Source organism: Quercus lobata, chromosome 5 (genome assembly GCF_001633185.2).
Source record: "Quercus lobata isolate SW786 chromosome 5, ValleyOak3.0 Primary Assembly, whole genome shotgun sequence".
NCBI classification, from domain to species: Eukaryota; Viridiplantae; Streptophyta; class Magnoliopsida; order Fagales; family Fagaceae; genus Quercus; species Quercus lobata.
The window spans coordinates 86,220,303-86,292,391 of NC_044908.1; the positions used below are offsets into that span (position 1 = coordinate 86,220,303).

Sequence of the window (72,089 nt, forward strand, 5' to 3'; positions counted from 1 at the left end):
TGAGGAAGTGGAACATTGTGTTGGTGAGATGGTGCTGTGTGAGCAAGAGGGGTGGGGAGACAATGGATCACTTGATGCTGCATTGTTCTGTTGCAAGGGAGATGTGGGATATGGTTTTTGCTCTTTTTGGGTCCAATGGGTGATGCTTGGCAAGGTTGTTGACTTACCACCTTGTTGGCAGTGCATCTACAGGGGAAGAAATGCAAGAAACTTTGAAGGATGTGGGGAAAAATTCTATATCTGAAATTGCACTTCCTAAGAACTTTGTTCAAATGGCTTAGCTGTCGTGTTCATCTAGTATACTTCCAGTGTACTAGGTGAATTCTAATTGTTTTTCTAATAAAACTTATTACTTATCAAGAAATTGTGCAATCATTAAAAAATGAAACCACTATAGGTGATGAATTTGGTACCTTTTCATAACAATACAACGGCCAAATCCACGATCTAAAGATGACTTGTTCATGACAATTGCATCCTCTATGTCATAGCCACTATAGCTCATCACAGCAACAGTGGCATTTTGCCCTGCACCAAGCTTATCGTTTCCAACCTAAAATAGCAGTAATTAGTTCACAGCAAAAAGTTGCCTGCAATAGTTCAAATAATGCATACTAACCAGCTCAATTGTTTTTGTTGTCAACAGAGGTCGTTGAGGATACACCAGCAGGTATATAGTAGGGTGTCCATCTGACGTAACTAAAAATCAAGAGAGTTGGGCAGTATTAGTCATACAGATCAAAATTATGAAGGTGGCCATAATAAACAACTATGGATGATCTATTCACACGGGAAAAGAAAAATGCATACATAAAGGTAGTTTTCTTATTTTGTGGAACTTGAACCCACAGAAGACCATTGGAAAGGGAATTTATCACTGAAAAGGAAAAGACCAAATAGACAAGATCCACCATAAAATGTCAAATACAACTACAAAAATAACTAATAGAACAGACTGTAACGTCCCATCAGTTAAAAAAAAAGATCAGATTGTTGGTTCCCACGTGCTCCCCACCTAACCCCACTACCCATCACACAATCCACTCTCTCTTTTCTCTCTTTGGCCGGTCGCTCTCCCTCTTGTTCTCCTTTTCTTTTTATTTTTCAGTCAACACAACACACAATACACACACTCCTCTCCCTCACCCTCCCACCGGTACATTCCTCATCATCACTTCTACCATTTTTTCCGGCAAAATCACTAGAAAATACTCAAGAACATCACACCTTCACATAAGTTAATTGAGGTAAAAGTTTTAATCTCTTTTGATAAGTATTATGTTCTTGTTTGAGGTTATTTTACCCAAATTTTAATAATGATTTTCATGTGATTTAAGAGTTTTGGAAATGATATTCATGTGTTATACGTATGAGTTTTGGTCTTGGTGGATGTATTTGTTGAGTGAGTTCATAATTTTTACAATGTTGGGTATCTAAGGCTTGTTATGGTGAAAATTTAAGGGTTTTGAGGTATATCTTGTGAAATAAATTGTGAATATAATTTTATGGTTTATTTGGAGCTAGTTAAAGATCTAAATTGTTTGTTTGAAAGGATATTGTGATTTTGGTGTCATGGGTCTCTTGATAATGCTGTGAAAACCTTGTGGAAACTATTTATTAATTATTGAGGTTTTGATGTTAGAAATAATACCTTGTATGATTCATAAGTATAATGAGAGTCTATGTCTTGTAAAGTAATTGGTTGAGAAACTTTGGAGATGGAAAATATTATTTGTGAGGCTAAATCTAGGCTTGCCTAATTTAGTGCTTATTTGGCAATTCCTAATATGTAGCTAGATACAATTTCAAGCTTTATGCTTATTTTGATAGGTTTGCTTGGTATTGTTTAGGTTCTAGCTAATTTCTTTTGGAGCTTGGAAAATTAGGTTTTTTACGGGTTGCGAGGTAAGTAGCTTTTTAATGGGATTTTTGGAAAAATAATCACGTTGCATAACCATTATTTTTGGGTCAAACACATTTTGGAAAATTAATGGTGGAACTATGTTTTTCTAAAAGGTGTTGTGTTATGACCCTACTATATATGATTATATATGAAAATGCATATTCTTATTGCATATGGGGGATTTGCATGATTTGTTAGCAAAGAAAAGACTAGCATCTTTGATTAAATTCTAGAAAATGCGTAGTATGGATTTATTGCATTATTTGCAAAAATATAAAGATGCTTTATCTTGGCCTATGTTATTTGGAAAGTTAATACAAAATCTCTTTGGCAAGAAATGAGTTGAAGGCTTTGAGAACCTTGTGAATATCTTGGGCATTCAAGTATTTTATGAAACTACTTAGAAATGAATTATGTATTTTGAATTAAAGTTATGTGAGCTTTTTATGTTCTACCCATGTGCTGTGACATGATATTACTCGGTGATTACCTAACTAGATACTATAGTCTGTGTGACATTAGTATCTTAGCACCCGTCTTTGTGCTGGTTATTAGTTCTAGCTTTGTGTCGGCGATGAGTTCCGGCTTTGTGTCGGCGATTATCATGTGGCCTTGGGTTAGATTTTCTGGTTTGGAACGGTGTTGGTATTGCTCACAGTATAGTAAGTAGTTTCATGTTGAGATATTTTGAGGAATATATAGTATGTAATCTCATGAGAACATTTTGAGAAGCTTTGTGCTGTGTCAATTTATTCATTCTTGTCATATTATTTTTGGGAAATGGTTTTGTAGAAACTATTTGGAAACTCCCGAATTAAAAGCATGATTTGTAAATTGTTACTATCATGAAACTTGCAAAGTAGACAACGGTCTACCATCATTGTTACTGGGCTCTGTCTCAACCCATTATTTTATAACATTTCAGAGTAGACAACGGTCTTTTGAGACAGCTTTTTGGAGGCTAATAGTAGTTAGACTAACTACTAATGGAGGCTGAACTTTGGTAATGGGTATATTAGATGATGTACATCTTAGAATAGGCTTGACTCATTCTTTTGTATATTATAGTGGCTGTGATATTATTTCCCACTGATGAGACAAGCTGATGATATGTAATTAATTATTCAAACCTCTATTCTTTTGTGGCCAATGGTCTTTGTAATTATTGCTTAGAACTCTGACTTACTCTGAGAGTATATTCAATGGAATTATTATGATAATCCTTGATATTAGAACTTGATATAATTTTGTGGATTGGATTGTCAAAAAGGAAAGAAAGAAAAAAATCTACAGGTACCTTGAGATGTCTTTCTCATGCTTCAAACCCTTTGGGGTTTGGGGTGTGACAACAGACAGTATCTGATTAATGATTTATAATTGTGACGTCTCAGCGCATTGGCCTTTTTCTTTTGGCTCCTAATGAAGTGGTTTTGGAAGTTTCAGATTAAAGTTGTAATTCAGCCAAGTTATACACACAAATTATACAGCTTATACAAACAATTGAATTATACTTGATGATTTAAATTTATCCAACACGCATTAAAAGAAGCCACAGAACAACAAAACTATCAGTAATTTCTGTATGAAGCAGAGGAAAGCATATTTTGTAACTTCATGACAAACATGCTGGAAGGTAAAGAAAGAACAATCGGGCTCCTGCCACAAAACAAAAAATAAAAAAAAAAAAAAAAAATATTGACAACATAGAATAAATCCACTTGCCTGGTTATATGCAATATTTCCCATAGCTTGCTTCCCCATTGCACACTATGAAGATAAAAATAAGTAATTTCAGGACACAAGGGTGAAACATTTTTGATCACTGAAATTTAGAATCCAAAATAGCAATCGGAGAAGTTATGCACATTAAAAAAAAAAAATAAAAACCTGATAAGTATTTCTAGGTGACTGATTGTGATGAGGAAATGGAATAAGCCCAGCACAAACACCTAGGAATCTAGGATGGTGAAAGGCTCAATTTCAATATGTGTTGTTTCTGTTGTAGCCTCTCCTTCGTATAAAGCAATCTATGAAATAGATAATTATGCAACAAGAGAAATTGAATCAAGTAATGGCAACATAGCATCAAAGGAATTTAAAAGTTATTAGAATGTAACAAACCGAAGCATTGTTCTCCTCATTAAAATCAAGATACTCAATCAACCCGTCTTGTAAAAAACTATCAAACGTACGGACTCCAGCCTTGAAAGAACAAAAAATAAAATCAGTTCTGAAATTAAAACTCTTAATTAAGGAAACAAGGCATAAATTAGACTTACCAACAACTCCTTCATATGATGTTCTTTGATCCTCGATATGCCCTTGTCAGCAATGACAAGTGGACGACAAACTCGACCTCTATCAGAAGCAACGTAAACACAGCACTGAAAACATATTTCCCCTCAAAGTCAGCTGTGCAGTTATGATTTTATATACTGGAAAAACATTGCAGAAACAAGATGATGCAGAGGGAAGCAACAAAAGACATAATTGCCTCAAAGTCAGCTGTGCAGTTATGATTTTACATACTGGAAAAACATTGCAGAAACAAAATGATGTAGAGGGAAGCAGCAAAAGACATAATTGCCACACGCTTAGTTAGAAAAGTAACCTAATCAATTATTAAAATGCCAATCAAGACAGAGATCAAAGTGATATAAAATTTGATTATGACAAGAGAGTCAATCATAAACTGTAGTCACATTGCATTAGCAACTACTTTCTCAGTGTCCAAGTAATTATGCAGAGCAGCATCTCTTTTGTTTCATGAGTTGTGATGAAACATTTTCCATGTTGTCCACTTTTATTAATATATCTAGTTTTCACTCCACTAACACCTCCAGTTTTCAGTGGTCAACCACCACCATTGGTGGCAGGTCGCCACCAGTGCCCGATCTCAATTTTTTTTTTAATCTAAAATTTTTTCCCATTTTTTATCATATATGTGCTTGGAAGATGAGAAAATATGAAAAAATAGGAAAAAGTATGTTTTCTTCGGCATTTACAAAAAACGTTACCAAACACTAAAAAATATATTTCGAAGTATTTTTTAGGAATACAACTAAACACTTAAATATTTTCCGTCAAATTAAACACAACCTAAATAAATTGTTTTTATTTTTCACAATGTATTCTTCTTTCACGTATTTTTCTAGAAATTTACCAGAACTTTTAGGACTGCTGGAATTTATGGGCCAGTTATAGACTTTATACCAAATGTGGAATTTAAGCTATAGCCCATTTAGTTTGGTTTTTGGACATAAAAGAAGGGGAATATACTGAATTGTCACTCAAGGTTTTGGACATAAAATGCTAATTGTACATTATGGTTTAAAAGGTGATTTAAAGACAAATTTGAACCGCATGTATCTTAAACTCAAAAAAATCATTTGATGCCTTGACTTAACTGTAAAAATAATAACCACTCCTATCAAAAAAAAAAAAATAATAATAATCACTATAGAGAATATGCTATTAATTTGTTACAAATCATATTGAAATTAAAATTAAAATAAAAGAAAAGCCTTGGTTAGTTTTTTTTTTTTTTTTTTTTTTTTTTTTTTTTTTGAGAGAGAGAGAAGAAAAAGCCTTGGTTAGCTGGTGGTGTAAGTGTAAGTGTGTAACCAATCAAATTTCAGTTCTTGCACTAATCTTTGTCAAATCACATTTACAAGATATTTTTGGTTGCGGCTCATTGATCCATCTTGCCGTAAAAATAGGTATAGAGCCCATTCAGTCTTTTTTATTTTTGGAATTTGGGCCCTTAAAACCCATGATCGAGTAACTGACTTGGGCCCTATTTGAGCCATATTTTTTGTGGGCTTTTGAAAGATAAATAGCTGCCACGTAGTAAAAAGATAAATAGTAAAAAGTAAGAACACGAAAGTCACTGGAAATTTGTTCCAACAGATTAGAAACAATTGTTAAGAAAAGGAAAATGCTAAAGAAAAAGCAATGGTATGGTTCAAGTATCTGGCGGTGTTTCCATCAAAAAAAAAAAAGAGTATCTGGCGGTGAACTTTTGAAGTGATAACTTTAATCTCCTCAAAGATGAAATTTCTTAGCTTAGACAAAAGACAAGTAGCAAATTTTGATTTCGGTAAAGACCAGGGTCAAAGAATTAAAAGATCTAGACATCTAGACCTAGCTAGTTCCACTGTTCGAGTCTTTAACATGGGAGAAGTATTTCATTGATGGTGATATTATTATTTCCAGCCATCTTTGTATCAATCTCTCTCTCTCAAAGGCGTGATAGTTATTACAGTGAACCTACCCAACACATACCGGAACTGGAAGTAGTAAAAAGTCATGGTTAACACAGAGGTTAAGGTGTAAGAAATTTCAAGCAGCGGAAAAAAATAAAACATACCTGCAGCTAATGTTGTTCAAATGATTTAAAATAAAATAAAATAAATATATAAAAAATAAAAAAAATAAAAATAAAAAACTCAATTTAAAGCAAAGAATTAGAAGAGCTTCTAGTCTATAGGTCTATGACCTTCTCCTTAGAAATTGTTTTGATGGCGAACACAGGTTTTTTTAAGGCTAGACTAGAGACTCCTAATAGGATAGATCTTTTATCTATCACTCTTATTATCAAATAAATAATAAATTCAGATAAATAATATCAAAATAAAATATATGTGGGCCACATTAAGTCCCCTAATGAAGATAAATTTATGTAAGGGTCATCCACATTTTGTTACAGCTGAATTAAATTAATGTCACAAATTTGTACAACTCCCATCTCCTGCTTTCAAGTATGAGGGAGTATGATTCCCTTCAAAGCATCGATTTTTTTATATTATTTTCTTAGATTTTAGTTAATTTCATAATTAAGTAAAGAATATATATAATCTTGTAAAAAATGAGTAGCACTGTAGCATTGGGAAAAAACTGGGGAAAAAAAAGGCGAAGATATATATATATATAACTGGTTTCACTACGACTCGTGTAACTATGACTTTATCAATTTTGATGAAGCAAATTAGCTAGATAGTCATGACAAATTCCTAGCTTAAGAAATCAGTGACCATGGATTCAAAAAAATTATCCTTGTGCCTTGCTTTAGTAGCAAAAGGGAAGAAGTGAAAAATTAGATATACGTCTTTACTGTCTTAGGTTCAATTATTCAAAAATAATAATTGAATCACTTCAGTAAATTTTTTATTTGCAGAATTACTCAAATGGTTTCAAATCCTTTTTACCACCACACCAACAGACTCTCGCTCCAAATCCAAACCCCTTTTACACCGCCAAAAAGTTAACTCATAATCCATTGAATATTGTTATAAACCATAAAATTTTAGTTGGATTCAAAGGTCACTAATCCTACTGAACATGAGAGAAATAGACTGTTTTTTGTTATAATTCTGCTTGATTCCCTCTTCCATTCAATGTAGATAAATTAGACTGAAATAATCTTCTGCAATAATATTGACCCATGGGTCAATTTTCTCAACAAAACAAAAAAGCCAACATTTTATTTAATGACTGTAAAAACTGAAAAGAGCAGTAATTTTTTCCTCAAACTCTGGAACACCTAAACAACTTCACGTAAATGATAGACCTACCATCACAGCATTCCAAACATCTTTAATTTGGCTAACAAACTCATCATAACAATAGGCTGCATATGATAACACCTAAGGAAACCAAATCATAACATTATAAAATAATGATTAAGTTTTTCATACTTAATCATAGTTTTAACATTCTTAAAATTATGATTTGATAAAAAAATGTTTATTAGAATATAATTTTTACAATAATATTACTTTAGAGTACCCATTTTATTTGTATAGTGGCATTAATTTAGCCAAGATTAATTGGCTAAAAGGATAACTACAAGATTAACCGTAATTATATTTAATGCATGTATGATTGTAATTACATTTCTAAATTAAATAATAGATATTCATTGGAACAATATTAAAATTATTATATAATCAATAAATTTAGTTGTAAAAAGCATAATAAAGTCACATATTGATAGAATTAATTTTTATATTTGCTAATATTTGTATTTATAAAAAGAAAAATATGTTTGAGTACATTTTTTTTTTTTTTTTTTGTTGTTGTTTATGTTTGTTTATAATCTAGGGATTCAGTCCATGATATTGAGCATTTACTTGGTCTGGTCTGTATGAACATGTGCCATTCTTTCCGTGAAATAGTATATAATTCAAAGAATTGGGAGTCAATGTCACACTACTTCATAGGGCCAAATTTGAATTTACAAAAACATTGAAATGAAAAATAGTTGATTTAAAGTTTAAAAATTAGGTAATGGAAATCCCAACTTTGACAATTGAGGATTGAGCAGAGTGTAACTTTCAAAATCTAATTACATATGAGCAATATTGCCATGATGTTGAACTGGTGTGTCTCAAAGGAATTGTGGAAAATTGGATTTGGTGATTATTAAGCAATCTCCTTGATATTCAAGCTTGGTTACTTCGTCAACCCATCTAATGAATTACTCTAAAATCTTCAACAATGTGAATATGCACTATAGATGACGTTAGAAGTATGGATTGCAAAACTAAATCACAATTATTTCATTAGTCCATGGGCAATGATTTCATTTCTTGTTGCTACAATGTTACTTCTCCTTACTCTACCACAAACCTTAAATTTAATTCATTTGTATACTTCCGCATAGGGGATGTAGTGGATTCTATTAGATGATCTATTGGGATTTGTGTTCTAAAATCCAATTTGTATGACAATTTCAATTAATAAATTGTTTTATTCTCCCAGATTATATAAGCCTTGGACATTATAATCAACTCAATGAAGAGTCAATTTATTGGATTCATTTTTTTTGCATGTTAAATACTTGTTAGTTTGGCACATGCTCTTTTATTTAATTACTAAAAATTTAACATATTCATTTGCAAAACATTTTCACTTGGTACTTGAGAGTTGATTTAAGAGTGGTCAAAAGAACTAAAGACTTCCTAAGGAATGTGCCGAACATATTATGCACCAAAAAAAAATGAAACCAATATTCACAAATATCAATATTGATACGAAAATTCAAAATACACATGATACATATGACATTACAAAATATATGTATTAAATAAATTTGTAAAAAGCCTAATAAATTCAAAATTGATATAATTTTTTATATATAAACATTTTCTAATGCTTTTATTTGTTAAAAAAAAAAAAAAAAAACTATATATTATGAGTACAATAAAATTCTCCTCTTATGTTTATGTTTATATTTATGTTATTTTTTCTTTTATTTAAATGTTATCTTCAAAAAGCAATTCTAAATGTTACATACCTATAACCATTTTACAATTAAAAAAAAAAAAATTCGTACAACTAATCAATTAGAATGTTTAGAATATGGTCACTATAAACAAGTTCATTTGCTTCAAGTTTTTGCCTAGATTACAATAGTTTCCTCAAGAGTCAGTAATAATCTCTATTGACACTTAAATGTATCCTCATTTTCTGTTGCGTTTAGATTCAACTCCTTATCTCCTTCCTGGTGGCTCAGCAGTTGTGATATCTCTTGTGATGTCTGTATTTCGTACCAAACAGAAAACTTGTTACCAAAAGTGTTGAAAATTTGTCAATAATATCACACCGGATTTAAATACAAAATATTAATTTTTGCTTCAACTTTATTTATTTCCTAAAAAATTCCCTAACATCCCCCTATGGCAATAATAACCTAAACAAGTTGATACTTGATCAAAATTTGGGATGCATGCAAAATATCTAAGGTTTTCTTGAACAATTACCTAAGTTAGACACTTAAAGATGTAATGCATCTTGATAGATTGGTATGGAGAATTTTTGTACTTATTCAATTCAATATAGTGTAATTTATTGGGATCAACCATAGTTGTGTAAAAGGACAGTTACGTAACTAATGGAAAGTAGAGGGTTTAAGACACGTGTTTTCATAAAGCAGAGTTCACTAAGACATGTTGAATCAATGAAGAACAAAAACAGAGACATGTTCATAAAGTTGGGACTAATAATGATGATAATAATACTAATTTAGTCATTTTGGAAAAAAAACGATGAATGAAAAAGAGGAAAATAAATAACAACAACAATAATAATTATTGGAATGACGTGGATGGTAATAACAATGATTAGGATGGTAGAGAAACAATTATTACCAATTATATTTGAAGCTACCTTTGTAATTTAACCATATTCACTGCACCAGTCACACACGCCTTTCTTTGACATAGTTCAGGTACTTGAAATAGGAGATTTGCCATGGCCTGTTTAGTAGTAATGTGCCAACCACCCCCCCCCCCCCCCCCCCACACACACACACACACACACACACACACACAAAAACCAATGACAAGTCTGAGGGCTACACAAACATAAAACCCTAGGGTTATAAACCCATCTTCCTCATCTTGCATGCTTGCATGTCCACTGTTCATAGTTGAGTTTTGAGTTATTTCTTCTCCAAAATTGATAGGCCAAGAATGTATTGATCCCTTGTGATAGATTAACCAATTAATTAGCCAAGTTGATTAATTAATTAGATTAACAAACAATATGTGTGGCAACACAAACAAATCACCAATTAAACTAACTGCAACAAAAATTAAATTGACACGGTGATTTGTTTTCGAATGGAGAAAACCTACATGGCAAAAACCCCACCGAGTGATTTTAAGGTCACCACTCTCGAGAATCCACTATTATCAAAACAAGCGGTTACAAGTAAAGGAATCCCAGTACCTTATATCAACCTATAGTTGAACCCTACTCCAGTACCCAATTGGACTTGTTCTGTAGTGACAGTCTCTCCTTTCAATGCACAGCTCCTAGTACGTAATTAACCAATAGATGCACAGATCCTAGTATGTGACTTAATCACCAACTTGAGAAAGATGTTGGCTGCAAAGTTCTTCAATTCATCACACGATGAAGGTCACTAAGCTCCTTGGTCACAAAACCCTACGGTGTATAAACATGGCAGCTTCTTCAAGAGAAAGATGAACTAGGGCAAATTTTGTCTCTAATCACAACTTACATGAACAAGACTTTGCTTCACATTTGTGCAACTGTGTAACCTTTGACGACCCTTAAAATAATTCTTATATATGTTTAGGGTTGTGAGAAAAGAAAACCTAAATACATGTTCACGGATTGGATGAAAAATTGAATTTCATTAACCTTGATAGATAGCCATCTATCGAGCTAGCTGTCAAGTCATGGGTTTCAAAAGCTTTTAAATCTCGATAGATGCTTGCTGTCGAGTTTTAAAATCCAGCACTTTCTCACTTGATTCTTGGACAGACTTGCATGGCTTTAACACTTGAACTTGAAACCTTGTTCCTTGAAGTATTAAACACATCCTAGATCTACCCAATTACAAGTAAAGTATGTTTTGTCAAAGGATTAGCCAATTACATAAAAATAGTAACATATATTCCTAACATTGAATCACATATGTCCTAACAAAAACATTTCTTTGGAAGTAGGAATCCACAAATATTTGGATTCCCCTCATATGCAGTGGCCTTAAAGGTACTGAGTTGAGGGCTTATTGGAATTCTGCCTAACAAGTTATTGTTCAACATGTCCAAAACATTTAGAAAATTAATAAGAGAAATGCTTGAAGGAATTTCATCGCACAACTGGTTCTTAAATAGATCTAGGGAGTCTAATGACTGCAAAAAACCAATCTCCAATGGAATTCATCCTGTTAAAAGGTTTCTTGAGAGATTTAAAGAAATCAATCCATCAAGTTTCAAAATTTCTCTAGGAATAGTCCCAACTAATTTGTTGCTCGAAAGATCAATGCTTTTTACTAGTGCAAGAATACTTTGGTACTCACGCTCTCTTCCTTTCCACATCCAAATTGCACGATCATCATAGCTACCAGCCACAAAACCATTTGGCGTGACATAATCTTGATATGAATGGTGATGGTTGAATTTGGAGTCCATTTGTGAGTCAAAGCAATAATATTATTGAGGCATGTTGGTATACTTCTTGAGATTTGGTTTACAGCAAGGTTCAAAATTTGAAGTTGGGTTAGAAGGCATAGATGTGAAGGAATGCGTCCAAAGAAGCGATTAGATTGAAGAAAAAGTACAATTAAATTTGGATGGTTGCTCCCACGCCACATTGGTATCTCTCCCGACAAGTTATTATCTTGAAGATTAATAAATTTCAACTTTGTGCAATTCTTCAATTATGGAGGAAGCTCTCCACTGAAACTATTGTTGCTTAAATCCAATGTTTCAATCCCAAGTAAAGAGCCCACCAAGCTTGGGATTTTCCCTTGAAAATGATTGTTTGCCAAATTAAGAATTTTCAATCTCTCAAAATGGGTCATTTTTAAACGGGTTAATCGGGTTACGGGTCAAACGGGTTACGGGTCAAACAGGTTGGGTCAAATGGGTCTGACCCATTTTGCCATTTCTAATTGCCATCAACTGGTTCAAGCTTGCTCCATTGTAGACTTTGTGCTCTTGCCTCCAGTTCCTCCAGATTTCGGCTCTCAGCCTTATCTCTTGCTTGTCAATGGTCACCGGCAACGTGTCCTTACGCTATCTTCCAGTGTCGTTTGCTTATTGGCAACGTGTCCAGATACAAAGAAATTCCTCTGCTTTTTTCAATTGGGGAATTGGGTTTTTCAATGGTAGCAATTTGAGTTCGTTTCAGTTAAATTGTATTTCTTTTTTTAGTATTTCAATCCTAGAGTGCGTAAAAATGGGTGCTTTGCTTATTGACTTTTTTATAAATTAAAAAAAAAAAATTAATTGAGGAATTGGGTTTTTCAATGGTAGGAAATTTGAGTCAGTTTCAGAAAATTATTTGTTGTTACTAAACGAGGGGATTTTGCCGCAAACACAAGCATCTGCTTGGATGGAGATAAACGTCATTCACATTCAATATAAAAATTTGGAAAGAATAATTTACAGATACACATAAAGGCAATTGCTCAGTTTCTTGTTCATGCATAAGTGCTTGACATCCATGACATGCTACATTCATCATGTTGAATGGAGCATCATCTATCAGTTTTTGTTGCATCCATGAACTGAGCATAGAGTTCTATATACAAGGTCAATAATTCAGTTTATGTTTAGATTGGATGAGGCCGAATGAGGATGGAACATTTGTGCATGATGTTCTTGAATGAATTCAAAATATTCCTGGGCCCATGAAGGCTGGAGATAGAAGTTACTGACCTTGGATTATAAAGCAAATGTAACAGCATCACAAGAAGAAAAAGAACATAAAAGTACCTGTAGGTGAATTAGAATTGAAGAGCCCAGATTGAACCAATGTAATACGAATTCAATGCCTTAATCTCTTTTTCTTCACCTATTGATTTCAACTTCAGGTATGTTCAAATTCAAAATTTCATTCCAAAATTGTGTAACAATCAAACCAATGGTAAGAAACAGGGGTCATCCCACTCTTCCCCCTCTACCAAGGCACAAAACTATTCAATCACCAGGACAAGAAATCTATATGCTTCCATATTCAACCTCCTAAATCCACAACATAAAACATTGATAATTAGCAAAGTAGATAGTATACTAAACACCAAAAACTAAAGCTAGAAATTCATACATTGATAATTGCTGACCTTGTGATTAGTGATTACTTGGAAGAACTTTTCATCTTTATGATTAGAATTTCTTCCCGGGGGGGGGGGGGGGGGGGAATCATTTACCCCCTCATAATTTTCCTACAATGAAATCAATGGTTCTTACATTTGCATGTTGTATAATGACTGACAATTTTGAAATGTTGCCAAATGGAAGCTAGTGACAACCAATTCACCACGTTGTAGGCTACTAGATTTAATATTCTAGTCCAACTAAAATGGGGTGCCTTAAGCAGTTTTTCAATTACTTTATAGGTCGTACCATAGCTGAAAGCAAAACAAAGGAAATTATAGCCAAGGCATAAAGTTAGAATTAGTTGCTACACAAATACTCAGTTCTTTGTATACTAACTTTCAATGGTGATCTGTGCACACTTGTCAGGCATGGAAACAACAAATTCAACACCTAAGCAAGGCAATACATCCTCGTATCTATATCTTAAATTTTTTAGATAGCAGCAGAATCTTGTCCTGGATTAGCTTATTTCCAAATTCTCCAACAACTCCTTCAGGTAAAAGGGTGACTCAGGAATCAAGCAACAATCCACATCACAATTAGAATACATTGCCTTGAATCCTGCACGAAATTATTTCAGCTACAAGATTTCGGTGAGGCTGATTTAAGTTCTCTTTATAAATTGGCTGTTTTGATTAAGAAGAATTAATGGAAGAGAAATGTGTTGGAAAGATATAAGACCATTAATTGGAAAGAAATAAGACCATTAATGAGAATAGTAATTGACCTATGTTCTTAGCTACCAGATGGCTGTGCTCCACTCAGCACACTGGATTGACCAATGATGATCCTTTAAGGATTCCTGACAATTGTTCACATATAAGTAAACAAGACCAAAGAAAACAGTGGAAGAGGTTACAACTGAAATATTTAAATATTAAAGAACAAAATTACAGTACCATTGATAGCCAACAAGGTTTCTGACTTTCTGCTTCATTTTTGGACAACACATCTTTTCCCAACCCTTTGGACTAGGTTCAAACAATCTGCTTGCTGCTCAATAGTAGGATGGCTTGTAGTGGGAAAATCACCATTTCTTTTGGGGTTGAGGCTCTCAATTATGTCAAAGTTACTTTGTCACTTCTATCTTATGCCAAATTCATTAAGAATCAATATGAAGATTTCCAAAAAGGATGTACAAGAGCTGCAGTTGCTAGGTGATGTATGAATATGAATATTTTTTGTGGATTAAGGATGCGACTCTAGGTAAGTCATTAAAGAACAATGAAATGCAAATAATGAGGATCCTCCAATAAACATCATGATTTTTCAACGAGCAGATTATACTATGAAACAATCTCTGTAATTAATTTCATATATACTTCATTAATCAACAGTAAAAATAGAAAATAAAGTAAGAGGAAATAAATTCCAATTTCAAACCTTTTATTCTTTCAGATTCAAGAATACAAAGAATGAAGTTCAATTGGCAGGATTATTTTACTGAACAAAACTGGGATATTCAGTGTTCGTTAATATGTGAGAAAACACACTGTATTATCAATTACAATAAGAAGATTTGGAATACGTAAAAAACACAGACCTGAAGAATTTGGTGATTTAGATGGTTCATCTCTCGTCATCCTCCAACTACAGGCCCAAAAGAATAGCATAACCTGCTCAGTGGAAATGGATTGATATGCATAATTAGTGGAATGGAAGTACAAAATAGAACTTAGAATTAACTGGATGAGGCCAAAAGCTTTGTAGCTAAGTGGAATAACCTGCTCTCCTTTAATAGGAGAACCAATGTTCAAAACACCTCTCCCCTGTTGTTATACATATCAAATTATCAAAAACAAAATTGGATAAGAGTTGGAGGTCACTAAACTTCCATCTATTTACTCAATCTAATAATCAAACTGGGAGTTGATATATTTGAAAAAAATAAAATAAAAGAAGACAAACAAGGAAGGAGAGTTACTGTTGAATGTCAGTCTGAATCAAATTGGATATTAATTGTCTCTTTGCACATATTTGTAATCAATTTTCATGTTTGGGATGTGAGAAATCTTTGGCCAGTCCTCTCCGGTCCCTTTTTTGCAACGTTCATGGAGAAGTGGACAGTAGTAGATCAACAATTCCTTCAATGGAGTAGTACCTGGCAATGACTTTAACTTTGGACAGATTTCAATTGTCAAAGAATGAAGACGTGGCATTATTATTATAGTATTAGTAACAAAACCGTTATCTTCTTCTTCTTCTTCTTCTTCTCCAATCCAAATCGATTCTTCCCACTTTTTAAAACCCCAAAACGCGAGAGATTTCAACTTTGGGAATATGATGTCATCTTAGTTGTTTTTGTTTTTTGAGTCTATTCCAAAAAAATTCAACTCCCACCTGTTTCACACTATTCACTACAACTTCAAACCCCTTTTACACTGCCAAAATGTAAACTTATAATTTATTGAAAATTTAATGAACCCAGTTGTACTTGAGAAACTGAATAGATTCAAGGTGACTATAACCTCCTGAACATGAGAGAGAGAGAGAGAGAGAGTTTTTGTTTTTAATTCCATTCAATATGGAGTACATAAATAAGACTGAAATAATCTATCCTAAAAGATAGGAACCAACTCCCATCAGTTACATTTAAATTCAATTGAAAGATAATACAATCTGATCTTTTATTTATCCTCATCTGCTGCTGCATTTAAATTCAAACTGATCCAATCCGTTGCTGTGTATGTCATCCCTATTTCCTTCCTTGTGACTCAGCAGTTGTGATGTCTGAATTTCGGACCTAACAGAAAACTTGTTACCATGAGTGTTGAAAATCTGTCAATAATTTCATGCTGGAATCAGCTGCAGAATAATAATTTTTGCTTCAACTTTATCCATCCAAAAAAAAAAAAAAAAAATCACTAACATCCTCGTCTCCTATGGCCATAATAACCAACACAAGTTGATACTGGAATCAATATTTTTGGTGCATGCAACATATATAATTACCTAAGAGACTAAGACACTTAAGACGTAACGCATCTTAATAGTGCTTTGGAGAATTTTGATTTTGATAACTAGAAACTATATTTAATAACATGGTGTAATTTATTAGTAGTTGTGTAAAAGGATTGAAAGTTTGTAACTTAACTGAAGGGCTGGGAAGTAGAGGGTCTATGACGTGTTTTGATAAAGCAGAGTTCACGAAGGACAGAGACATGTTCATAAAGCTAGGACTAATAATGATAGTATTAATACTAATTTTCTGGTCATGAAAAAAAATGATGAATGAAGAAAGAATAAAACAGAAAAATAATAATAGTATTTAGAATTAGAATGATATTCATGATAATGATAATTAACATAGTAGATAAACAATTAGTATTACCAATTATGTTTGAAGCCGCCTCTGTAATTTAACCATATTCACTACTCCTGTCACATACATCTTATCTTTGACAATGTTTAAGAACTTGAAATAGGAGAATCGCCATGACCTTTTTAGTAGTATTGTGCCAAAAACTCCCCAAAAGCCAACAACAACTCCGAGGGCCATACTAACATAAAACCCCATTGTTATAAACCCATCTTCCTCCTCTTGAATGCCAGCATGTTCACTACCTCTATTCTCAACTGAGTTCTAAGTCATTTCTTCTCCTAAACATTTGTTTGGAAGTGGAAATCCACAAAGATTTGGGCTCACTTCATATGAAGTGGCACTGAAGGTATTGAGTTGAGGACCAGTTGGAATTGCGCCTGGCAGGTTATCGTTCAACAAGTTCAAGAAACTTAGAGAATTAATTCGAGAAATGCTTGAAGGAATTCCACCACACAACTGGTTCTTCGATAGATCCAGGGAATTTAATGACTCTAACAAACCAATCTCTGAAGGGATTCTTCCAGTTAAAAGATTTCTTGAGAGATTCAAAGAAATCAATCCATTAAGTTCCAATATTTCTCTAGGAATTTTCCCGTTTAATTTATTGCTCGAATTTTAATAATCCAAGAATACTTTTGTACTCATACTCTTTTCCTTTCCACATCCAAATTGCATGATCATCATAGCTACTAAAAATGTAACTATTTGGGGTGACGTGGTTTTGATAAAAGTGGTTGATGGTTGAATATGGAGTCCCTTTCAAAGTCAAAGCAGTGATATTTTTTAGGCATATTGATATATATACTTCCTGAGATTTGGTTTAAGGCAAGGTCTAAAACTTGAAGATGTGTTAAATGGCATAGATGTGAAGGAATACTTCCAAAAAAGTGATTAGATTGAAGTAAAAGGACAATTAAATTTGGATAATTGCTCCCTAACCACATTGGTATCTCTCCCAACAAGTTACTATATTGAAGACTAATAGATCCCAACTTTGTGCAATTCTTCAATGACAAAGGAAGTTTCCCACTGAAATTATTGTTGCTTAAATCCAATGTTTCAATCCCAAGTAAAGAGCCCACTGAGCTTGGGATTTTCCCATGAAATTGATTGTTTGCCAAATTAAGAATTTTCAATCCTTCAAAATGCATCCAACAGTTAGGCAACTCTCCTGATAATTGGTCATTGGAAAGATCTAGAAAGTTAAAGTTTCTATTAGTGGTTGTACATAGGGATCGGACTTGCTTTGAAAAAAAATTCTTGGAAAGATCCAAATGTGCAGCTTTAAATAAAAATCTTGGTATTTCACCTTCTAGTTTATTGGAACTCAAGTTTATCACAAGGAAAAAAGGAGAAATCCATTGACAAATTTGGAGCATGACAACTGATTTGGTTGTGAGATAAATTCATAAACAAAAATTGACTTGAAAAGATCCAACTTGAATTGGAAAGAGTATCTGAAATTTTAGAATTAGAAATATCAAGCCAAGATAAATTTTTCTGAGTTTGAAGCCATTTTGGGAATCGAGGGCCTAGTTGGCAAGATCTCGTCACTATAATTTCTAGTTGGCAAGATCTTGACATCACCTTATATTTTCACAAGACTTCATAACAACATAATTATAATAATTAATCTGCTTAATAGTACAACCTAGATTGAGAACTTTATTTATGAATCTAAAAGTAAATAAAAGAAAAGACAAAAACCCATTTCCTAAACTTTAGTGGAGTTTATGAAAATGTCTTGTGAGATGTGATACCATCCATCTCAAAACTTGAACATGTTAACCCAGTCCCAATCCCTGTGCTATCCGATGTCATCCCGTGTTCCTTGTGAACATTAGTAGCCCAAAGACCATTCGTAACATCAATACAAAATGATAATGTATCCAAGTAAATATGCTCACCACTAGGATTGATACTCTCTTTCTCAGCGTCCGCATTCTCTTGCAGATCCAATGCCAACTTGAGCTTTTCCACCACATCACCCATTGTGGGCCGTTGGATGCCTTGATCACGCGTGCAACTCTCTGCAATCTGCATGAACACTTTGAAACACACTGGAGCTATCTTCCCCTTCAAATATGGATCAATGATTTCATTGATTGTCCCTCTCTCAATGCACTTTCGAGCCCAATGGGCCAGGTTCCATTCTTCTTCCTCTAGTTTTTGATTTAGTGCCTTTCGGGCACATAATACCTCCAACAACACTACACCAAATGAGTACACATCAGACTTGTCTGAAAGCTTTTGACAACGTGCGTATTCCGGATCCAAATAGCCCCAGGTACCTTTAACCATGGTACTAACTGCAGTATTATTTTGATCCATTTTAGACAATCCAAAATCTGAAACCTTGGCAGCCCATTTGTCGTCCAATAGAATGTTGGTGGTCTTCACGTCTCGATGGATAATAGTATGCTTCACACCTCTATGAAGGTAGTCTAATCCACGTGCCGCTCCAATGCATATGTCGAGCCGCTTTTTCCATGGGAGTGCGTCATTGTTTGTGTCATAAAGGTGTTCACGGAGAGTTCCATTAGCCATGTAATCATAGACAAGGATCATCTCACCCTTCTCGTTGCAGTATCCGATAAGAGAGACTAGGTGAACATATCGGAGCTGAGAGAGCATCTCAATCTCAGTTTGGAACTCGTGGGCACCTTGTCGCGACCCAGGGTTCAAACGCTTGATTGCCACGGTCATGGTTTCCTCATCATCAATTTGACCCTTATATACGTTGCCAAAGCCACCTTTTCCTATAATTAAATCTTCATGGAAGTTGTTGGTTGCAATTTTGATGTCGGCAAGTGAAAAGTGATGGCACTGTTCTTTCCTCAGTGAGGATGTCTTTTTCCCTGTTTGCTTTCCTTTGTATGGGTTGAGCCTCAGCCAGCACAAGCACCAGCACCTTGATGGTGGGTAGTAAGAAACGTAGCGTTTCGACTTCTTTACTTTCCAAAATACCATGCAACCCATAAGAAAGAGTAGGACCAAGAAACCGGTACCAATTCCAATGGCAATGAATTTCTTTGTCTTGGACATCATGGTTGTTGGTTGATGAAGATCGATAATTTCCGCACCGTGTTTAGCAAGATTGCCGTCAGTATTGCTCAGTTTGAACACTTCCAGACCGTTTAAAATGGGATCTTCGTTAAGAGAGTCTGTACGAGGCTGTAGATCAATCGAGAGAATATGGCTGTTGTCCTCAACTCCCTTCTTTTGGATCATTACTACATAGTCTCTGTAAATAGGCGTACCGATTTGGTCAGTCCATAATATTACATCAGCACCTGGGTCGACAATAAGATAGTCTATATATATGATGAACTGACCAACGACATTCATATTGGGGTCTATTGCACAGAAATGAGGCCTCACCAGGTAATAAAATCCCATATCAACTGGTAATTCCCACGTCAAATTGGAAAGCCTGTTCTTGGTGCGGTTAAAACCCATTGTCCTTGCATACCGATAGACATCATCTGGTGCTGTGTAATTTGGTACTTTTGTGTAGCGGAGTACCATAGATTGGTCGTGTGGCATTTGGCCTTCACCCTTGAAATAATTATCATCTCTGGGCCATTCTCTAAACAAGCCAGTGTCGTCCGTTTGTCCTATCAAGTACCCACCAACGTTTAATCGATAAACCATCTCGAGTGCCATGTCATCGTTTATGTAGAAAGGATTTCCGCTGAGTTTCGGAATGCTTTCCTCACTTTCACCTTGTGGCTTGTAGTACAGGTCGGCAGGCATGGACACAATCTCAATTCCATTAATGAAAGCATGGAAAGTAGTTGAAAAAGGGATGAAGGTTAAGTTCAATTTTTTATCCTTCCCGACATTGATGCAGAACTCTTTGAAGAAAGTTTTTTCCTGCAAAGAATCATCAGGAACGAAAGCAGTGAAGTTTCTAAGTAAGGTGAACGAACCTGCTATGACAGTGAAAAAGGCCTTAGACCCTTCAAAACCTGGGTAAATGACTGAGTTAAAGTGCAAACGAACGAATTTCGGACCAACGGTGACTGGAAATACGTACGTGAATTGAGAATAAGATATACGTGCAGTGGAGTAAGGGGCTCCTGTGACGACGCGACCTACTGGGGCTTTAGAGATTTTAGATTTGAGATTATTAAGTTCTTCGGGAAAGTACTTGGACAGAAAGTCTCCAGTCCAGTCACGCCCATTCAAATCCATCGACTTGCCAGAAGTGGCACTGCCACAGTCGAGGGTAATATCATCAACAGGGACATAACGAGGAGGTGTGGAAGAAGCTACTAGTGTGATTTGATGAAGAAGGAAGAATAAGCAGAAGATGGAAACAATAGGGGTAAGCATCGAGGGATTCCTCATGGGAGCAAGAGGCAAATTGAGGAAAACAAAATTAATTGAGAGGAAAAGCTGCTTAATAATTGAGAGCTTACCTTCTAGCAAGAAAAAGGCAATAGAAGAGCTTGTTCAAGGCCGTGATATTGCAAATCAGCTACGTTCTTTGCTTAATAAGTCAGCTGGAGACAACAACAACAACAACAACAAGAAGACAGCCCCGGCTGACGATCTTGTTCTGAAAATCTTGAAGTCCTTTACTAATATGTGGTGGAGTGTGTGGGACTTAGTGTGGAGGAAAGTAAAAGAAAATGAAAATAAGAAGATGAGGAAGAAGTGAACGACTGGATGAGAAAGGTGAAAGAAAAAAGTTTAAAAGAGCTTTTGGATAGGGTAGAGCAACGTGGAAGAAAATATAGAGAGTAGAAACATAGAGTATTTCACAATTTTTTTTTCATAATTGTGATGTTAATAAAATTTTATTTTACAAAGATTAATTTTAAATTAGTATTGTGAAAATATTATGACATTTTATTATATTTCTAAATTTTATAAATTAGTACTATTTTTCTTTAGAAAAAAAAAATAGTACTATTGACCGAATATTTTTATGACAATCTCATAATAAAGTTTACATAATAAGTTGTTATTAGTTTTCATCTAGACCTACTAGTGACATTTTTTTTTCCTAACATTAACAACTTGTCATATAGATTTTGTTGTGAAATTTATTTGAAAATATTGTGTCCATAACTTTCATTAAGAGAGATAATTAAAACAAAGAATTCTCTTTATATATACATTATCATTTTTTGTAATTTATCTCTCAAACTGTCACTTTTATAACTGTTAGTCAAACACTCAATTTTTTCAAAAAGTACATTTTAATAACTTTTACCAAACACTCAATTTTTACAAAAACTCAGTTTCATACTGTACCTTTTAAAAACTTCATTTTTTCAAAAAATCCAATTTAAAAAAGCTAAACAAAAGTCACCCTTTATAAAAGTATATAACACCATTATTGAGTTATGGGTTGTTCTACAGTACCCCTATTTTTTTAGTGGGTACGGTACCTACTAAGATCTTGACCATCAATTCTAATGCTTTTAATTCAAACCATATATTTAAGTTTAGTGGAAAACCAATCACAGGTAGAGCAAGTTACCGTATAAAAACAAAAAACAAAAAAAAAACAAAAACAAAGAACCAAATCATCTTCACTCTCGTGTTTTATGAGTTTTGGGGGGCGACCAAGCGCTTGTAAGACATATAGCTCCTTCTGGGTATATTTGTTTCTTTCTCTTTTGCGGATGTGTTTTCTGTGTTATTGATTTGCTTGTGTTCTTAGTTTTTATTTTTATTTTTTATTTTATAGAGAAATAGCCTTGATTGATTCAAAATAGTTTTGTAATCTGTCTTGTGATAATAGTTTGGCTACTGCTAGGTGCTTTGATATGTTAAAGAACTAAAATAATTTCAACCATATAGCAGGTTGGAGAGTTCTTATTTTGGACATCAGTTTTGGGAAGTATCTGAAGTATTCGGATGTATCTCACTCCTGGCTTTGATTATTTGTTATATGGTTTATTGGTGATGAACTACTCTCTCTTAAGTCTTAACTTTATCTGATTCGATGGTTGAAGAATGGGATTGGGATATATGTAATGCAGCAGAAGCACTTTTTCTTGTCCCATTTGATCCGCTTTTCATCTTTGTAATATGTTTTATTTTCACTTGTTGCTAAATGAAGCTTCCCCATATGTGTGACCCATGTGCAAGACATCCTGTAAAATGGTGAATGGCAATAGGAATATAACCATATAAGCTATTAATATATTGTCTCTTTTTTCTCTTTTTTTAGGCATGTTATTAAGATGAAAATTGCAATACTGCATAAATGATCAAAATCCAAAAAGAATGCTAAGAAAATGCCTGCATTTAAATATTTTGTTATAAATTTAAAGAATATTAATTTATTTTTAATTCTTATATTCCTTTTGTGTTTATCACTTTAGTCATAATGTCTATATGCTATATTTGATAAATTCGACTTTGACATGCAGAAAAATACCAGAAGTAGTCTTCATATTCTCCTTAAAGGTCACATAAACATAATTATTACTGTTGTTATTATCTTCTTCTAGTTGTTGTAGAAAAATATGGGTTTAATATTATTCATCTAATAGTATTATAGAAGAATATTAAATTTTATTGATGTTTTGGCCTGATGATAAAGAACCATCATATATACAGAAATGACGCCATACTCTAAAATTATATTGTACTAGCCGTAAACCCGCGCGATGCGCGGAAAATTTTGACGTTGTTTTTATTTATTTATTATTTATTGATAAGTGAAAGAAGAAATAAGTACATGGAACTTATAATTATTAGTCTAAAACTCAAAATTATATATCTATTTTTCTAATGGGGTAAAATTGATGAGTAATGCTACAGTCACAAACTATTTTACAACATTTTTACAAAATATTGATTTGGTCAATCTCTTATTGGTTTTCATCTAGGCCCATCATTAATATCACTTTTTCATTTACCAATAATCACTCACCACATCAGTAATTTGTAAATTTTTTTTTATAAAATAGTTTGTATCTCTAGCATTATTCATAACTGATATAATGTAATATATATTTTGTAAGCTAAGAGATTAATAATTAATTGTTAACCTACATAATAAACAGTTTGCTTTTATAAACTCCATTTATAAACAGTTTACTTTTATAAAATGTAAACTTATTCAAGACAAAACTATTTATAAATGTCCATTTTTTTAACCTGAATTGTTCTAGGAAAGAGAAATGACACCATGGTCAAAGCAACATTTAGATGTGTACATTTGAACATGATTTAGTTTGCAATTTATCATACAGTCTATACTTTTGTAAAAAAAGTTATGTAAATTATCTAAATATCTAGATCATATGCATATGCTCATATGCTAAATCTGGTTTGACACCAACGTTTGTTTTTGTGATACCATGGAATAATGAAGAATCGCTTCATTATGCTGAGGTATTGATTGGAATATATACATGTGCAATACGGAAATGGAAACTCTTAGTGGGCTAATTATCCCGAAAAATTTGTAACTATATGCCAAATTCCCATCTCATGGAGAAGTCAGAGGGGGAAAAAAAATGAAACACTTATGAGCAAAAAAATTTATACATTTTACTCATTGCTTATTGAAATTTAGTTACATGGACATTGATTGACTTTAAGAAAATCATGGTTCTTCCAAAGCAACTTTACTACTCTTGTTCTCTGAAGAATCATTTAGTAGCTTTGAAATCGCCTACCTCTTCAGGGTATTCGGCTTTCACCCAAAGCACAACATTTAAACCTGTGATCATAGAAAAAGAACCTAGCAACTTAGCAAGTTGAAGACAAACACTTCTTTTATTACATAAAGGGAAAATGGTTACATTGATTGTGAATAGAGAGTTGGACATTGTTGAGAAGAGGGGACCTCTTTGTGATGCACCAAGCCTAAACAAAAAAGTTAACTACAGATCCAATTCAACATCTATATGAAAAATTTTAAGTAATCAAAATGTGTACATTACAAAGAGTCATCGGAAAACATCCAAGTAAGAAGTATGGCCATGAAATACTTATTCCTTACTTCACATCAAAATTCCTACAAAAAAAAAAATAAAAAAAAAAATAAAATAAACACCAAAAGAGTTATATGCACATACCATTTTTCTAAGTTATACCCGAGAGCAATGCAGTATTGACTGATTTGCTAACGCTAAAAAACATCCCTATTATCTTGGCAATACTTCTTGAGCTTCATATATTAACATTCTCCATTCTAATCAATTTAAAGAGTTTTTAAAACATTTAAAATGTTTATATAATTGAATATAAGGAGACACACAAAAGAAATATGCATAAACATTGACATTTTATAAAATAAATCAACATGGTCTAGTTGCTTTCCTATTTTATCTATCTATGTTATTTTTATCACATTTTTTAATATTCCAAATGAATCAGGAATTGAACCATAATATATCATGCCATGAGCCTTGTAAAACAATAATAATATATTTTTTGAAAGACCCATTACACAAAAAGCCACCTACAAACGCTTTACACTTGCATCCTCTATATTACCGCAACACTTTCCTTTGTCCAGCAGCGAGCAATTAGAGTTTTTTATAATGTTAAAATCAAACATTTAATCTTCTGCATAATGGGAGAAAATGAAATTTGTACCAAACAAACCAATGAAGATGGAGGGGAAAACAGAAAAGGCAAAACTCACCTTAAAGGGACTTTCCAACTCTGCTTGTACTTTGGCGACTTCTGCAGTGGTGGAGAGAGAATTGGAAATCTATATATAAATAAATAAAAAACAAATGAATGGGATTTAATTCCAAAGGGGCAGGCATTGAAGGTTTTGATAAGAAGAGGAAGAGCCCAAAAAGATAGAGTTAAAGGAGGGCCAAAATGATGAATGTGATTTAATGGGAAAGTAAATAAAGGGAGAATTGTTAACCATTTTTTGTTTTGATAAGGAGATGAGAAGTCTTGTGAGTGGATGGATAATATATAATACGTGGAACACTGGGACAGAATTAATAGAGAGTTGAAGTAATAAATGAGGAAGGAGAGTTTATTGGAAATATTAGAGGGAAATATTGAATAATTGAAATTGATTAAAGCAAATTTGGGGCGAAAATGGAGAAGAAGAAAGAGACAAAAGCTAAGTGCAAATCACTCTAATAAAGTGCCACATGGCAAAACCTCATTAGAAGAATAATCATAAATGTAATATAGAAACAATCATAAATTTAATAATTTTTGTCGTACTAAAATGAAAAAAAAAAATACAATTTTTCTCAAAAATTCAAAAGGCAATTTAACGAAAATATTTATTTTTTAATAAAAGTTATTTATAACATTTTGTGAATCATTAAAAAGAAAAGAAAATTTAAAAATTATTCTTTTAGTATTAAACAAACTTCCTCAAACTTATTTTTTCTGCCTACAATCCAAAACACTGAAAAAAGTAACTAAAAAAACTAATAAAACTTAACTATGATTAATTGGACCAATTAGGAAAAAAAAATTGTTATTTATAATCTACTAAGGTTATTTTCTTTGCGGAAATTGTAATTTAATCCACCCAAAACATATTATCAAATAATCAATTATTAGCAAAATCTAAGAATTAAATTTCTATATATGCATTGTTATAAAATAATAATAATAATAATAATTAAAGTAAAATTGCGAAAGATAAAATTTGTCTCTCATCCAATAACTTTTGTTTAGCCAACCTTTGCTTGTCTCTAAATAAATTGCATTATAGGGTACTTTTAATACTATTAAAAGTACTTTGTCCACCACAAAGGATTAAAAAATAAACAAAAATGATTAAAGTCTCATAGTTTAACATCTAAATTGAGCACTATAAAAATCATGCTATCAAATTACAGTAACTGCCAAATTAAATTATCCAAATCATGCTATGTATTAGAATAATATTATTTTTTTATATTTAATCCTTTATAATGCAATAGGATAACATTTAACAATCAGAGAGAGAGAGAGAGAGAGAGAGAGAGAGAGAGAGAGAGAGAGAAACTGAATCGCATTAACCTAAAGTAGATTAAAGAATATAAAAAGTTATCAACCTAAAGCGAAGATGCAAGAAAAATAAAAAATAAAAATCCACTCAAAAATTGTGTGTGTGTGTGTGTGTGTGTGTGTGTGTGAGAGAGAGAGAGAGAGAGAGAGAACCTTTTTTTTTTTGTAAGGGAAAACTATGCATGGAATGAATGAGATAGTGACGAATTTATAGTAATAGAGTGTGAATAAAAAGAGACAAAAATAGAGGAAGATGAAGGGAAAGATGAAGAATGATATTAATGTAGAGAGTAGTGGAGAGATGAGAAGGTGAGAGAATGAGAGAAGGAGAAAGGTTAGAGAAGTAGTGGGGAGATGAAAAGGTAAGGGAGGGAGAAAGGTTGGAGAAGTGTAAATATGAAATAAAAAAATTATAAATAATTATAAGAAAATGGAAAAAAAAAAAAAAAGATGATGACATGGATGTTGACGTGGCTCAACGTGAGAGCAGCAGTATTAAACGCTACGCTTCAGCTTTTAGTAATATATTGATTGATTAGCATTTAACCTGCACAATGCGCAGTAACATTTTACATATTGGAAGACAATAACTTAGCATTACAATTCAATAAATAAAATACATTAAAATTTGTTCAATTCAAGTTGTACAGCTACTCATTTGTCCTACTTGTAGGTATTGCTATCTATAAAATACGTTGAAATTCTAATAGTAGGATAATATAATTTAACTGAATGGAGAACATTTAAAAGAGGTTTGTGCTATCTCTATTTTTTGATGGAGTATTCATTCTTTAGTTCTCTTACAAAATTATCTATTGTGCCTAAAAGCTTGAATTTGTGTAAAAACACAAGAGCTTGTTTAGACCCCCAATTAAAAGATTACAGTTTGGTTACTTTTACTCTAACTTATCTAAGTGCAGAACAAAAGTAAATGAAGCTCAATAAACCAATAAAACTACTCTAGTGCATAAGCATGAACAATAAGCAATAAAAGTAACGTACAAGAGTAAAGGAAGAGAGAATGCGAATGCAAGATAACACGCTGATGTGTTATCGAAGACGAAACCAAAGAACTCGGCGAAAAACCTCTCCGCCACCTTTCAAGTGGTAAATCAATCCACTAGACAATAAATTGGAATACACAAATAGCAAGAGACCCTCCAAGTCTAATCTATCCAATGTACCTAAGCCCTCCAAGCTCCTTCTCCAACAAGGCTTCTTGAAACCGTGTCTTGTCTAGCTTTACAAATCCCGCAATACGCCCAATTGCATCCGCCAAGCCTCACCGACTTCTTTGGGCAAATCCCCAAAACTTCCTGAGCTCCATAACACTCTCTACACTCTAAAAATGTATGGGTTGTATTTGGGTACAAATCTCCTCTCATGGTATGACAATGGGAGAGAGAAGGAGAAGAGACTAGAATGATTTCTCACTAAGGATGAGTAGCTCTCTCTCTCTAAAAGATGGGTGTGTGTGTTGTAGAAAACCTATCTAAAGTTTTTCTTTTTGAATGGCCTCCTTTACATTTGTGGGTAATAAGGGTATATATAGTATGGGTGAAGGGTAAGAAAGTCATACTTAAAAATCCTCCAAGTAGAGAGTCTTGCGGGTATCTCGTGGGAAGGTCTTACTCGTGAAATTGACAACTTGGCACGACTCTTCAACTTCCAGTCATGTACTTCTCACATGCCCTTTTTGCGGGAACCCTTCTCGTGAACTTCTCGCGAGCTAGTCATGAAATACACTGATCTTCATTTCATGCTCGATTCTTCACTAACTTAATACTAAACCCAATACAATAAAATCCCACAAAACACAAGGAACAAAATTAAAGCAATTACAACACTTTTTGTCATGGAATAAAGCCAACACAAAACATAGTTGTAAATCACAACTTTACAATCTCTCTCTTTGGTTATTCCGTGACAAAACACCCTATAACAAACTCTAAACTTAAACATGAGTTTGGGAACAATGGCAAAACTCACTCACACCTAAATCTAAAAGTTGTGAAGCACTTGGAACATATATACCTGTAACCTGAAACATTTGCTCAAAACATGTTAGACCCTCAAGGTAAATCAAGTGATAAAAGGACAAGTATAATTTAACAAGTAAAATGCAATTAAGTAAACATGATGAGAAACAAGTGACCAACTTGGTCATACACCAAAATAGTCATATAGATACGACTACAATGATCACATAGCAAAGCAAATGATCATCCGAACATGCAATCAATAAAGCACAATAACATAAAAATAAATGCATGTCCAAAACATAAACACAATGTGATGAGAGCAACAAAGGATAGATATTAAACATAACTCAAAGCACCATAAAGCAACGAGAAAACAAGCATAATGTAAAGCAAACAAAACAAGGTTTTCTCATAAAAGATGTCTTCTCCTCCTTGGTATATGCATCTCCCCTATGATTTTCTCCCTCTACGAATGTGCACGAGGTAGAATTTTTTCCCCTAAGAATGTGCGCATAAGTCATATAGAAATGACGAAACACACCGGTATACTCTCCCCTTTTTTGTCATGAATAGACAAATGAATCAAGAGGAAGGAGGGAAAGAAAAGAAGATATGAACAAGTGTAAAAGATGATGCATGAGGTGTGCAAGATGAATGAGAAAATGAAGTTTAAACAAAAGACAAAAACAAAGAATGCTACAAAGCATAAAGTAAACTTGATATGCTAAGGATGATGGAACATGATATAGACCTAGGCATGACATAAACACAAGAATATGTTATATGTGCTAAAAGGTCTAAAAAGACTTAACTAGCATGAGTGAATGTCAAAACATGTCAAGTGTAAGAGTGTGTGTAGCAAAGGTGCAACTAATGTGCATCTAGTGTGCATCTAGTGTGCATGTGAGATGCATGACCAATGCATGAGCAAGCAATCACGGGGCAAAGTGTGTAAAACACGTAACCAACGATCAAAACATGATAAACATGCATAATCATGGTAATCCCCAAAAAATTGGTACTTACCAGAGTCCAAAACAATGAAAACATGTCATTTAAGCATTTTATCAAACACTTGGAGTGCACACACTGCACATGTATGTTAAACAATGCATGAACATATGAAAATCTTGCCTAAATACATGTTATTTACGCCACAAGGGGCCAACATCTAAAGCAAATCATCATTTAAAACAAAACCCAGTCAAAAAAATTAACAAAAAATAAATTTTCCAACTCCCATTCGAGAAAATCCCAACTATGAACATAAAACCCCAAAAAATATAATCTAAGGATCAAAATCAATGAAAAGAGTTAAAGATTACCTTAGAGATGTTATTGAAATGAAAAAAAATTGAATTTAGTTGGGTTTTAATGTAGAAACATTGAAACAGGGATTTGGGAGAAGTTTAAAACAAATAACCCATGAAATGTCCTTTAAATGTTGATCTGGAAATTTTTGTGGGAAGCTAGGACTAGCAAAATTAATTTTCGCTGGAACTTAACTAGCAAAATTAATTTTCCCTGGTACCTAACTAGTGAAATTTTGCTGATAATTTTGCGGGTAAGCCTTACTCGTGAAACTCTCTATCCAAAGTTGAAAAACTTGAGAATAGACCCCTTAACTCGCAGCTGAATTTACACATGAAATAAGTCACGAAAACACCCAGAAAACATGTTTTTTAAACAAAAACAACTTGAAAAACTTTGAAAATTATGGGTGATACAAATCACTTCCAAAAGCAAACAAAAAGAACAAAAATCTTTTTGGTTTGATCCACGAATGGTTGAGCGCACACACATCACTTTTGAACATGTACAATCACACAAATGAAATAAGTATTCATTGAACAAAAGTCTTGTGTGTTGTGTGTGAGTATCAAATGTGGAATAGTCCTTAGTCCAGAGTGAAGTTTCAATGATCAATTCAATCAAGTTATACATAATTGGTATTAAGTCAAGTGGTCTATCTCAATTATAGAAATGAACATATATGACCTCCCACAAGAAAATGATTACACATCTTTGAAACTTTTCATTTGGCTTCTTTATGAATCATAACATTTGATCATTTTTTGAACAATACATCTCATTTTGAGATCGGTACTTGAAATTTTTGATATTTCAATATTGAGATAAGCCTTTGGCTTTTTAAGCACCATACATTCCAATAAAAGTTGCTTTCCCTTTGTCCTAGTCAAATACTAGTTTGTGTGACAACTTTTGCAACTTATTATCTCTTTTTATTTTAAGATTTACATTTATTGAGCTCTTTAAGCAAAAACATAAAAAAAGTGTGGGTATAAGTTTATGCATGTATCAAAACCAACAAAACTATTGACCAATCATTCATGACAAGCTTGAAGATAGATTTACAACAGTCACACATAGATTTTAAGATTTTTCTCACAAAGATATATGTGCATACATACTAAGCTAAGCTCGTAAATGCATTATATGACTCATGTGCACATTCTTAGGGGGAGAAATTCTACCTCGTGTACATTCGTAGAGGGAGAAAACCATAGGGGAGATGCATATACCAAGGGGGAGAAGACATCTTTTATGAGAAAACCTTGTTTTGTTTGCTTTACATTATGCTTGTTTTCTCATTGCTTTATGGTGTTTTGAGTTATGTCTAGTATCTATGTTTTGTTGCTCTCATCATATCGTGTTTATGTGTTGGACATGCATTTATCCTTATGTTATTATGTTTTATTGATTGCGTGTTTGGATGATCATTTGCTTTGCTATGTGATCATTGTAGTCATATCTATATGACTGTTTTGGTATATGATCAAGTTGCTCACATGTTTCTCATCATGTTTACTTGATCGCATTTTACTTGTTACATTATACTTGTCCTTTTATCACTTGATTTACCTTGAAGGTCTAATGTGTTTTGTGCAAATGTTTCAAGTTACAGGTATATATGTTCCAAGTGTTTCATAACTTCTAGATTTAGGTGTGAGTGAGTTTTGCCATTGTTCCCAAATTCACATTTAAGTTTAGAGTCTGTTTTAAGGATTTTGTCACGGAATAGCCAAATGGGGAGATTGTTAAGTTGTAATTTACAACTATTTTGTGTTGGCTTTAATTCCGTGCCAAATTTGATTGTAATTTTATTCAATCTTATGTACTCTGTATTTTATGTGGGATTTCTTGTAAAGGTTGTGAGAGAGAGAGAGTGTGTGAAGACTTAAGGCAAAGTGAAAAGCAAGAAGTTTTCGCTAGTAGCTCACAAGAAGCTTTCCCGTGAAGTGAAGCATATGCCCAGCACATGACTGGAATGCGACGAGTCAGGATAGGATGTTGACAACTGGTTTTCATAAGTGTTTCGCGAGTAAGGCCTTCCCGCAAGATATCCGTGAAACATTCTATTTTGCTAATTTGTCATATCTGATACACACTATCTCTACCTACACTATATATACCCACATTACCCACAGATGTTGAGGAGTGCTTCTGAGAGAAAACCCTAACCACAACCCTTGAGAGTTAGAGATTGTTATATCCATAATTCTCTACACAATCCATTGTGGTTTTTCCTCAACTCCTACCTCTCCATTTCCATATCCTTGAGAGGTTGATAATCCAAACACTTACCACACCAATTCTAAGTGTCAAGTGAGGTTTTGGTGTTGTTGGGAAGTATTGGAAGAAGCCAAGTTTTGGCGGATACAATTGGGCATATTGCGGGATCTAGAGACTTAGACAAGACACGGTTCCGAGAAGCCTTGTTGGAGTTGGAGCTTGGAGCTTGGAGGGCTTAGGTGCATTGGGTAGATTAGGCTTGGAGGGTCTTTTGCTATTCATGTATCCCAACTGATTGTCTAGTGGATCGATTTACCGCTTGGAGGGCGACAGAGAGGTTTTACGCCGAGTACTTCAGTTTCCTTTTTGATAACACATCGGCGTGTTATCTTGTGTTTGCATTCTTCTTCTTTAGTCTTTTAGCTTTCATTTTACTGCTGTATTTTGTTGAATATGGCTTAGAGTAGTTTTATTGTGTGTTCACTCGCATTTATTCTATTTCGCACTTAGTTTAAGTAAAAGTAAAATCAATCGAGCCGTAATCTTGAGTTTGGGGGTCTAAACAGCTCTTGTGTTTTTAACACAAATCCAAGCTTTCAGTGTCCTACAATGATTGACTCTCTAATTAAATGGTGCCTCAAGAAATGGTTAACATTAAATCAAGTTCAAATTTAGATTGCATTCCTTGTAGTATATTTTGACTTTGAAGCTATTTAGAAGAAATTTTTATAATAATTTCCTTATTCTAATGACAACTTATTATATATAAATCAGAAGTATAGAATCTAAATTCTTATTCAATAATAGAAAGTAATGTGCAAAATCAAGCAATTAGTAAAACTTTAAACAAAGGCTCAAACATTATAACCCATCCACTTTGTAAAGATTTAAACAAATACTAACATAGACATTTAAGAAAAAAAAATCATTAAACCCCATTGGTTTAGTTTTACCTCTACTTATTCCGCTTCTATTCCTTCAGATCAATGACACTATCACCATCAAGCAAAAGAAGGCTCCCAATAAAAGTTAGAGGCGTAAACACAACAGGCAAATTCTGACTCTCAAGCCTCTTGCTTCTTTTGTTTTCTGTCATACCAAAAAAGATTCTTACAATAAACCAACAGAACTTTCTTGCCATGCCTGGAAAACTTTAGAGGCTTCAAATACACGTTCAAATACTCAAAATTCGAATTCAAATTCGAAGCAATTGTATTTGCACGTAGATCAATTTTATAAACTTGTATCCACGAACTCTCTTCTCCATATTCCTTCATCAACCAAATTTTATTATACGTCTTCCAAGCATTCACAACATAACATAGGCATCCTCCTAACACTCCCAAACACGTCTTCCGATTATCATATTCAATTTATTGAAGCGGTGTCTAATAAACACGAAAATTCTCCTTTGCAAAATCAAAAGCAAGAATGTTGTGCAATGGAGCGTCAGAATCTTTGCTTCGTGTGATTAGGTACAACGCTTCTTTACTGGTTCACTTGACAATTTCTTGTACTTCCTTATCAATGGATTCCAAAGTGCGATCTCTTCGTCACAATTACAAAGGCAGACCAAGCCATTGCAGTAATCCACGATTGTGGTCACCCTTTTTCGATGACGACCTTGCAGTGTCGGGTAAATTTCCATGGCCTCAGGCAAGCAATTTTCATTATAATTGCGGAAAAATAAGGACCAAACGCAAGGTTTTTGTTCAATGATTATGGTGCAATCTCTGTCGTTGTTGATGGAGCGCTTGAAGTGGGTATTGATGACTCCAGGCTTTGAATAGTTTGGCCCATGGCTTTGAAATGCAGAAAAAACATACGACACTCTTGACCACTAATCTGCTTACTATATCAGCGATGAAATCGGTCAGCATATCTGCTCATTAGAGGATAGTATGGATTTTATTTGCAGCGAAGAAGTGATAGAGTTAGAGACGCACTACTCTGTTATAAATATGTGCTCTGGAATGATTTTTTGAACGGAGTTTTTTTCTTATCATATTGAACGGAGGTTTAGTGATAGGAGAAAGGGCAAACGATTTATTATTTTTTTTTTAAAAGCCTTTCAGATATATAGTTTTGTTATTAAACAACATGATTAAAGTGGGATCCAAATCCTCTCCATTTCCCTTTGAAATGGAGAGCGTCCAATTCACAGACAGCATCATTTTGAAAACTATCAAGGGTCAAAACGTGTCACGTCAATTAAAATGTAAAACTCTAGTATCTGGATTCAAACCATAGTTAACTCAACGGTTTCTCTCTCACCAAGCCTATTTGAATATTTCAAACTCTCTCTCTCTCTCTTCTCCAAGGTTTGACTTTCTCCCTGGCCCCGTCGTCACGATGCCACCACTACCACCTATGCCAAGGCTACGATTTGATCAAATTTTTATGCTCCAAGCTTTTACCCAAACACTATAAGCAGAAGATTTTCTCTAACTTCATCCACCAAAAAAATATCAACTAATCTATCTATGTTTTTATGCCTTTTGTTGCTTTGTTTTGCTTTGTGATAGTGCTTTCTTAGGGTTTTTGATTTTCTTTTGAATTGGGATTAGTTTATATGCTTAAAATTTTTATTGGGTCTCTCTTTATATATATATATATATATATATATATATATATATTATCTCTATGTGTGTGTTATATGCTGTGGTTATTAGAACAACAACTTTTGCAGAAAGTTGGTTCCGGAGTACTGAGGCTTGACATACTTTAACAGCCTTCATGTTATCATGCATCTCATAGACTATAACCAAATCTCCATCACAAATGTGACGAGTACAAGTTTTCTTTTTTGTTGGATCAATTGGCAACATCCTCAAAATCTTGGAATTTGTAAAATCGATTACAATAACAGCTGCCTGTGATGATGAAATTTCCACAAAGGGTAAGAGGAAGACAAATTGACATTTATAAGAATCTTGAGAAATTGAGTCTTGTCAACTTTAAAAATGCTGAGTAATATTTTATATAGTGCTCATCAAAATTTGTAGGACTCCTAATAAAAACACACAAAAGCTATCATGTTTCACACAGCCTTAGTCAATTTTGCTCTACAGCATGGTTTGTAAAAATAAAGGTACAATTACCAGTTCCCCAAAAAAAAAAAAAAAAAAAAAGTTCAATTACCTAGAAACTTATATCCGAATCTACAATAGATTTATGCAACTAGGCAAGTAAACAGGGATACCCAAAATCACATTTATAATGAGCTTCGAATGAACTTCAGTATATAAACAAGTTAAAATGAATTTTAAAAATCTATACTAACCAAAATAAATCCTCACTTTCTAGCAATTAATCCCCAATTTAAGGAAGTAAGCTCCTATATACATACTTAGATGAATTTGTATATTTTGTAACTTGATTTGAGGGCCAGGCTTGGTTCTGGTACTTAAGTTTGTTTAGATTGTTCACTTGTGTTTTGCTGGTTTGAATTTCTTGGCTCCCAGCCATAGGGCCAGCTTAGTTTTGGGTTTTCATAAACTATGTTCTTAGTTCAATGAAATACTGAATTATTAAATAAATAAGTAAATTCTAATTGCTTTTTGCCCAAACCAAAAGAAATTACATCAGAGTATATATTCACACAGTATATGGAAATATTCAAAGGACTAATAAAAATAGAGGGATTTGGCAATTTTCATCTAATCAAAACTATCTTAGCATGTGGCAGCAGCAATTACATTAATATAGAATATAGAACACCTAGCAAGCATAGATATCTACCAACTTTTCACGAAAACTGAACACTATCTACAGCAAAGAGGAAAACTGATCCACTCCTAATAGCATAACAATTATGCAGAAAACAACAACTTCTGTAGAAACACAAACAATACATCCAAAACCTTTAAAACAAAACAAGACAATCTGCTATAGAATGTGCAATACTGAACCTATTCTGCAGAAACAGTAATTATGCTTGGTAAGAAAATTACAAAACTAGAACACTTGGTCACAACTTGTACCTCTGTTTTGGCAAGATATAAACAAAGATATGCACTTTGGTAACAAAAGGAAATTATAAAACAAGTTTTGGACCATCAAAACTCCAGTCCTAAACTAGGAAAATTACAAAACAGCACTTAAGCTCAACATGTGTCATAGATTATAAAGAATGATCCTAAATTAGAAAAATAGCTTGACTTTATGAACCATTTTATTCCATCCACTTGTAACACTTTCTTGGGTCAAGTGACCTCCACTTGTAACACTTCCTTGAGTCAAGAGACCTCATGCACCATCAATTTTGTCGTTGGAGCCTACAACACTTGCTATACTCTCGAAATGTGATGCTAATGCAACACTTGCTGATGAGCCTCCCTGATGTGATGCAAAACTTGTAGAAGCCGACTACAAAAAAAACAATTACACATTACACATATCACAAGCTTAACATTAAAATGATCAAATCATGCATTTAAACTATTATTAATATCAAAGTAAAATATATAATTGTAAATATCTTTACCATTAAAAGTTGTGTAAAACTAGTAATATTTCTTGAAGAGATATCCTCAGTTTTCTTTTGTGCCATGATGTCATGTGCATATATTTCCTGTAAAAATTGTACTTGTTTAGCAACAATAATAGTATACTATATTAATGTGTAAAAATAAAATAGAATGGTGAAAATAAGGATAATTTAGAACATTACCTCCTGCACTTTTCTTTTCTTTGTTTGCTTCTTTGATATGCCTTCCTTTGGTTTTGACATCTTTTCTATCCATGATTTTGTCCTATGCTTTTTATTACGACAAATCTCCCTTTTCTTTATCCCTTTTGGTACAATCGTAATCGAATCACATTGATTTTCTTTGTCTGCAAAATCATTGGAAGGCCTAATGATGTCTTCTTCTACATTAGCTTTGCAATTCCTAAGGTCACAAAGTTTTTTTTTTTTTTTTTTTCAAATCTACAATTGCTAAGCTTAGAATATTATGGACTTCTTTAGTTTCACATGCCTTATTCACCAATTGAATATATTTTGGATATAAATCTCGATACCAATCTACATATTCCAGTCGAGTATCCAGCTTAATGTTATGTGTTGTGCAATTTTTTCCACTTCCATCTTTTGCATCTCTTCTCCACCTCTTCATGATATATCTATTAGGAATCAACTTGATATCTAATACATCAAGAACTTTCAAACCATGCCTACATAAAATACCAAATGACTTAAACTTTCTACAACTACAAGATAGAGTCTCATCTAATGGATTCCACATGACTTCATATATTCCATATTGATTGAAAACTCCAACCACATAACTATGTGTTTGACTCACATTGCGTTCTAGGATAGGAAGTGCCATTACCTCTTCAACTTATGTTTGAAATAAATTAAACAACATAGGCGTGTACACTGTTGCTACTTGGTTAAGCATAGGAGAGCTTTTGAGCTTTAATCTTGGAAATTTATGTGTAGAGTTGTATTCTGCTTCTAACTTCTTATCCCGTTTTTGATTGACAACTCTTTCAAAATGAGTGAAAAACTCTACTATATTGAGATCAGTACACAAGCAATCCTTCAAGTCAGCATTGAAACTCTCACTAAGTTGGGTTGTCTTCATTCCTGCAGTGAAAGTTCTCTTAATATATGCTTGGGCCCATTTTTCTTCCAATTTAAATAGATCAATTAGTCATTTATTTTCACGAACATCATGCTTATCCAGCATTTCATTCCAAACTGTAAGAAACTCATCTTCACCATCATACTCATAGATACATGCTAAGAAATGATCATTAAATTAAGACTCATTTTTGAGTAAATGACCCAAGTGTCTCTTAGCATTTTGCCACATATGCCAACTACACAATGCATGATATGTCTTAGGCATGACTACTTTTATTGCAGTTGACATTGCTGCATCTTGATCTGTGAAAATAGTGATTGGCTTCTTTTCAAACATTGCTTCTAAGAAGGTCTCAAATAACCATACAAAAGATTCAATCATTTCATCATATAAAAGTGCACCTCCAAATACAATAGTTTCTCTATGGTGATTGAGACCCAAAAATACTCCAAGTGGCCTTGCATCTCTATTTGTACTATACGTTGTATCAAACGTTCAAACGTTATTACATCACCAAAGTGGCTATAGTCAATGATCATTCTTGCTTTGGCCCAAAAGATATTAGTAATCAACTCTTCACAGTCCAATTGAGTAGCAAAATAATATGAAGGATTTTCCTTAAGTTGACGATTGAAATATCTTCCCAAGCTAGTAGCTTCCCCATGCTCCATTTCTCTCTGTCGCTTAGTGCATAAATAGTTTTTATGATCTTGCTTGGTAAGACCAAGATTATCATATCCACCAACTTGCTTACTAAGAAGCTCATAAGATTGCTTTAAACTTAATCCCGATTCATGTGCCAAATCAATTTCAATAGCATGAGTTGCAACCACTTTCCGTTGTGATGGCATCATGTGTATAGTTGATGGGAGGTGGAGATAGTGGTTATGCTCAGCAATAAATTCATTTACCACATATTTTTTACTATCTCGATTAAGTACAATAACCAAACGTGCTTCACAACCACCTCCTGTTTCTGCTTGTGGATTTTTTATATTCTGAACTCTCTTGTCTTTGCCTCAAACCCCCTCCTTCACGCACACAAATCTCCTTGAAGTAACCACTCCAATCATTTTACATTTATTTACATACTCTTTTCTAATACTAAAACCAGTCTTTCTGCCATATTCATTATAAAAATCATATGCAATCTCATCTACTTCAAACTCCATCCCTTTAAATGGGGTAGATTCCATGGGCACACTAGAAGGAACATGTATTCCCATCATTATCCCTAGAAAAAATTGACCATAAATTTATTATAACTTTCACCTATGAGCAGTAGCCAGAGTAAAAATTGACCAAAACAGAAATGATGTAAAAAAATGAGACAAAGTAAAAATGAAAGAGTCATTGGAAGCAAGGGAAATTTTGGTTGCTGAATGAGCAGTAGAGTTATGGCATCTACTAATCCAGCTAAATTTGCAAGAAACAAAAGACAGCCAAGTCCTGAATGTCAGCAATCAAATGGGAAATAGACCAGACAGAATAGGGACCATTGGTGTGGAAAGACCAGACAATCAAATATGCCATATACTAATAAAGATTCAATCTTTATCTCAAAAAAAAAAAAATATCTCAAAAAAATAAAAAAGATACTCCAAGAATCATCCAGCCATTATAAAGATTCAATTTTTATCTCAAAAAATTAAAAATAAAATTTTAGATAGACTCTAACTTGCATCCAACCATCAAAACAACAATATAAACTCACCAAGACAACAATATAAATGTAGAAAAATGAGATGGACTCCAAGAATCATCCAGCCATTATAAAGATTCAATCTTTATTTCAAAAAATTAAAAATTAAAATTCAGATAGACTCTAACTTGCATCCAACCATCAAAACAACAATATAAACTCACCAAGACAACAATATAAATGCAAAAAAATGAGATAGACTCCAAGAATCATCCAACCATTATAAAGATTCAATCTTTATCTCAAAAAAATTAAAAATTAAAGTTCAGATAGACTCTGACTTGCATCCAGCCATCAAAACAACAATATAAACTCACCAAGACAACAATATAAATGCAGAAAAATGAGATGGACTCCAAGAATTATCCAGCCATTATAAAGATTCAATCTTTATCTCAAAAAATTAAAAATTAAAATTCAGATAGACTCTAACTTGCATCCAACCACCAAAACAACAATATAGACTCACCAAGACAACAATATAAAGGCAGAAAAATGATCAAACATCAAATAAGATAAGCATAAACAAGTTTTACAGATATACCTCTATTTTGGCAAGATAGAAACAGAGATATGCTTTGAACTTGTTCTCTGAACCTTTGAACGTGTTCTTTGAAGCTTTGAATCTGCACGTTTGGTTTTCACTTTTCCTTCCTAAAAGTTTTCTCTTTGTTTTGCAGTAGAATTTGTCTGGTTGAGTTAAACAACCCTCTAGTTTAAGTGTTTAACCACAATTAAGTGTGTTTACATTTTAATTGATGTGGCACGTTTTTTACCCTTGATAGTTTTCAAAAAGATTCTGTCTGTGAACTGGACACTCTCCATTTAAAAGGGAAATGGAGAGGATCTGGATCCATTAAAGAGATGGGTTAAGGGGTGTGATTATGTCGTACGGTATGACTTTTCACAATTAAAATGTACACTTGTTAGAATTTTAAGGTAGTATTTTTTCTTACAGGGCAGCACCTCTTTAGTTGCAGGAAAAAACATCTACTTTTATATATAGGATCCGTTTGGATATAACTTATTTTGCTGAAACTGAAAACTAAAAACACTGTCAAAATAATTTTTAAATGTATGAATAGTACCATGAGACCCATTTTTAATGAAAAAGTGGTTGAAAATTGAAGTTTGTGGGTCCATGAACAGTATACCAATGCATTGTTCACAGAAGACTTGGTCAACAACTGTGGCTGAAAAAAAAGAAAAAAAAAAGCGCTTGAAAAACATAGACGCCAATTAAGTCGGATCCAAACGGGCATATAGTATTAGATTTATATACATATATATAAATATATATATATATATAATACATATTTTAATTGAAATAATCATGTGCAATATAAAAGTCCTCATTAATATTTTCAGAAAACATAAAGGTCTATTTTAAACATAGACATCTTCGTTGGGAACTTCAAAAGGTATTAGGCGAGTTACAAGATTCTTAAGCTGTGTTTAATTTAGTAGTAATTGATCTTTGGAAAATATTTTCCACCATTGATAATATTTGGCAACTCAGGAAATTATGGCCAAACTGAAAATACATTCAGTTGACCGCAAAATACCCCCCCTTAACCCGTAAATCATTTTACATTTTAAAATTACCTTCAAAGCATTTCCACTCCTCACAAAAATCCTCTCCTCAGTCACACTCTCATCACTCATGCCAAGCCCAAGCTAAAGGAAGGAGAAAGGTATTGTTGGTAAAGCCCAGAACCAGTCCCTAACCCATAGCCCCACCATCATGCCTACAAGCCCCTCCATTGGTGAAGGTAGTCTCGGTACTTCTCTCTTCCTCCTCTCTCTTTCACTCTCCTGACCCATCCCTCTTTCTCCCCCGTCCCATCTTCCTCCTTTCTTTTCCCTCAAGACCCTCATCCTCTAATTGAGATCTAGGTTTTTTTTTTTTTTTTTTTTTTTTTTTTTTTTCATGATTTGGTTGAGGTAAAAACAATGATTTGTCTTGGGTTGCAATTGATTTTTTTTTAGTATATCAGAAATTGAAAATTAAAACTGATCCATTAATTTGATCAATAAATACGTAAATAAATTTCTGTGAGTATATAAAAATCTCTATGAATATTTGTTAAATCTTATTTTATTGCTTGGGTTGGAATTTATATATTTGTCCACTTCCAAATTTGTGGATTTGGATATTTTTTGTTCAAATGAGATATATTTGTTCTATTTGGTTGTATGATTATTGTGCAGTTGTGATGTTGAACTATTCAATATTGTTTTTTTGTTGTGTTGGCATTGTTGAACTTTTCTATACTATCTTGTGTTGCAAGCACGTTTCTTGTATATCACCTTGTTGCTTACACATTTGATTAAATGGTATGTCAAATAATTTGCTATACTAATATATATGTCATTAGGCCAATTTTGGTTTTTAAATTGTTTATCCTATCGACCACCTAAAGGGCTTACATATGTGGTATTTGTTGGTCGTGTGCCTAGTGTGTACGACACATGGGAAGAAGCCCATGTCCAAGTCCATCAATTTTCTAGAGCAGATCACAAGGCATTAAAGAATAAAAGGGATGTGGAAGTTGCTTTTATGAAATTTTGGTAGATTGATGGTAGGAGTGTGCAAGAAGGTTCTTCATCTAGTATATATCCTACTCATTCTAACTCAAATTCCAGTACGCCTTCAATTGAAGAGCCCCTACTACACAGAAGATGTTAAATATGAATTGTTGAAATATCAATTAGATATCGCAATTGAGCAGTGGAACCATGCAATGAAGATTGCAAAGTTGAATGCCAAAATGCTAAACACAGTGGTATCTCAAGTCCTACGTACAACAATGAACTCAATGAAATGGCACATCTAAATTTGGTTGAATGACCATGAAGGCTGTGGTAGTAGATTTTATTTTGTGTTGTGTTGTGATTTTTGTATGTTAATACATGTGTAATTGTTATGAATGCAAAACTTGGATGTGTATATGTTAATATTTTGAGCATTGGAATTTATGGATGTGCATATAAGATGTGTATAGGTAGTTTGAGAAATCCAGTTGTCTTATAGGTATATATTTTGACATTTTTTCTTGAAAATGTTTTACATTGGGGAGACAAATATAGGAAAATATTTGTTGGAAATATGCTTTTACATGCAAGAGCCAACACTAGAAATACTTTTACAGCGTATTTCCAGAACACAATTAATCAAACAGTTGAAAATCTTTTCCTTTCTATAAAATATTTTCAAAAATATTTTCAATTGAAAATATATTACACTTGGAAATTATTTTGTATGTTGCCAAATACAACCTTAGTAACAATAAACTACTTTCATATAATAAAAATAATGTCAATAATAGGCCCATTTGAAATTGATATTGTTTCAACAAAAACTTATTGTCGTAACAAGTTGTAAAAAACTTTATGTCCCTATAATTAAAAAAAAAAAAAAAACATATATAAGAATTGCTTAATAATTTGAGAAGTGTTATTGTAAAAACGTGAGAGAGAAAGAGAGAGAGAGAGAACGAATAATTCTTAGGCATGCTGAAATTGTTGGGCCAGTTCTAGTTTATACCAAATATGGAATTTGACCTAGTCCATTTTAGTTCTTTTTTTTTTTTTTTTTTTTTTTTTTTGCTTAGAAAAGAAAACACTAATTGGTATATAACCTGGCTTGATGGGAAAATAAAATAAAATAAATAAAAATTCATTATAGAACGTACTGTTATTACTTCAAATTATATCATAACTAAAAATAAAAAGGATGTATTGATAATTGATAGGCCCACTTGTTTCACCAATCTTTGTCGAATCACGGATGCCTCCGTCTATAGTCGAAACTCTTGTATCTTCCCTAAGGTTACCACATAGACTTGGTTATGGTTGCGGCTCAAATCCAATCCAATTCCCTTCTAAATGCGTTAGGTTTTTGCTTTAGGTCCAGCCCATACTGTTTCTCCTCTCTTTTTACTCCATTATACAATGGGTGTCTATGCGTTGGTGTCGTGTGTGTTATAGGTATGCATTGGTGTCGTGTGTGTTCTAGGTGATCCATTACCCAATGACCCATCTGTCCTTAGTGATAGGCATGGAGCTCAATGTATCATTTCATCATTTTTTGAACAGATATCACGTAGAATTAAAAGTTGGGCCTCAACAAAACAGTACTTGGACGTGGATTTTTTTATTATTTTATTTTAGGAAAATAATATTGCACGTAATTAAGATGATGAGAAATACACTAGTGCAAAGGATACAAGGTTCAAAGGAAAGCGTTTCATTGTTCGAATTACTCTACTGAGAATCAGGCTGCATCCAAAGTAAGTAAATTAACCAATCGGAACAAGCAGTGAATAGAGAGATTAATGATCTATGTTCGTTAAAAATGTTGTTCACACTAGAAGCAATCTGGTACCTGAGGAATCGGTTGCTGTGTAATGGGGGCCATGCACGTTGACATTATGAAACCACCCAATACATTGAGAAGAGAACTATGGAACGTGCTGTGATATTATCCAAGGACAGGAGGGACAACCCACAGTCAAAAGTAAATGGTTGGGAAGCTCCAGAGGAGCTAGGGATGGATTAAACTCAATGTGGATATTGCAGTGTCTGCAAATTTCACGTTGTGTTTAATGTAATGATGTTCACCACCACAAGTAGAAGTTGCAGCTATGCTCTGGGAAATCTAGCTAATTCTGAGTGAAAATTGGGAGCAAGTCATCATCGAAGGAGATGCAAAGTCTTGTTTTGACCCCCTAACCATATATGGAATTCAACCTGACTGATTTATTGCTACTACGTACTGTTAATAATATACTGAAACTTCGTAAGTACTTTTTGAATTGTAATTTTCATTGAGTTAGAAGATGTTGCAATACTGCTGCTCATTAGGCTGCAAAGTATCAGTATGCAGTCAAGTTTAGTAGGTCTTTCTGTCCGAATAAGTGGAGTCTTCCTATAGAAATTGAGGATGCTTGTAGGGCTGACTGCCAGCTCATTTTCTAGTTGAATGATATTGTTGTTTAGCAAATACAAATACAAATACCAACCAAAAAAAAAAAAAAAAAACTGTGTGACCATACACCATATCATATCTCTCACTGTCAAGTTTGAAGGGCTGTTTAGCACAGTTGTTTAAACAATAATTTTTAGTGTTTAAACAATAATTAATACTCCACAACACTGAAAACTGAACAACAATATTTAAAATGACAAAAAAAAAAAAAAACACTTAAAAATATAAATTTAAGTTGTTTTTTTTTTTTTTTTTTTTAATTTGTAATAAAATGACCCAAAAAAAAAAAAAAAAAAAAACCTATAAGTGAGTTTCTTGACACTCAAGTAACCCCATTGGCGCCTTGGTCACCCCCGAGGAAATTAAGAATGCTCTTTGGTCCATGAAACCGTATAAGGCCCCGGGTCCAGATGGTCTCCATGCGGGTTTTTTCCAACGCTTTTGGCTGCTGGTTGGGGATTCAGTGAAGGAAGAGGTTTTGAGAGCTTTCACTACTAGTAAGGTACCTACTTACCTTAATAAAACTCTTATTGTCCTGATTCCCAAAATCCAAGGCCCCGAAATTATTGGTAACTTCAGACCCATAAGTCTTTGCAACTCGGTTTACAAGATTATTTCTAAGATAATTGTTGCTCATATTACACCGCATTTGGAAAACCTTGTCTCTCCTTACCAAGCGGCTTTTGTTCCCGACCGAAGAGGAGCAGACAATGTTGTTATTGTCCAGGAGCTTGTCCACACTATAGGGAGAGCTAAGGGTAGGAAAGGTTATATGGCAGTCAAAATTGATCTAGAAAAGGCCTATGACAAGATTGAATGGAGTTTTATCCGTGATATGCTTAGCTATTTCAACTTTCCTAAGAATCTCATTGAGCTAATCATGAATTGTGTTTCAACGGTGTCAACTTCCTTGCTCTTTAATGGTGGCTACCTTGAATCCTTCAACCCCACTAGAGTATTAGGCAAGGTGACCCCTTGTCCCCATATCTCTTTATTATGTGCATGGAATTTTTGGGCCATCTTATTGAGGAGAAATGTGCTGCTAAGCTTTGGTCTTCGGTGAAAGCTTCTAGGAGTGGACCCTCCTTTTTGCACCTCTTTTTCGCGGATGACCTGGTTCTTTTTGCTAGTGCTGATCAGAAAAATTGTCATGCCATCAGTGATGTTCTTCAAGAATTTTGCTCTAGATCTGGGCAGAGTGTCAGTGAAGCTAAGTCTCGCGTTTTCTTCTCTCCAAATATGGGTCCTGATCAAAGAGATTCTCTCTCTAGCATTCTCGGTTTCAGATCAACCTCTAATCTTGGTAGTTACTTGGGCTTTCCTTTAAAACACCCAGGGGTTCGTAGTCATGATTTTGGCTTCGTTCTAGATAGAGTCAAGAGAAAGCTTGCTGGCTGGAAAGCTAACCTTCTCTTTATGGCTAGCCGGCTGGTTCTCATTCACGCCTCCTTTTCTACCGTTCCTAACTATGCTATGCAATATGTGGATCTTCCTAGTAAAATTCTTAACAGCATTGACAGAGTTAATAGAAACTTCCTTTGGGGTTCAACTGACCAAATTAGGAAGATGCACTGGGTAAATTGGAAGGAAGTTACCAAACCCAAGGAGGCAAGTGGTCTGGGGTTGCAATCTGTTATAGGTAGAAATACAGCGCTGCTGGCCAAGCTTAATTGGAGGCTTCATTCAGAGAATAATGGCCTTTGGGCTAAGGTGCTTAAATTCAAATATTGCAACAGACAGAGAGTCAATTCTAGGAATGTTGCTAATCTCCCTTGCTCTCCTATATGGAAAGGTATCAAGAGGGGTGAGGATACGTTCAAAAAAGGAGTTAAGTGGATTTCGGGTCATGAAAGTACTCTTAATTTTTGGACGGACTGTTGGTCAAACCTTGGGCCTATTAGATCCCGCATCCAAGGTCCTCTTCTTCAGGCTGCTTCTAATCTACAAGTAAAAATTGTCTTGTCTTTGAATGGATGGAATTGGGCAGCTATCCCTTTTGTTCTCCCCAAGGAAGTGATGTCTGATATTCTGGCTGTCCCTACTCCCCTTGTAGCTAGATGCAGTGATAAGGTGGCTTGGAAATTCTCTCCTAAGGGGGGGTTTGATATGAAGAGTACCTATTTACTTGCCACTAGCTTGATGGATGATGAATCTTTTTCAGGCTCTTGGATTTGGAAGTTACCTATTTTACCTAGAATTCAAATTTTCATTTGGAAATGTATGCATCACAGTATAAGTGTCAAAGATTGCCTACCAACAGGGGGATCCCTCTTGATACCACCTACTTGGTTTGCCACTTAGAATCTGAATCTATCACCCATGCCTTATGGGATTGCAGAATGATTAAGCCTCTTTGGCTCAAGTTAGGTACTCACTGCTTACAAACCAATTTCTTCTCCCAAGGTATCAGAGAATGGCTTATAGCGAATTCTAATCTCAAATCCTCTCAAAACACAATAGGTATTCCCTGGAACATCTTATTCTCTTTTGCTCTCGAGTTGATTTGGAAACAGAGGAACCAAATTGTCTTTGCAAACAAGAGATTTAATCCTCATCTCTTCAAAATTATTTCTACGCAAGCTTTAGAGTTCTTTCTATGTGCTACGTAGCTTGCTCGTAACAAATGTATGGTTATGAGACAGATCCGATGGGAGAAGTTGGAATTAGGCTAGCTGAAGCTTAACACTGATGCATCCTCCAGGGGCGGAACTACAGTGGGGCAGGGGGGGGCCATTGCCCACCCCCCCCCCCCCCCAAAAAAAAAAAAAAAAAAAAAAGCTAGTGTATATATATATATATGTTGAAATTTTAAATTTTGGTCCTAATAGACCCCCCAGTTAATAAATAAAAAATAAATAAAAAAAACTGGTATACATATGTAATTTGAAAAATTAAGATTTGCCTTAAATATATATATTTTTGGATCTCCTCTGAAATAGTGCCGAGTTCCATTTTGATAAATGTGTTGAAATGTTTAAGAAACACTTATTTTATATGTAGAATTTTGTTGAATATAAAATAGATGTTAGTTTTTATTTTCATAAAAAAAAAAAAAAAAAAAAAAATTTGTTTTAAGCTTTGCCCCCCTCAGGTTTGAATCCTGGTTCCGTCCCTGGCATCCTCTAATGCTTCTCTGGGTTCGGCAGCAGGGGGAGGGCTGATCAGAGATGAAAACAACAACTGGGTGATAGGATTCACTAGGAAATTGGGTATGGTAAATAGTTTCGCAACTGAAATCTGGGCGCTTCGGGATGGTTTGCTCCTTTGCTGTCAGATGAAGTTCCCCGCTGTCATTGTTGAGCTTGATGCCAAGGCTCTGGTTGATGGTTTTGAAAGTCCATCCTATAGTAACTTGGTGATATCTCCTCTATTTGATGATTGTAAGCTCTTGGCGAGTCAAATTCCCGACCTCCGCTTTAGGCATGTCTATCGTGAGGTGAATATATGTGCAGACAGATTAGCTAATTTAGGTCTCTCGCAACAATTAGAATTTGTTGTCCATTCTAACCCTCTTGTGGGTTTGATTTCCTTTGTAAAAAACGACTGCCTGGGTGTGGCTTGTAATAGGCTTTGTCCTATTGGCTTGGCTCCTTGTTAGTTTCTTTTAATATACTTTCCTTTTTACCAAAAAAAAAAAAAGTAACCCCCCTCACTCGGGAGAAAACATTTTGGTGGATCCGAGAAGAAAATATCTGAACCCCGCCAGTTTTCCCGCCTAAAATCACTCTAACCATACACCCAATAAAATCATTTTCTCTTTATATTTTTCTCCCCTTTTCCATCTCCTTAAAATCATCCCAATCAAATGGGCCATGCTAGAAATAGAAAAGTTATTTTGTTAAACTTTTTAAAAGGAATCTATACGGAAGATTCAAGTGATTTGGGTACCCAAACTACTCTTAATGGGTTCAAATCCTTTAAACCACCACTCAACTGTCCAACTCCAAAACTCACTTTACACAACCAAAAATCAATCCCATAATCCATTGAAAATTTTGTGAACTAAGTTGTATTTGAGAAACTAAATAGAATTTTTATTTGGATTTTTAACATGACTAATCTCTTGAACATGAGAGAAAGAGACCTTTTTGGTTTCAGTTCTGCTTTATTCCCTCTTCCATTCTAAGTACATAAATAAGACTGAAATAATCCATCAGTTATAATTAAATTCAAATTGAAAGATAATACAATCTGATCTTTTACTCCTAATACAGTGCCACTTATTTATCCTCATCTGCTGCTGCATTGAAACTCAATCTGATCCAATCTATTGCAGTGTGTCATCCTTTACTCCAATTCTCCATCCTCATGGCTCGGTAGTTGTGATATCTCTTGTGATGACATAAAGGAGCAGAGTTAGACATGTTGAATCAATGAAGGACAGACATGTTCATAAAGTTTCTTTTTTTTTTTTTTTTTTTTTTTTTTTTTTTTTTTTTTTTTTGGGATCAAAGACGTGTTCATAAAGTTGGAACTTATAATAGTGATATAATACTAATTTAGTCATCAAGAAAAAATAATTGAAGTATATGAAGATAATAATAATAATAGTATTAAACTATTTATAATATATCATTAGTGGTAGAAAGGGTGATAATGATTCTGATGTCAATAGTCAATAGTAACTATATATAATCATCAAATGATCAATTGAGAAATTGATTGTACAATCAAAATAACAAAGACTTCTGCATAGAGAAACAAATTGCGGAAAAAGTGAGATTTATTTGCATAGTAGAAGAGAAAAGTTGGGAAGAAAGAATTATTACCAGTTAGTTTTGAAGCTGCCTCTGAACTCTGGCCATATTCACTGATATTGCCACATATAGCCTATCTTTGAAATCGTTCAAGAACCTGAAAAATGCGACTCGGAGTGACATATTCAGTACTAATGTGCCAACAACTCCCCAGAAACCTGCAATAAATCCGAGGGCCACACTAACATAAAATCCCATGGATATGAACCCTTCTTTCTCATCTTGCATGCCAGCATGTTCTCTGCTCCCGTTCATAGCTGGATTTTGAGCTATTTCTTCCCCTGAACATTTCTTTGGAAGTGGGGCTCCACAAAGATTTGGATTTCCCTCATATGAGGATGCATTAAAGGTATCAAGTTGAGGGCCTGTTGGAATTTTTCCGGACAAATTGTTGTTTGACAAGTCCAAGACACTTAGACGATCAATATGAGAAAGGCTTGAAGGAATTCCACTGGAAAGCTGGTTCTTAGATAGATCCAAGGCATCTAATGATTGTAACATACCAATCTCTGAAGTGATTTGTCCAGTTAAACGGTTTCTTGAGAGATTTAAGGAAACCAATCCAACAAGCTCCACAACCTCTCCTGGAATCCGCCCAGTTAAATTATTGCTTGAGAGATCTATGCTTTTTAATAGTCCAAGAATATTTTTATACTCATGCTCTTTTCCTTTCCACATAAAAAACAAATGATCAATATAAGAAAACACATATTCCATAATGCCGATAGTTTCTAGAGAAGAATGGATAATGGCAGCATCTGGACTATCTTTTTTAGTCAAAGCAGAAAGATTGTTGAGGCATTTTGGTATACATCCTGAGATTTGGTTTAAAGCAAGGTCCAAAACTTGAAGATGTTCTAGATGGCAGAGATGAATAGGTACGCTTCCATTGAAGTGATTGGATCGAAGGATAAGGATAATTAAATTTGGATAACTAGTCCCTAACCATATTGGTATCTGTCCTACCAGAGCATTGTATCCAAGATTAAGGAAGATCAACTCCTTGCAATTATTCAAGGAAGAAGGAAGTTCCCCACTAAAATTATTGTTGTCTAAATCCAATGATACAATCCTATGTAGAAATCCCACCGAGCTTGGGATTTTCCCATGAAAATGATTATTTGCCAAATTAAGAACTTGTAATCCTTCAAGATGCATCCAACATGAGTCAGGAATCTGTCCTGATAACCTGTTATTGGAGAGAACTAGAAAGTTCAAGTTACCATTCTGAACTTCACATAAGGCGGAGATTGGGCCTGAAAGCATATTCTTGGAAACATCCAAATACGCCGATTCAAATAAAAATTGTGGTATTCCACCTTCAAGTTTATTTGAACTCAAGTCTATGATGGGATAAGAAGTAAACTCCAATGACAAATTTGGAATTTGACCACTTATTTGGTTGAAAGACAAATTCATATATTCTACTTGACGAGAGAATATCCAATCTGAATTGGAAATGATATCCGAAATTCTAGAATTAGAAATATCAATCCAAGAATAATATTTTTGAGTTCGAAGCCATGTTGGGAATCGAGGGCCCAATTGGCAAGACCCTAAACTTATCTCATCTAATTGAAAAGGTGGAACCCAATCAAAGCTGAAGTTGAAAACCAAGGTATGAGGTAAAGCCAAATGCTTCAATTTTGTGAGGTTTGAGAAGTGGGCTTCAGAAATAACACCTTCCAATGAATTATTAGAAAGATACAAAGTCTCTAGATTGGATTGTTTTCCCAAACTTTCAGGCACGATCCCTTTCAAATGATTACTATGAAGCCTTAATATTCTCAATGATGGAAACGTTGTGATATCAGGTAACGATCCCATTATTTGATTCCAATCAAAATTCAAACTCTGGATTGAGTGGTTTGCACAACCAGTCAAGTTTTGAAAAAATTCTAGAAGTTGTCCGCTAAGATTGTTCAATGATAGAGACAATATTTTCAAATTACACATACCACCAAAGCTTTTTGGTATCCCTCCTTCAAACTCATTCTTATAGAAATAGAGCTTTGCAAGAGAGTTTATTTTGCTAAAACCATCAGGAATTAAACCTTGAAATCGATTATAACTAAGATCAAGTGCAACAATACTAGTGTTGGAGTTGAACAACCACTCTAGTACTGAAGAAGAAGAAGTGAGACTATTATAAGAGAGATCGAGGCCATCAAGAGAAGTAGAAGAATTGACAAGAGGAACAGAGAAAATATTCGGAAGATTACAAGAGGACAAGTACAAGGATGTCAAGTATGGTAGTTTATTCACAACATGGAGCCAATTATTGACTTTGCTCAGGTTAACGGTACTCATGCAAAGGTATTCTAAAGAAGAAAGTTGAGGGAGCCACTCTATGTTTTCAGGTATATTAAAATTATTCCAACCAAGATTAAGGTATTGCAAGTTGGAAAGATTCCCAAGCTGAAAAGGTATATTTCTTCCGAAATTAGCATCATAAAGGTCAAGGTGTCTTAAGTTGGAGAGAGAACCAATGATTTTTGGGATTTGGCTCTGATTAAAATCATTGAAGCTCACATCCAAATAAGTCAAATATTTCAACTCAAACAAGGAAGGATTAAGTTTACCTCGCAAAGGCCATGAGCGAAAGGACGAGGCATTGAGATTGAGCATGATGACGTGGCCTGTTTGGTTGCTACACCTGAGCCCACTCCACATGCAACAATCTTGATTGGAGCTCCAAGAAGAAAGAAGGCCATAGTCATCAATAAGGTCTTGTTTAATCTTGAGAAGAGCTTGTCTCTCATGCTCTTTGCAGCCAAGGTGAGTATCTCCTAACCCCAAATAATTTGCAATAGTTGGTCTCATGCACAACAAAAAAAGGAGAATTAAAGTGAGGAGAAATTGAACGGAACTTCCACCCATGATTAGGATGAATTTGGAAGATCAAGTATATGATTAAGATAAGAGCATCAACACATCAAATGAGCAATGTTTACAAGAATGATTTTATTTGCCTCAATTATTTATACACGCGTTAAGTAGAAATTATTCGCAGTAACTAGGAAAAAAAAAAAGACGAAAGTCACTGGAAATTTCTTTTAAGCTTTAATAGATTAGACAATAGACACCATTTTTAAGAAAAAGTATTTGTTTAACTACGAGTCCGAATTTCGTGGTCCGATGCAGTGGTTGCCGGTTTTATTTTCTGGAAAGATGGATACAAATGCATATAAGACGCTCCAATCAGATTTCTGCTCTTGCACCAATCTTTAGTTTAATCACTGATGCCTCCCTCTAAACTTAAAAGTCCAAACCTTGTATGCTCAGTCCGCAATGGTCAATGGGGATGGATAGCCACTACGGCAAGTTGTTGATAGAAAAAGAGTAAAAAACATAGGCACCAGTCTTTGTTTAATCACTGATGTCTCCCTCTAAACTCTGGTTGTTCTGGTTAGTTTATGCAATTTTGGTCCCATGCCTCTTTTTTTACTGTAACTTCGGTCTTAGACGGTATTCTTTGTTATTATTACTATTATTATCTACCTCATTGTTCAATTTTAATTATATTATTGAAGTGTTTTAGTAATTTGCATATAATTTTTTTGTTAATTCCGTGCATCACATAAACATAAGTATTGTTGTTTTTATTAATTTATGGAAAAAGTTTGACTACAAACTTGGTTGTAGCTAATGGCTATAACTTCCACTAAAAAGAATTAACATAATTAAAAATGTTAAAAATTTAATTGTTGGGTTACATATTTTTTATGTTCTAAATACGCATTTCAAATTTTGTTTCAATCATATATTATTTATTATTTGATCTATAAATTTATTTTTAAACATACTTTTAGACTACAAAAATTTGAAATTTAAACATTTGATTGATGATATAATCATTGATTTTTTATCTTCTAGAAAATTTTCAACTATTGAGGATACGAAAAGAAAATGTAATCTAATAATGAATTTGTTAAAATTCACATCTAATAAAAATTATATTGAGTGGAATTGTAGCCATTAGTTACAATCAAATTTTTATCCAAACTTTGTCTTTAATTTATGAGTAATACTACAGATACAAACTATTTTACAATATTTTTATAAAATGCTGATTTGACCAACCTCTTATTGGTTTTAATCTAGGTCCACTATTAATATCATTTTTTCATTTACCAATAATCACTCACTACATCAACAGTTTGTAAAAAATTTTGTAAAATAGTTTTTATTTCTAGCATTATTATTAATTTATTATCTTTTTTTAGTTGTTGAAGAAGAATATATGAGTTTAATATTATCCATATCTCATATTATTATAGAAGCATATCGAATTCTCTTGGTGTCTTGATCTCATGATAAAAAATCATCATATAGAACAGTCGTTATAAACTAAAATTCTATGCATTATAAAAGTTCTCAACCATATTTTCATTAAAAAAAATAATAAATAAATAAATAAACAACTGCTAATTGGGGCATGGGGATTTGAACTTCTGATATCTTCATTGAAACTTAAAGAAGTGTTAGTTAAGATAGAAAACTCCCACCAACATTGAACTACTTTCATGTACTTTTCCTTCTTAGTAAATCTAGCGATGCATACTTTTTCACAATTGTAACTACGAGTCCGAATGCATATAAAAAATAAATAAATAAATCCTTGAACCGGTCAGATTTCTGCTCTTGCACCAATCTTTAGTTTAATCACTGTTGCCTCCCTCTGAACTTAAAAGTCCAACCCATGTATGGTCAATGGGGGTGGATAGCCAACACGGCAAGTTGTTGGTAGAAAAAGAGTAAAAAACATAGGCACCAGTCTTTGTTTAATCACTGATGCCTCCCTCTAAACTCTTGTATCTTCCCAGAAGGTAGTGGATAGCCAACACGGCAAGTTGTTGGTAGAAAAAGAGTAAAAAACATAGGCACCAGTCTTTGTTTAATCACTGATGTCTCCCTCTAAACTCTTGTGTCTTCCCAGAAGGTAGCACATGCATATATAGACTTCACTTGGTTGTTTCGGTTGGTTTATGCAATTTTGGTCCCATGCCTCTTTTTTTTTACTGGTCTTAGACGGTATTCTTTTTATATTATTACTATTATTATCTACTTCATTGTTCAATTTTAATTATATTATTGAAGTGCTTTTGTAATTCACTAATTTGCATATAACTTTTTTGGCCATAATTATCAATAAGGTCTTGTTCAATCTTGAGAAGAGCTTGTCTCTCATGCTTTTTGCAGCCAGGGTGAGGTGAGTATCTGCTAACCCCAAATTATTTCCAGCTTTTGGTTTCATGCACAACAAAAGGAGAACTAAAGTGAGGAGAAATTGGAGGGAACTTCCACCCATGATTATATAGGATGAATTTAATTAGAGGATCAAGAATGTGATTAAGATAAGAGCATCGACACATCGAATGTGCAATGTTTCAAGAATGAATGATTTTATTAGCCGAAAATATGTCTTAATTATTTATACCTGTGTTAAGTATAAATTATTAGCAGCAAATAATAAAATGAAAGAAGACGAAAGTCACTGGAAATTTCTCTTAATAGAGTATACACCATTGTATTATTGCCAACTCTTTTAGTTGCGAATTTTCCAAGTTTTCCATCTCTTAATAAAAAAAAAGTTATACAAAGATAATATTCACTAAATAATGTTGCTTTCACACTGCACTCTTCTCTCACATACATATTTCATTACCTGCTTCGATATTTTTTTTGAGAAATACCTGCTTCGATATTAATATGCTTTATATATATAAAGAGTTAAAGCGAGGTGACTGAAGAGTATATTGTATTATTGCAAAATGTCTTACGCCAAAGACAAAAACTGAACTCGGTTCAAACTTAAAAAGTCAAGTTATATAAAGAAACTATTTTCACAATAAAAAGTTATAAATAATGTTAGGATCACAACTTTTATCATAACTTTTGTTACAATTTACTCACGTGGCAAGTCATGAGTAGTGGAGTTTTTGATCCACCACTCATAATTTGCCATGTGAACAAATTGTAGTCCTATCATTTTTCAAAAGTTATCAAAGATATAAGTTTTCGCACTGTATTCTTCTCTCAAAATATTTTTCTTTATGCGCGAAGAGAGTCTATAGCACAAAATTTGCTAAAAACTTTTAACATTGGGATGATGTACTAAATAAAAAATTAATGTTAGTGATGAATTTAGATAAGAATTAATAAAAATTTGTCCACTCAACTGTTGTGAAAAAAATTATAAAATATTTAATTATATAGGCATTGCTCATACAGCCCCAAGAGAGAGTAAACATGAAATTCAAGCAATGGCTCATTAAAATTTCGTTTTTGGACACAAGAAGGCCTACTTAATTGTGTTGCGTCTCAAGGTTTTGGACATAAAATGCTGATAGTACATGGCCGTTAAAAGATTGTCGTCATGTGGGCCTTGGTGATCCATTACTCAATGATCCATCTATCTGAAATAATAGGTATGGAGCCCATTTCATCATTTATTTCAAATTTGGTCCCTTAAAACCCAAGCCCTTCAAGACTATCTGACTTCGGCCCTATTTATGTGTTTTTTCTGTGGGCTTTTGAAAGATAAATAGCTGCCGCAGAGTGCTTAATCACTGACATTACAGCCCACCTGATTCTAATTTGATTTGAATTTTGAAGAGAGGAAAGTTAAGCGTGGTGACATGATACAGTTATACCAATCATAATATTCTTTATGTTTAAGCCTGCCTATCCGAGTTTGTGAGATTATATGTATAACATGGTCTTCACCTTTCTGTCTTACATTGTAAAGGAAAGAGAAATTAACAGTGCAAATAGCACAAGCTGAGCACATGTATGGTTTGCACTAAGACAACAATTTTGAATGACAAACAAGAATTACCTAACTTCCTCCATGATTATGGATAATTGCTCCACCATACTATGGGACAAATATAGTTTACCAAGTGTATCGCCTCACCCTTCTTAAACAAGTTTTTATTTCAAACGCATTATTTTGTTTTTTTTTTAATAAGTTTCTTTTTATTCATATTGAATACAAATCATTTTTTTTTTTTTAATGCGAATTGAATACAAATCCTTTGTCCTCTTTTGAGTGTTCTATTTTATATTTTACCAATTGCAATTTATCACACGTGCCTTTTTTATTTCTTAATAAAACAATCAAAATTAAAAATGGAAAAAAAAAATTAAATACATATCATACTACAATTGATAGAACCCATACATAAAGTAGATATCTTATTGTGGGGTGTAGAAGTTCTATTCCTTTATATTTACATCAAATACATAAATTGTCTTTTGGTATTACAAAGTGTGTTCTCATATTTAATATTGAAAAAGAGAATTGTATGTACAACTGTTAGATATACACATATGAGTGAAGTTTCATGATGATTAGTACTCCATGAAAGCAAATCAAGAAAGTAATAGTTGTACTTTTTCATAGCAAACCTACTTAAATATGGTACAATTTTTTTAATGTTATATTTTAGGTTCTCTAATTAAATTTAAACATATGACTGGTTGCATTGACTAATAAATGATACGGTTGAATTTTTTTTTTTTTAATTCAAAAAGATGTGCTACATTGACTTATATAAACACATCTTTAAACCTAATTGAAAAATCTAAAAATACCTAAGTTTTACCTCTTTTTTTTTTTTTGGTAATAATTCAATGAATTCAAACAAATATTTTTGAGAAAATGCTCAAAAAAGATCTTAGATTAAGTACTTTTTTTTTTTTTAGAAGAGATCAAGTACTTAGTGTGTAGTTGCGCTAATAACTATAAATAATATTATTATATTAATGATAACAATGATTTTCGGATAAATAACAATCTTTAGACATTATTTGAGTTTGGTCAAATGAGGTGAGGAAAAAAGACAAAATCTTTTCATTTGAGTTGCCAAAAACTAAAATTTCATTAATAATAACATGCTAATGAAATAACTTGCACAAAAGAGAAATACCTTACAACATTAAGAAGCCAAGTTGTTTGAATTGCGGCACATTAATTTAACATGTGAATTTACTTGAAGATCTCCACCTTTCAACCTACATGGGAAAGGAGTAGTTGTACACAAAACAATGCAAACAACACCCATATTACTTATGCTAGAATGAAAATCCTGTCTCAATCTTAATATTCTACTCTATACTCCATTAATTGTAGCATGCCAAACTTTGGTTACTTTTTAAAAAAAAAAAAAAAGAAAAAAAAATGTGTGGCAGACTATAATTAGAGTATGCATATAAAGTAGAACACTAATAATGGAACAAAGGACTTTATTCTTTATCCTAAGAGAACACTTTAAATGACAAACCAGAACTACCTAACTTTTCCTCCACCACCTTGGCCAATTGCTCCACCATTCTTGGTGTCAGATAGTTAACCCAGTCTCCCACCTCACCCTTCCTAAACAAGGCTTTGTTTTCAAAGTACTTAATAGACTTGCCAGCCTTGTTTACCTCCAACTCCTTCATATTCTCAAAACTACAAAGTTTTGCTATCTTTTCAACATCACCAGCTCTCTCCTCCTCCAAAGAAAATGGGAACCCCAGAAACTCTGCTAGCTTTTTCAAGTGAAAAGTGACATCTTCTTTCAGGTCCTCATACTTCAAGAACAACACCTTGTGAGGTCTCCCTATGCTCTCTTTCCAGTATCCCAACATATGGTCCCAAAAGGGACCAAATCCAATTACGCCCTTACAATACATTTCAAAGGCTTCATCTAGTGACATTGGAGCTTTAGATCCAGGATCAATTTTGTTAAGAAAATGCCATGAGGAGATGAAAGTGTCAAAAGGGTTTCGACAAATATAAACAACCCGGCAACCGGACTTCTTGATTGAATCAGGCAAGGAAGGAAATGGAAGATGGGTGCCAAAAAGTCTAGGGTGTGGAAGGTTGGAGAGATCAAGAAGTTGGCGGTTGGCATAGAGCTTGTACTCAAAGAAAGGTACAAGATCATGAGGGTTTGAAGTAAGCAAAGGATGATTATTTTCCAAAGCAAAACGCTTACGATTCACAATAGCAAAAGCCAAAGCTTTTAACCATGTGGTGCCTGATTTTGGAATGGTGGCTAATACAACATCATTGTCACTTGCTTGGAAGTGCCTTTGGAATGAGACTATGGATTGGATTTCAATTGCTTGGCACCAAAACTCTTGGTACTTGTAGAGGTGAGAGGTTCTCCACCCTTTTTCTTTGGGAAGAGAAAGAAGAAGTTCCTTGCATTCATGGCTTATTTCTTCTTCTTCTCCTCCATTACTTGATTGGTTTTTTGGGTAATGAGTGATAGTCATTGAAGTAGTATTGATAGAAATTGGCATGAAAATTAGGTCATATAAGGCCACTTATTTATAGTTGAACTCGTTCATCTTTTTGTACTAGAAGGGTTTGGATATTTTGTACACGTTACGCGCATGCATCACAAAAACTATATTGTGGGCTTACAACTAGTGATGCTTCTCGTGCCATTTTTGGCATGTTTTGGTTACCTTATTAAGTTTTCTACTTCTTTACGTCTGCCTAGCTAAGTTGGGCGTTTCTTTACTAATAGTGACTGAATTGAAATCCTTCGCCCCCACAGCTAGCTAGTATTATGTATTTTCCACGAGGAAAACACCTTTTTATTCTAACAAATATTTTGCACTGTAAAATTCATGCACCCGACAAATATCTTTACATAAAAAAATTATTGCTACTGTATGGATCTTTGCTTGCTTATCAACCACTTCTAAACTTTGTAAAAATGGGAGTTTTATGCAGTAGATTCAACATACTTTTGTATTGTTGAAATAGTTAAGAATTTAACGGCAAATTATCAATGAATTAATACTTGCTAGTTTATAATTTTGATAATTATAATGTTTTATCTTTTTTTTTTTCCTTGAACTTTGAATGTGGCTGCAATTTGGCTTCCAAAATTTTTTCTTCACACAAGGGGGAAAAAAAAAAGTTTAGGAAAAATTTTAGATATTTCACAATTTTGATTTTATAAAAAGTAATCCAAATTAGCAGTTTAAACTTTAAAACCCCAATTTCTTATAGGTATTGACTTGTATTCTTCATATGAGCAATGCCTCAATCAATGAAGAAAGGGGGCAAAAGCTGGTAAAATAAGAGCAAGTGTAATATCATATACAACCATCAAGCAGTCCCATTAGAATCAAAATGTTGGGGAGCATTAGTTGATTTATGTGTTGTTATACAATTGGGTTACCTGTTCCTACCCAAATGGTTTAAACACTTCAAATTGTTGAGCCATTGAATCTTATGAATAATGGTGGTAATGTCAATGTAATAGAAGACTCCACTTTGTAGCCATGAGAAATTTGATGCTCTCTAGTCTACTCAATCCGTTTCATTTTGGATCCGTACCACCTAATTCATGTGCACTGGAATCAGTCATAAAATTGAAAATGAAGTTTGTAAGAATAATGTTAGAAGGTTGAAACATATCCACATCAAGGTCGGCAATATATACATACATGTGAGTGTAATATATAATATATCATTTTAGAGGTGTTGGGGGAAAAAAAATTTCTTAACCCCATGAATCCCACATAATTTTTCGTGGCTTGAAATCTTAGTTAAAAATAAAACTTATTAGTTATTATTACATTGTAAGGTCATTGATGTTTGCCTAACATCTAGTTAGGTAACTTATATTCATTGATATTTAATGAGTTATCTTCTAGCTTAAGTAGTGTTTTTAACGGAGAATACTATAGTGACAATGGAAAGTAGTGAAGGGATTGACTACTATATACATACTTGATGTTTGCCTAACATCTAGTTAGGTAACTTATATTCATCGATATTTAATGAGTTATCAAAAAAATAAAAAAGTAGTGTTTTTAACGGAGAAAACTATAGTGACAATGGAAAGTAGTGAAGGGATTGACTAATATATACATATTTGTGCTTGTAATATATAATATATCATTTTTTATCTTAAATTTAGTGTTTATATGGGAAAAGCTAAATAGCTAAAAAAAAACACTAGGAAAACATGTGAACAAACATAAATGTGTTTGGTACTCAAATTATGTGGTGTCAATTACATGGTTAGGCAGTTGGCAATAGATATATTTAATATTGGCAAAAATTTGAAAAATACTCAATGTAGTAGTTTGGAATAATTGCAGAAACAAACCCTTGCAATTTCAACTCTTCTTCATAATTCTTTGAGATTTACACATCCGTCAAATTGCTTTCAAAAAAACAGAAAATCTCATAAAATTATAAGGAAGAATTGAAATCCTAAAAGTATTATTGTCCCAAATCACATTTGGCATCATTTCCCAAGTGAATTATAGCAAAAGACAAATCTTCTGCATGCCTAGAAAACATAAAGGGCAATCGACATGGTTTCACTGTCAAAATTGTGGACAGACAAAGAACATAACCACAATTACATAACACATCACACATATACACAAAAAAATGTACTTTTCTCAAACACTGCTGATGTATTTAGTTTTGTGTCTTTAAAAATATGGTACATTAATTTGTGAGGGACCATGTATGCATGGTTTCCCACGTGGGACTATGGTTTTATTTCCTTTGTGCCATTTGAAGTCCATATGTAGTTGTCTTGATTTGTGGGCATGAGTTGTCGACTTGTAGGTCTTTATTGTTGTGACTTCTGAGTTTTAATTTTAAGTTCATTCTAATAAGATAAATAAATCTAATTCTCAAGGTAGTGTCAAAATCACTCACTTTTTATTGATGAGTTAAAAGTTAATATTTTTTTTTATTATTTTTTTTTTCTAAGCTATCGAAAATTATGAAATGTCAAACTCACGTGTCAATATTGTATTTTATTTTGTGACATCTTGACTATGAAACTTTATTTTCTTATAAAAGTGGTAAAGCGATCAAGAATTATTTAAAATGAATTTAAAAGGATATTCTGGTTAATTAACTCTGATACTTTTCTTGAACACAATTTACTCTAAGTCAAATGATAACTCCTATTCACAATAAAATGGATTTAAGGTGAAGCTAGCATTGGGTTAAATAAAGCTTCTGATAGTATATCTTGCTTAAAATCCATACCTACATGCATAAACACTTCTCCGTCTATATTGTCACACATTAATTTTTTTCCATTTCTAGTATTTGATAATTAAGCAAAATATAAATAAGAAGTGTCCACAAGAAATGTACTTAGAAAATAGTATTGAAATAAATTTTTTATAATATCATACAAATATGAAATGTGTACAAAAGACGTACTTAGAAAGATTGTAACTATTTATTTTTATTTTTGTAATTAATAACAATGAGACTCTCTCAATAATTTTTTAATAAAAATTAATATTGACATACTTGTAACATTTTTTGTGTACATGGCATGCCCCCATATCTTCCACTTTTCAATTATTATATTGATTTTTCTTTTAATTTGATCCCTAATAAAAAAAATAACCTAAGAAAAGAGGGGTAAATTTTGCTTCTTCCTTCCTTAACCTCCCCAATTCCCTAAGTTCAAGTTGACAATAAAAGAAAATGAAAAAAAAGCATTACAATATCAAAAATTATTTAACCTCTTTAGCTTAATATATTCAATAGAATAATTATAACCATAAATTATAATAAGGTGTTATCTTATCAAAATTCATAAGGCCTCAACCATTTTTACATATTTATTATATTACTTAACCGATACAAAACGGTTTGAATAGATTTATAAATAGTATGTCTTCCAAGTTAAATTAAACTTTTTCGTATGCATTTGTGTTATAACTGCTCTATCCCCTCTCCTTTGAATGTGCATCTTTTATTTTTATTTTTTATAATAATAATAATAAAAACTTACATATTTAATCGTACTTAGAAAGTGAATGAATAGCATCACATGCGTACGTAGGGGGAAAACTATATGTATTTTACATAATTTCCTTGTACAAGAACCCTTAATAAATCTAAGAAATGTTTTATACGAAAATTAGTGAGGGACTATCGATATTGATGGGATAGAGCTCCATTACAGTTTATCTGAAATAGAATATTAACCAAATAATATCGCAAATTCATCAGGAAAAATATATAGTGGCTCTTTTGCAAATTCAAAGCGCAATTATCATTGAATTTTTCATATATATTGAATTTACAATACTTGATGTCAGAGTAAAGTACTCTAGGTTTACGTATTTCTTTTTAATTTGGTAATGAGTCTATTTCAAAATAAATTTTTTTTTTCCTAATGAATTAATCATTTTTTTTCCTTCGTACGAATCACATTTGTTGAAATCTTTATTTTTAGTCATACAACTGAATTTATTTTTTGCCATTTTTGTGGAACTTATCTATAATTGATAATTGATATTGATAATGATAATAATGATAATGACCCTTTACCTAGTTTTTAATTCAATAATTCCAAAAGTTCCGAGTTGGCCTAAAATGTATGATCCACAATATGTTTACCAAAAAATCATGACTCTATGAATTGGCAACTCTGTCACTGGTCCGCAGTCTTCCGTGGGGGACTTCTAATGCTATTTTTACTTTACGAAAAGTTGTGAAAATAGAGAGTGGAAAACGTTCTTTTGCATTGATTTAACTGGTAAATAAATATCTATAAAACAAATTAGGTCGATACAAAGACATAAATGGTAAATATATACCTACAAAACATTTAGGTAGATACAAAGACATAACTGGTAAATAAATACCTACAAAACAAATAATGTATGCACCTTTGCCTCAATTTACCTTTCTTTTGTTGATTTTTTCAATAAAGTAAATAAAAAATATATATAATTAAAAAAAACACACAAAAGATGGATCAATAGAAACAAATCAAAGGTTGTAGTCTCATCCATGAAAAATTCCATCCATTCCTATAATTTCCCCACAGAAAGAAAAAAAGCTAAAAATGGTAATGGAAAAAATATATATTACATGTGCTAAGAGAGAACCCATTCTACATTATAAAATTCTATATGTCATAGATAGATGACATGATGGTTGGCTTAGATGAGTGAAAAGTGTGCTCAACAGCTGTGCATCCCTCTAACAAGACTTCCATGTAGCTCGTATTTACGTTCCAGATCGAACTTTGCAATGAAAACTTAGCTGGATAGCAGTAGCCTCCAGAAGGATACGTGCAGCATACAAAACCCATTGACAAATCCTTCCCTCCTTTTATGATCTTTAGGAACTAAAGAGATTCTCTTTCAATTCATGCCTCGGCTAGCTTTAAGCGGGGAACAATATTCATCGATTGGAGTTCCTGAAAGCATGCCATTGAGTGGTGAGAATTTAAACAAAAAACATCTGTCAACCACTGACAGGAGTAAACATATTCATCCAAGAGTGAACAGTGGAAATGAAAACATTTTTTGCTTTTTTTTTTTTTTTGGTAATTGTATTTGATAGTTTTTAGACCCCTTAAAAACACAATTGGATTAACCTAGGTAATTAGCCAAGTTGTTACTTAGTTCAATTTAACAAAACTAGGTTATCACAATCAAAAAACAATCATATCATGCAAAGCAGTGAAAAGATAAATAACACAAAGATATGATCATCCAGGAAATCAAACCAGTAAAAACTTAGGGTGGATTTGACTTAGCTATTCTCAAGGTAAACTTGAATTCACTATCTTGAAAGAATCAAAGTTCATACAATAAGACTTACAAGCCCCCACGCTTGACTTCTTATTACTACCCACCAATAGAACTTACTGACACGATCACGTGCAAACTCCAAATCCACGGACTCATTTTTTCTTGGATTCACCACCAGATACAAGTACACCCACTTGTTTTTCTTTAAACTTCAATGGCAGCAACTGAGTTGATCATCAAGGTGTAGATAAAATCTCCTCCTTGAAAACCCTAAGTTTGTGTAAAGGAAAACTCCTTTAGATCTCACAAGAGATTTACACAAACAGCAATATGAGCAACACTAAAACATGGCTAGGGTTTACCTTTTATACTTAGGACAAATTAGAAAACCCTAAACGTTTTAAACAAACTAGGGTTGAGTTGGAAATCTGCAGAAAAACGCATTCTGCCCAAGATTCGATCGATCGAGCCTAAGCTTCGATTCATTAAGCTAGGCTGAAATGCATAGTAACTTCTGCATTAACTCGATTCCAACTTTATATAAAAAGATACAACTTTGAGCAAAACTAAACACTTCTAAACATATTGTTTTGACCGTGGTTTGCCAACAATAAACATTAGAATTCTAAATACACAAAAACTTAAGTCTTTAGAACCTAACAAACTCCCCCTTTGGCAATCCGTAACAAAACACAACTAGAAGTTCAAAGTTTACAAAGAAAAGCCCTTTACAAAACAAATGCTTATAAAACAAACTCAACCCTAACTACTATCCATCAGTTGCAAGTGTAGACAACAGCTCAATTGAATCAACCTGTATATTTCCTGAAACACTAAACAAAATACATAACCGCATGTGTGGAAAAATACAAGTAAATAAAATAAATTCTTGATTTCAAACAACACACAATAAAGACATATATCAATGAAAAACTCATTAATATAAATCAATAAACAATTGAAAACAACAAACATATAAAGCAATAAAAGTAACTTCCCCTAACATGAATATCCCAACAAAAATATGGCAAGAGCTAAAAAGATAAAATACAATGTGAAGCACCTAGATACAATCTAAACTTCACAAGCTCCAACCGACAAAAATACTCTCTCCCTGACAAGAAAACTTTACAAGGTCAAATATGTACTCCCCCTTTTTGTGACGGAATGCCAAAGGGTAATCAAAATCCATCATCAAAAGGGAGGTGGCGGTGAAGATCGTCTAAACTATGCCAACTCTGCGCCCAAAGCATGGATTTCATCAAGCACGGCCACCAAAATCTGTCCATGAGCCGCCTGAACGATCAAGACATGATCCAACGTACGTCAAATGTCTGAATCATCCAAAGTAGTTGGTGGAGGAACATCAGTATTAGCAGCAGCAGCAACAGATGTCTCAGCAGCATTAGCATCTGTAGAAGAGGAAGGAGGGGGAACAGTACTAGATGACGCACCTCTAGGACGCGAAGGAGCAACTCTCAAAGTGAGTAGCCCTCTGCCTAAGAAAGGTGGCACCTATAGGAGTAACAACATGAACATGCCCAACGGAAGGAAAACCATCTAGACCTAGAAACAGCAAAATCCTATGAATGAAAATAAGATGAATAAGCGCATGTCCTACAACAGAACTCCTATGAACCTCATTCAAAGAACGAAGGAACAGATGAGGAAAACTGATAGACGCACTAGAAACAAACGCATACAAAAACACACATCGCTCTAGAGGGATGATGTGGAGATGAGAAATAGGTCATAAAGAATGACACGCTATCCTAAAGAAAAGATAGGTAGTTTCGGTAAGCTCAGCGGACGTGATCCGAGGATCAGAACCCCATTGGATAGAAGATCCAGTGATGTATGACATGATAACATCTAAGGGTGGAGACTCATCATAGGGATATTCAGGCTCCCGAACAATCGGAACCCCAAGAGCTTCAGCCACTACCCAATACCCAATGAGTAATAGTGAACTCAACACCTCGTATCCAACTCTTGACAAGAGTGTTGGAATCATAGACGTGGCAAGAGAGATTTGAGAAGAACTCTCTAATCAGGGCGGTCGAGGGTGGATGATCTATCTCTAAGAGGGACAACCAACATCTAGACTCAAAGTTAGCCCTAATGGCCGGATCAATCTCATCTAAAATCACAGTATGCTCAGCCCAAATCTTACGCTTAATGTTCAGTTTCTCAAAGGCCTTTCTGCTATTATCATTCCTAAACACCTCACTCCTAGAGGGAGACTTAGAGGAAGTAGAGGGGGTCCTATAGGCTTTAGTTTTCCTAGGCATAGTGCTAGGATAAGGACCAAGACACAAAGCAAAAAAAAAAAAAAAAAAAAAAAAAAAAAAAAAACCAAGGGCAAACTATAAGTTAACACAAAAAAAAAATAGAGCAAAAATCTATATGATGCATGAACAAATTAAATGTAGTGATGCATGACCTAATGCAGTGCAATTAAGTTCAAAATTAGTTCAAGTTCACAAATTTGGCATGAGCATAGAGTTTCTAAGAAAAACCACTTGATCGATTTTTAATAAATTGACAAATTGATCATCATTCAAGATAGATTTCAGAAAATAATGACCAAATACATCAATTCAACAAGCCAATTTCATCAATTGAACCAATTTGAATAAAAAGCCCCAATTCGGATTCAACACAAACCCTAGAATTTTCAATTTATCACAAAGCCCCAAATTGATCAAATTAACCAACATATATTATGAATATAACAATATAGGAATAAAACCCAATGATCAATTTCAGAAAAAGAGGATTGATTCAACAAAAATCCCAATTTTGAAAAGTTCTGAAAATCCCACAAAAATGCATGAGTTTATGCATAAAAACATGAAAATAAATGCAAAAGGAAGGGCAAAACAGACATATCGGCTTAGGGAGAGAGAAACCTTGCAAGAAAAATGGAGGAAAATGACAAAAAATCTTAGTGGAGCCTTGCCTAGTCGGAGAGAGAGAAAAAAGTTTGAAAGATTTTGAAAAAGTGATTTGAACAAGTCAAATCTGAGTTTTTAAAAAACCTGCTTTACAAGTTTTGATTGATCGAAAAACATTTTAAATCGATCGAAACAGACAGAGGCTCGTTAAAATTTTATTTTTAAATTTCGATTGATCGAAAAATAGAATGGATCAATCGAAACTGGCAGAGGCTTACTAAATTTGAGGAAAAACACAGTTTTTGAAAAAAAAACATTTAGGAACAACTCAAAGCATTGACATTGAGGAACAAAATGCATGAGTATATGATGATATGATTTTCAAAAACAAGAATTGAAGCCCAAATTTCCCAAAATTAAAATCTTTTACATTCTCCATAAAATTTCAAGCATCAAATTAATTTTGCACAAAATTCAAAGTATTTGCAAAACTTGGTTGGTTGGACCATAAACACACATAATAACATGTACAATGTTTAGCAAAGAGTAACTTGTGTAGTGTGTGCAACTAGCAAAAACTTGAGATACATGTGAGGTGATATATGAATAGTAATCAATCACAAAGTTTATAAAATTCATCACATAGAATTTAAAAGAGACTATCACTTAAAAAGTTACGTCATATAACTCCTACATCTCCTAGATCATAAGCTTGCCTCATAATATACATACCAATTTTAATTTATTCAAAAACTTATTAAAGAGCCAGGATAATGTACACATCAATTTCAATTATGTGATTTGGCATCAAGCTTAATAGTACACACCAATTTTAAGTAATAAGCAATTAAACCGAGACTACACCTTATGTTCTTTTTGTGCATGTGCTACACTTTCTTGAGCACAAAATCTTACGATATGCACTAGGGTGTTCATGATTGACTAGTGAACAGTGGTGAGATGGTTATTTATGCCTTTCTCTAAAAGTTCAAGTCTGACAGTCAAAAACATGTGATTTCAAGATCAAGACAAAGTAATCAAAACCATAAACATCTTTCCCACACAACATGCACTACAAAGCTTCAACTAGTAAAGTACAATAAGTAAGCTCATCAAAGCTAAACAAGGTATAAAAGACATGTTAAGTGAAAATAAATTGACCAACCTTGTTCTCAAAAACCAAGAAACTAGTGCAAAACACAATTTGCTTCCTTTTTCTTCTCTTTTTTTTTTTTTTTAAAAAAAAAAAATTAAAAAAAAACACCTAGAATGAAATGCATGAATGTTATGCAATGCAAATCTTAGAAAAAAAGAAAAAAGAAAAAAAAAAAAGGAACAATGGTCACAAAGGGTAGAGCAATGAAGCACAAGGACCAAGAAGGCCAAGATAGATCAGGGACACAGAATCACACCAATTACTTGACAAAGTGTCTCAAACTTACTTCTATCAAGAGGTTTGGTGAAGATGTCGGTATTCTGACGTTCAGTAGGAATATGCTCAAGACACACAATCTTTCTTTCAACAAGATCCCTAATGAAGTGATACCTAATCTCTATGTGCTTAGTCTTAGAATGTTGAACAAGGTTTTTAGAATTGTCAATAGTACTAGTGTAATGCCCCATCGGTCAGACCAAAAAAAAAAAAAAATCAGATTTTTTGGGTTCCCACGTGCCTCCCAACTACCCCACCTAACCCCACTACCCACCACACAACTAACTCCCTCTTATCTCTTCCTTGGCCTGCTCACTCTTTCCTTCTTTCTTTTCATTTTTTTTTTTTTTTTTATATTTTGTTTTCTCTTATATGCTCCTCTCTGCTCTCATTCTCTCCACCGATACTTCCACACTACCACCACCACCATTTTCCACCATCATTCTCCGGCAAGATCACCGGAAAATTGTTGTGAACCCATAAACACCTTCACATTTTTTTTTTTTTTTGAGGTAAAAATTTCTAACTTTTTTAGTGGGTTTTACATTTTTGCTTGAGGTTATTTTTATCTAAGCTTTAATAATGATATCCATGTGATTTATGAGCATTGGAAGTGATATTTATGTGTTTTTATGTATGAGTTTTGTATTGGTGGAATTATTTGTTGAGTGGGTATATAATTTGTGTTAATGATGACTATTTAAGGTTTACGTATTGTGGGAAATTTATGGGTTTTAAGTTATAACATATGATGATTGGTAAATCTAATTTTCCATTGCCATTGGGTTTATTTGGAGTTAGTTGAAGTTCTAAATTTCTTGTCTTCAGGATATTTTGATTTTGCTTTCATGGGTCTCTTAATGATGTAGTGTAAATTTTATGGAAGCTTGTCATGATGTTGGAAATGATATTGAATAGGTTAAATTTATAAATTGGAGTCTATGCCTTGTGAATTAATTTGTTGAGAAACTTTGGAAGAGGAATGTGTTATTGATGAGGTTAAATATTAGGCTTGCCTAATTAAGTGCTTATTTGGCAATTCCTAAATTGTAACTAGATACAATTTTAAGCTTTATGCTTATTGTATTAGGTTTGCTTGATGTTGTTGAGGTTCTAGCTAATCTCCTTTGGAGCTTGGAGAATTAGGCTTTTGTGTTTGCGAGGTAAGTAGCTTTTTAATGAGATTTTTGAAAAATAACAATGTTTCATAAATATTGTTTTTGGGTTAAACACATTTTGGAAAATTATATATGGATATGTGTTTTCTCAAAAGTGTAGTGTTGTGACTTTATTATATATTATTATATATGAAAATGCATCATATTTGGTATTGCAATTGGGGAAATGCAAGAATTGTTGATATGGAAAAATAAGCATCTTTTATTTAATCTTTGATAAGAAAATCTTAGATTTTATGGTATATTAGAAAATTTAAAGATGCTAATCTTGTCTTGTTATGTGGGAAATTATTAGAAAATATTTTGACAAGAATGAAGTTGAAAACTTTACAAACTTTGTGGAAGTTAGATTATTTAAGATTTTTCTGAAACTATCTAATTATAAACTATGTATTTGAAAGGAAATGTATACCTGTGAGCTTTATGTGGTTTTAACACCATGACATGTGTGATTTCCTAGTGATCACCCGATTTGGTTTCCGTAGTCTTTGTGACAATGGAATCAAATCCAGGTCAGTGCTCTTTCACTTTGGATGACGCGTTCTTCCCTGCTGTCCATGGGGGGAAGAGGTTCCTTGATTGTGTGTGGGTGAGGCTGCTACCCATAGGGCCAAGAGACCACATGCAAGAGAGGTCCTATTTGATGCGCTCTCTTTACTGCCCATGGGGGGGAGAGAAAAACCTTGAGGGTATGGGTGAGGTTGCTGTCCATGGGGTTAAGAGTCTGCATACCAGAGAGGACAATATCATGCCAGTTGTGAATGGGTGGATCCCCTGACCGGTCTATGTGGGAGTATGGTAGATTTGTGATGAAATTACCGTATGTTAGATTTTATGGTTTTGGAAATTATATTGTTAGTGCTCACAGATTATGATATATAGTTTCATGGTATTATTTTTAGAAATTTTGTGTATCATTATTCAATCATTCTTGTCATTTTATATTATTATTATTGAAGATGAACTTGCATTTCCCTCACCCCCATTAATTGTGCTACTTACTGGGTTTTAGCTCATCCTAATCTTTCACAGTCTTACAGATTAATTAGCTATATCATGGGAATGGAGCTTGCCTTATCAGTAGAGATTGGAGTTTTATGCTGAATTGAGAGACTTACATTACTAATGGTTGGTGATTCGATCTAGTTGTTTTTAAGGGTGCTTGTAGTAGTTAGTTTTATTAGAAGTTAGGCTCTTAAGGCTTGTTAGCCCAAGAGTTTTGTTGGGATTGCATATTTTAGAGAGCTTTGGGACTTTCTATTTAAATCATCAAAGTTTTGTAATATATTCATGTATTATGTGGAGGCATATAATTTTTAGTTATTGTTTGTAAATGTGTTATAGAGCTCTAAATTACTTTAAGAGTATATTCAATGAAATTATTATGATAATTCTTGATATTGGTACTTGATATGATTTATATGGATTGGATTGTCAAAAAGGAAAAATCTACAGGTACCCTTGGGATGTATTTCTCATACCTTGGATCCTTTTGGGTTCGGGGCGTGACAACTAGAGTTATCACAGTAAACAACTATGGTATCTTGGGATGTTCCATAATCAGTTAAAACCTTTTTCATCTAAAGAAGTTGTGAGCAACAACTTCCAACAGTAATTTATTCTACCTTGGCAGTAGACGAGGACACAAAATTTTGCTTTTTACTCATCCAATCAACGAGATTGGCTCCAACATAAAAGCACCCACTAGTGGTGCTTTTTCTATCATTAGCGTTACCAGCCCAATCAGAGTTAGAAAAACCAGCAAGAGACATATTTGACTCTTTACTATAAAATAATCCATAATCATAAGTTCCACCAACATATTTAATGATTCTTTTGACAGCATTTAAGTGTGAAACTTTATGATTAGATTGAAATCTAGAACAAACACCAACACTAAAGGCAATATTAGGCCAACTAGCAGTTAAATATAAAAGGCATCTAATCATACTTCTGTATAATGTAACATCAACAGACTCACCTGACGGATCATTTGTTAATTTGGCATTGGTGGCCATTGGTGTTCTAACATGTACAGCATTGTCCAGTCTAAATCTCTTGACTAGATTTCTTGCATATTTTGCTTGGTTGATATAGATCCCTAAGTCCGTTTGCTTCATCTGTAATCCCAAGAAATAAGTTAGTTCACCAATCGTACCCATTTCAAACATAGCCTTCATTTCATCTAGCACCAAAAACAATATCATCAACATAAATTCTAGCTACAACAAAACTGTTTTTATCCTTTCTTATGAAGGGAGTAGTGTCTCTAGATCTCTTTTTGAAGCCATGCTCAGCGAGATATGCAGTCAATCTATCATACCAAGCCCGTGAAACTTGTTTCAAACCATACAGAGCCCTCTTCAATTTATACACATCATCCGGTCTGTGAGGGTCAACAAAGCCTTTCGGTTGTTCAACATATACTTCTTCTTGCAACATTCCATTCAAGAAAGCACTTTTGACATCCATTTGATATAGCTTGAAGTTCAGATGACTAGTTATAGCCAACAGTATCCTAATGGATTCCAATCTTGCTACCGGTGCAAAGGTCTCATCGAAGTCAATCCCTTCCACTTATGTGTAACCTTGAGCAACAAGTCTTGATTTATTTCTGATAACAGTGTCATGTTCATCTGACTTGTTCCTAAAGATTTA

At 33.5% G+C, this 72,089-nt stretch overlaps 4 protein-coding genes and 1 long non-coding RNA gene across 5 annotated transcripts; all 5 read right to left on the minus strand.

Annotated features, from left to right (window-relative positions):
• Positions 1-12,854: 12,854 nt before the first annotated feature.
• On the minus strand, positions 12,855-13,445 carry LOC115989245. The gene is made up of 2 exons (XR_004091852.1): positions 13,159-13,445; positions 12,855-13,080 (listed from the first exon to the last, which is right to left on the minus strand). It is a non-coding gene; the product is annotated as an uncharacterized LOC115989245 (long non-coding RNA).
• Positions 13,446-18,303: 4,858 nt separating this feature from the next.
• On the minus strand, positions 18,304-21,282 carry LOC115989324 (receptor-like protein kinase FERONIA). Its single transcript, XM_031112996.1, has one exon. The coding sequence runs from the start codon at positions 21,215-21,217 to the stop codon at positions 18,596-18,598; it is 2,622 nt and encodes an 873-aa protein (XP_030968856.1). The 5' UTR covers positions 21,218-21,282; the 3' UTR covers positions 18,304-18,595.
• A 27,405-nt stretch (positions 21,283-48,687) lies between these two features.
• On the minus strand, positions 48,688-50,053 carry LOC115988703 (receptor-like protein EIX2). The gene is made up of 2 exons (XM_031112306.1): positions 49,387-50,053; positions 48,688-48,948 (listed from the first exon to the last, which is right to left on the minus strand). The coding sequence occupies exon 1, from the start codon at positions 50,050-50,052 to the stop codon at positions 49,390-49,392; it is 663 nt and encodes a 220-aa protein (XP_030968166.1). The 5' UTR covers position 50,053; the 3' UTR covers positions 48,688-48,948; positions 49,387-49,389.
• A 97-nt stretch (positions 50,054-50,150) lies between these two features.
• On the minus strand, positions 50,151-52,197 carry LOC115991376 (receptor-like protein EIX1). The gene is made up of 2 exons (XM_031115075.1): positions 50,341-52,197; positions 50,151-50,189 (listed from the first exon to the last, which is right to left on the minus strand). Exons 1-2 carry the CDS (start codon positions 52,195-52,197, stop codon positions 50,151-50,153), a joined length of 1,896 nt encoding a protein of 631 aa, XP_030970935.1.
• Positions 52,198-57,636: 5,439 nt separating this feature from the next.
• LOC115988857 (cytosolic sulfotransferase 15-like) lies at positions 57,637-58,644 on the minus strand. Its single transcript, XM_031112482.1, has one exon. It carries the CDS (start codon positions 58,642-58,644, stop codon positions 57,637-57,639), a length of 1,008 nt encoding a protein of 335 aa, XP_030968342.1.
• Between the last annotated feature and the right edge of the window lie 13,445 nt (positions 58,645-72,089).

What these genes read in the sequence shown, in the direction of transcription:
- LOC115989324 (XM_031112996.1), bottom strand. Translation starts at nt 21,217, where the DNA reads ATGAGGAATCCCTCGATGCTTACCCCTATTGTTTCCATCTTCTGCTTA.
- LOC115988703 (XM_031112306.1), bottom strand. Translation starts at nt 50,052, where the DNA reads ATGTGGAAAGGAAAAGAGCATGAGTATAAAAATATTCTTGGACTATTA.
- LOC115991376 (XM_031115075.1), bottom strand. Translation starts at nt 52,197, where the DNA reads ATGAGACCAACTATTGCAAATTATTTGGGGTTAGGAGATACTCACCTT. An exon ending in ATCTTGGATACAATGCTCTG is followed by an intron (nt 50,190 to 50,340) that starts GTAGGACAGATA and finishes ACCAAATCTCAG; the next exon opens with GATGTATACCAAAATGCCTC.
- LOC115988857 (XM_031112482.1), bottom strand. Translation starts at nt 58,644, where the DNA reads ATGACTATCACTCATTACCCAAAAAACCAATCAAGTAATGGAGGAGAA.